The sequence below is a fragment of the Arachis hypogaea genome, chromosome 13 (genome assembly GCF_003086295.3).
Source record: "Arachis hypogaea cultivar Tifrunner chromosome 13, arahy.Tifrunner.gnm2.J5K5, whole genome shotgun sequence".
In the NCBI taxonomy this organism is placed as follows: domain Eukaryota; kingdom Viridiplantae; phylum Streptophyta; class Magnoliopsida; order Fabales; family Fabaceae; genus Arachis; species Arachis hypogaea.
In genome coordinates this window covers 144,015,738-144,081,074 of record NC_092048.1, presented here as the reverse complement: position 1 = coordinate 144,081,074, position 65,337 = coordinate 144,015,738, and the positions used below count along the sequence as shown (strand labels likewise).

The 65,337-nt window shown below is 33.9% G+C and overlaps 5 protein-coding genes across 5 annotated transcripts; 2 read left to right on the top strand and 3 right to left on the bottom strand.

Moving 5' to 3' along the window:
* Positions 1–5,417: 5,417 nt before the first annotated feature.
* On the bottom strand, positions 5,418–9,431 carry LOC112792562 (F-box protein SKIP14). Its single transcript, XM_025835842.2, has 2 exons — positions 7,423–9,431; positions 5,418–6,610 (listed from the first exon to the last, which is right to left on the bottom strand). The coding sequence occupies exons 1-2, from the start codon at positions 8,329–8,331 to the stop codon at positions 6,080–6,082; spliced, it is 1,440 nt and encodes a 479-aa protein (XP_025691627.1). The 5' UTR covers positions 8,332–9,431; the 3' UTR covers positions 5,418–6,079.
* Positions 9,432–22,550: 13,119 nt separating this feature from the next.
* Positions 22,551–25,997, bottom strand: LOC112792561 (uncharacterized). Its single transcript, XM_025835841.2, has 6 exons — positions 25,752–25,997; positions 25,514–25,650; positions 24,605–24,957; positions 24,166–24,262; positions 23,801–24,082; positions 22,551–23,685 (listed from the first exon to the last, which is right to left on the bottom strand). Exons 1-6 carry the CDS (start codon positions 25,885–25,887, stop codon positions 22,696–22,698), a joined length of 1,995 nt encoding a protein of 664 aa, XP_025691626.1. The 5' UTR covers positions 25,888–25,997; the 3' UTR covers positions 22,551–22,695.
* Positions 25,998–36,319: 10,322 nt separating this feature from the next.
* Positions 36,320–40,943, top strand: LOC112792560 (serine/threonine protein phosphatase 2A 59 kDa regulatory subunit B' eta isoform). The gene is made up of 3 exons (XM_025835840.3): positions 36,320–38,171; positions 39,372–39,720; positions 40,420–40,943. Exons 1-2 carry the CDS (start codon positions 37,014–37,016, stop codon positions 39,699–39,701), a joined length of 1,488 nt encoding a protein of 495 aa, XP_025691625.1. The 5' UTR covers positions 36,320–37,013; the 3' UTR covers positions 39,702–39,720; positions 40,420–40,943.
* Positions 40,944–44,588: 3,645 nt separating this feature from the next.
* On the top strand, positions 44,589–48,309 carry LOC112792559 (serine/threonine protein phosphatase 2A 59 kDa regulatory subunit B' eta isoform). Its single transcript, XM_025835839.3, has 3 exons — positions 44,589–45,158; positions 45,343–46,877; positions 47,626–48,309. Exons 2-3 carry the CDS (start codon positions 45,672–45,674, stop codon positions 47,935–47,937), a joined length of 1,518 nt encoding a protein of 505 aa, XP_025691624.1. The 5' UTR covers positions 44,589–45,158; positions 45,343–45,671; the 3' UTR covers positions 47,938–48,309.
* Positions 48,310–53,514: 5,205 nt separating this feature from the next.
* LOC112792558 (limonoid 1-O-acetyltransferse) lies at positions 53,515–54,816 on the bottom strand. Its single transcript, XM_025835838.2, has one exon. The coding sequence runs from the start codon at positions 54,814–54,816 to the stop codon at positions 53,515–53,517; it is 1,302 nt and encodes a 433-aa protein (XP_025691623.1).
* Positions 54,817–65,337: the final 10,521 nt, after the last annotated feature.

The following is a 65,337-nucleotide window of genomic DNA, read 5'->3' as shown; positions in this document are numbered from 1 at the left end:
TTCTTCCTTGAACTCGAACCTCATTGCTTCATGTTGGAAAAAAGTGTGCATCAGAGAGTAAAATTCGTTTTCTAGCTATAGTATCTCTTCATTTGTAGACATGGTATGATCTAGGTAGACCACTTTCGAGCAAGTCGGATATTTTGTAGTAGTTCTTTTCCAAGTTTTAAGTGACTGTGTTGGGACCTTTTCATTTTATTGCCAGCTTTTTCCTCTCAATTTTGGTCTGATGTCATTTTGGATCAGGACAAGATCACTAGTTTAAAAGCTTCTTCGTATGACATTCTTAATGTATTTCATAGCCATTTTTTGCTTGGAAGCTCCTTCTTGACGTCGAACCTTATAAAATAGGTCGAATTTTTCTCCATAAGCTTGGAGGTTTGCAGCCTAATCATAAAGTCCAATCATTAGGCTTTTTCATTTGCCCCATTGGGATTATAGATTTAATGTTGTAGGAAGGTAGGTAAGATGATTCTCCATTTGTGGATTAAGGAGTTGTCCAATGTATCTGTAGTCTTATCTCGAGCTCTAACATGTTGACTTCTTTACTTACGGGATTGCTTAAGCTGAAACTTTTATTGTAGTATTTATGCCCCAACTATGAGGTATTTCTCTTGTCTCGACGTTAGAGAAAAGAACCCGAGCAAGTCTAAACCCCATTTTACAAAGGGCCATGGTGAGATAACATTGATGAGCTCTTCTAGAGGTGCCACGTGAAAATTTGAGTGTAGCTGATAGGGCGGTCACCTCTTTACAAAGTCAGCCGCATCCTTCTGCAAGGGTGGGCACCTATTTGCTAGCAATCTTGCCCCCAGATGATTTTCATAGATGTCATTATGGATTTCATCTAGGAACTTCTCAATTTTTTGAGGTAGGGCGTCCAACTTGTCGACTTCTTTGGATATTGAGGGTGACTACAATATCTATTGGATTACACTTTTATTATTGTCATAGGCTTTGTATTGGTTAGCTTGGAGAGAGCATCAGCTCGACCATTATACTTTCGGGTTATATGCCTGACCTCTGCTTTTTGAAACTTGGCTAGCTAGGCCAAAGTTTTTTTCAAATACCTCTTTGATTTAGGATCTTTAGCTTGGTAATCACTATTTATTTGTGGGGTTATTACTTGTGAGTTGCTAAATATTGTAATTTTTAAGACATCGAGTTCTTTAGCCATTCGAAAGCCAGGAAACACGACTTCATATTTGGCGCATGCAAAACCGTTACCAAAAGTGAATTTTTGGCTCAAAAAGTCTCTAGTGAAAAAAGTAAACTAATTGTAAGTTAATATTTATTATTTATTAGTGAAACTTGACTTAGGGAGATTAATTACCTTCATAAAGTCAATTTTGACCTTATTAATAGCCTTTTTCTATTTAATTTTTTATTTTTTATCATTGGGCCGACCTCACTATTTTTTATTGGGATGTGGTTCGAAATTTTGCGAAATAAATTTTAAAATAATCAAAAAAGTCTGTTTACCGAAAACCGGGTTCTTATAACAAATGTCTTTGTCTATGGCAGTAAAGGAAAGTCACGTGTCGAAGGAAAAAGAATTCAGTGAACCCAGATAAATAAGAAGGCTTAGCACCAAAGACTATGAGCAGAAGGATAAGAGAGCAGCGGAGGGTATCCAACAATCAGTAGGGTCAAGATTGTAGCTAAAGATTCAAAGTTTATCTTAAAAGTCAGACTAGATGGGAAAGGAGATTTCAGAAGTCCAAAGAAGTATGGGTATGCCAGAGATGGAGGAACCACGATAAGAAAGAACAAGGATTTTCAAGAACGTGTCAATGTGTCACCATAGCAATAAACAGAGATTAGAGAAGTGGCTGTCGAAAAAGTGAAACGACGATGGAATCTACTGCACGTCATGTACCTGAAAGAAGGAAAAGATTCTTCTTTCTTCTTCATCATCTTCTTCTTCCAAATGCATTATTTCTACTATTGGTTACTTATTCTAAAGTGCGATTAACACTATTAGGCTTCAGGTTTCAATATTTGTATTCTTTTCTTTTACTGATTGCTTCATGTATTCATTTTTTGTTGTTGTTTTTGTTTTTCTATTTAGGGTTTTGGACATATGCAAACAAGTTGCAGCTTAAAGTGTTGCCATAAATGATGCTGTAATTCAGAAGTAAAAACTTCAATTTTTCTCCTTTTAGATAATATGTGACTAATAATTTGTTATATTTGATAAAATTACAAAATTTAGATCAGATACAGTTATAGATGCAATGATGGTTTTTGAGATCACAAAAATAATGTACATAGTTGTTGGCAAAGATGTCATGTCGTGTTCCAATTTATTTTTTGTTTTTTTTTTCTCGATCCGCATGTTAAAGAATTTGGATTTGGAAATAATTTACAGCGCAGCAGAGGCCCAACACAGATGATTTAACTATCTGCCTCATACAGTGCTGCACCCGGGTTCTAGTCCCAGGTGAGACTGGTTGTTGGTTTAAGGAACCCATGATATCCAATTACCCATGGTAGTGTGTGTGAGTGTGTTGTATGTGTGCAATATGGGTGTAATACCTAGAATTGGGAGCTGTCCAATCCACATGACAAAAAAAAAATAATTTACAGCATAAAAAAAACTATCTTTTATGAGCAACAAGTAGAACATTGATAGTGCCACTTGAACTATTTGTAGTTGCCAAGTCGAATAGAAATAGGCTTTCTTTGATTACTTATTTTTTTTGTTACTTTTAGTACTAAGGATCCACATAGAATAAGAGCTACTTGAACTATTTACTTACTCATTTTAGTGGTTTATTCTCTTTGTAATGTTAGTTTTCTAACCAAGGTTTTACTTACTTTATTCACAGCCTAACGTGTGAATAACAACATAACATAATACTCTTTGACCACTCTTTTTCCTTAATAAAAATCTTTTTTTTTGTCTAAAACTTTTTATATACTTTTTCAAATAATAACGATGCTCCTTTATTTTCTACACCAATATCCCAACTAGGCTTTATGTTCACATGAAATTAATATCTAGAGTCGTTAAATAAAAATTTAGTCAAATCATTCAATTTATTTAACGACTCTCAACTATCAGTTTTACGGAAAATTAACTGTACCCGAATTTTTACCCAAAAAATTGATATAAATTATAAGGTATGCGGGTGATTGGTTGTTATGCTTTGCGGTTCCTTGGTGTCACGTAATGAATTTGAATGACTTTGACCACACCTCAGGTTTTTCATTCATGTTATTGTGCCTTTGCCCACTTTCCACCACATGACGAAGAATAACTTGCAAGTTACAACCAACGATATGTAACATATATGGCATATTAGCCACATCCATTGTGACATGACAAAGGATTCGGTAGTACCAAAATGTTTGAACTATTAAATGATTTTTTAATAAAATATATTTTTTAAGTTCTTTTAATAATTGTTAAATAATCATTTTCTAATTTTAATTATAAATTAATTTCATATATTTTATTTAATTATAAAAAATATTTTTTTATAAATTATTATTTTATGAATCAACTATTATGTTTATTAACAATAAAAAACAAAAACAATAACGAATTAGATCTTCTATTGATCGTAATAAAGCTTTTGGTCATTCTAATGAATTAAAAGTTTATATTTGATCCGTGACGTTCGTCCATGCCGTGAAATTGTGTTTCCTTAAAAACTAATCGATTGGATTATCAAAACAATCGATTGAATTATAACTCAATCGATTGAAAATTGTAAGGCAGCATGGTTTTCGCATAAATTAATCGATTAGTCATAGTATTTCAATCGATTGATCCCATGTAAATTAAGACAAAAAATATTTACTTAAAACTATATTAAATATCGTAGAGTATACAGCACCCTCTAATCATTTGAAATTTCTCTTAACACGCCAATCATTGTTCTAATGTTATCCAGTTTAACCCTTTTTTTAGAAGAGAAGGTTCGTGCTCGTTGGTCAAATGTTTAAGAAAATTAATGGCCTCATTTTTGTAGAGAGGCTTAAGAAAATTATCGATTGATCATAGTATTTCAATCGATTGAAAAACTATGACCAATTGATTGATTTATGTGAAAATCATGCTGCCTTGTAATTTTCAATCGATTGTTTTGTGATGAACTGTATCCAATCGATTGAGTTATAATTCAATCAATTATTTTGATAATCCAATCGATTGGCTTTCAAGGAAACACGATTTCACGGCCTGGACGAACGTCACATGATCAAATATAAACTTTTAATTCATTGGAATGGTCAAAAACTTTATTACGATCAATGGAAGATTTAATTTGTTATTATTTTTTATTGTTAATAAACATAATAGTTGATTCATAAAATAATAATTTATAAAAAATAATTTTTATAATTAAATAAAATATATGAGATTAATTTATAATTAAAATTATAAAAGAACTATTTAACAGTTATTAAAAGAACTTAAAAAATATGTTTTGTTATGGGACCATTTAATGGTCCAAACTTTCTGGGATCCTTTGCCTTGTGACATTCCTCCAAACCACGTAACAGTTTTCTTTGTAACATAGAATTACCTATTTTATGCACTCGAGTTTTAAAAAAATGGATCGTACTGAAATATACTTGTTTGATTATTTAAAAAAAAAAAAAACAAAGCAAAAGTAGTTGTCAAGTAAGAACCCAAAAACAATAACCTAATTGTTATTCTTTTAAAGAATTTTATCATGTCATTCAATGATCACTCAATCAACTTCATATGTAATTCATATATTCATATGATTTTTTAAGTAATAAATTTAAAATTTTTTATTTTGACCAATGTGATAACTATTAATTGTGTATAAAACTCTTTTAATCTACATATATGAAAATTAAAGTCAAATATAAATATTTGTTATTTATATATAAAATTATTCATGAATATAAACAGTCACATTATAAAGAGAATTTAATGATATTGTTTAATTCATATAACTAACCTCACCTAACAATTACAATTAAAATTTGTAGTTGTATATAAAACTATAATACACTTTTTAACTTAAAAATTAAAAACATAAACTAACTACAAAAAATATCTTCATCAATATTTTAAAAAACAACCATTACTTTTCAAAATTAAAAACATTAGCATATATTTTTTTTATTTACTAAATACAAAATAAAATTCTTATATTTTTCAAAAATACAAATACCCGTTTGAGATGAATAACACTTTCTACGTTTTCAACTGTTTCATTAGTTACTTCTATGGTTCTACCCCAAACTACGGGGAGAACACCAGAGGGGGACCCGGCCCCCGGGGGGGGTTAACCATTGTCCATATTTTCATATTCAAACACTTGAATGGCAACAAGTCCTGAACAAAATACAACTTAAATGGCAATATGTCCTACACCTAGTGCAATGGTCAAGAGGAAAATTAAATATGCAAAAGAAAAGAAAAATGGCGAGAATTAAATCAAGTAGATAATAGCATTAAACTTTTAAGCTCAAGTCCATCATTACAGAATTTCAACAGATACAATCAAAGAAACAACATGAGCGTCGATTTAGAGACATTCTATATAATACCCCTTTCCTTATTTTTCTCTTCTTCAAGGACGACAAGAAAGGAAAAAAAACATTGTACATATACAACACAATATGGTAAGAGTGAATTATTAGTAGATGAATACACCTAATGAGGACGTAACCAGAAATCTGAGGATCGGATCAGCTCAAATTAGTCGTGCCTCAAAGCAAATGTTAGTCTGAAGGTCATCTGAACAGACAAGGTTGCATCATAGAACACATTCACAGTTCTCCGGATGCAAACTCCATACTGCCACTTCAACTACCCGTTGTAATTATGAAGCAGTTGATCGTCAACAAAGGTAATTGATTTGATTCCTCCAGCAGTTGCAGAAACACCCATGACCTCATTTCTTATTTCTTCTCTACAACAGGAAAATCCCCACACTCACTTCAATCTGAGACCAAATAGTTAAGAGTGGATACAACCCAACAGGACCCAACATTTCATATGACCTTATACTACTTTGTTCCTCATAAGAACCTGCAATAAGAGATACTCGGACAAACCTGCACAAGATACTATTCGGTAATGACACAAGACCTAACTGTGCTCATGGGGAACAACTGACTCAGTTGGGCCAACACTTCTATCTGGCCTTTCTGAACATTTGATTAGCAGCTTGGAACAAGAGGAGCAAAGTAGTTCCAGACAAAATGTTTCTTCATACTCGCTGTCATTGATGCAATGGCCACACTGACTACACCGGGCTATGCATAAAGTGCATGCCCTACACTCTGGGGCATGCCCCACTGCTTGACAGCCCTCTGCAGGACAATCATATACCAGCCTTAAATTCTGGCATCTTGGACAAACTTCAATATCTATGTCTCGGTCATCATCACAAGACAGGTATAAGTTGCCCCTGCGGTAAAAGTGAGGTTTGCGTGGATGCTGCAGCACCTGGCTATCAGTGCCCATCAAGAGCTTCAGTTCTTCAAAATGGTTTTGTGTAACACCATAAAGGCCACCTATGTGTAAATGTTTCACCCCTTGTGTTCCCATAGCCTTGAAAGCTTTTAAAGTACTCACTATACCTTCAATACTGAGTCTTGTGCATCCAGGAACACTCAACTGCATAGTTTAAATGGAATATTACTAAGTTGCTTGACAAAAAGCTTTTGAAGAACATTAAATTTTGCCTGATCTCAGCTTTTTATGGCGCACACAGATCAAGATAATAATAAACAACCGTCATGGATTATCAACTAGAGCAACACAAAATAACTGATATATGAAACTTGCACAATATTGCAAAATCTCAACCTATGTTAAGGTGCCATGATCTGTCAAATGTATAAGCATCATGTAACCTGAATGCATCTAGAATACAAACAATTGCACGTAAAAAACTTAATAACTGAACAATTAATTTGTCTTATTACATGCCTTCCCCTCAAATTGGGGGATTTATTTCACACCAACCCCAAAAAAGTATAATACCTTTTCTCTAAGAATATGAATGGATACATATAACAATAAAACTTTACCACTATTAATTCTATAAACCAGAGATGTAAAATAGGACACAGGTATATAATAACTTTTAAGAAAGACCAAGTATTTGCCACCCTTATACACCTCCATTAAAATATCATTGCTGCAACCTAGACCGAGATCTTGAACAACCCTGACTTCAGTAATAGAAGACAAAAGATGGAAATTCAGGAAATAAAAACATCTAACATGATGCAGAATGTTCATAACATACCAACTCAAAAGATGTTTAGACAAAGTGCTTCACAAATTAACCACTCAATAAAATATTAATCAACAGCATCAGCATATCCAGATTAACTACATATAAATCCACATATATACGGGACATAATATCTAAAATACATTTAATTTGAAATCAACAATATACCATTTCGGAGCATGCTCACCTTAGTTAACTTGGGATTGGCTTCAAGAACACGCCTCAGACCATCATCAGTAATCCTAGTGCACTCCACTAGGCTCAAGCACTGAAGATTACCCTGAGCTCTATCAGATAGTTGCATAAGAACATCATCAGTAATCCTCTCATTTAAAGGTTGGTCTATGTGTATCCTTCTCCACAAAAGTGGATCGCCTCGAACTGTAGAACGCAGAGATTTGCATACTCTTTCAACAACAAGAAGATCAGACAATCCTAGATAGCCAAGACAAAAACTCATAGCTGGATGAGGAGAAAGTTCATCGGCACCAAAAAAGTTCCCATCATCCATGTGTGTGTCACCACCAGACCAGCTAGGAATGCCCACATCTTCGTAATCAGATCCAAAACCCAACTTGTCATCCATACTACAATCAGATCCAGAAGCAAAATTGCAGGATGGAGCTCCAACTCTCAAAGAGCACTCACCGAATCCACTCGGCTCTAACGTGTGAAACCACATAGCATTGTTGCAAAGAAATTCCAACTCAGCATACATCTGGAAACGGTTGCCTTCCCGAAGTTCCTCCATCCGGTAACCACCATTATCAACCTCCAAATCCTGAAGCCACCCCTTGATAGCAGTAAATGTGGTGCTGATGTCCATTCCAAAGGGATCCGAGGGCAAAAGATCAAGAATGTCCTTGGAGACAGAATCTTGAGCGTTACCCATATCACACCTCTCTCTCCCATAATCAAAGCAATTATCAGCATCATGCCATGATGCATTCCCAAAACCATCACCACCACCTGCACCCTTACCCTTCTCCTGAATACCTTCCACCCGGTACCCATTCCCAATCCTCATGGGCGCAACCAAATTATCCTCAGACAGACCACCCGGAAAAATTGGTCGATGCGAGAAATTCAACGCCATCTCAGATACCTATATATCTATATACACACCCCCGTCAACCCAATCAATCAGCCTAACCCTAATTTTTCCCTTTTTGGGGGGCTTCTACCTAAAACAACAATTTTTTGGGGAATTTTTTCTTATTCTCTTGATGAGAATGATACAGGGAGGAAAAAAAACAAAAGAGTAGGAAAAAATGTAGGAGGAGGGGTAAAAGAAAAAGAAAAGGTCGTGGAATAGATCTAACAAGAAAACCCTCGATTTCGGATGGCAAACTAAAACAACGCACCAAAAACTTCACAGAGTTTCTTGCGAATAACCCAACAACAATAATAATGATAATATATAAGAACAGCTGGAAAATGGAATCAAAGCAGGAAAAATAGGATCAAATTTATGCACAGAACAGAGAGACAGAAGGAAAGGAGGCAAAAGTAAAAATAAACAAAATTTCTACTCTATTTTTTTTTCTTTTTCTTTTTTGTTTTTCCGTAAACCCGATAGTCGTGATGATTCAGGATACAAGGGACTCAGATAGGAGAACAGAATAAAAGAATAATACCGTGCGAGAAGGAAAAAAAAAGGAACAAAAAAAAGTCGAATGCAGATAGATTTTACCAGAGAAACCCTAATTTCAGTCGACGAATAGGGGAACAACCAACGGCGAAACGAAGGGTAAAAAGGAAGGTGCTTTGGAGAGAACGGAAGAAGGATGATAGGGATTCGGAGGAGAAAGGAAGAAGAAAAAGGGGTAAAATCGGAGGGAATTGCGTTCTGGTTGGGTTTTATTGTTTGTTTTCCCTCTGGGGTGGGGTGCCGATGCCGATCGAGTTCGCGCAAACAAAGAGAGAGAGAGAGAAAGATAGAAGCCAAAATGGAAAAATATATTAACCGGAAAAGATTAATAATAAAATAATAAAATAAATCCACAATAAAGGAGAGTGAGTAAAGATAATAATTAATTAATTAATTAATTAAAAGTGTTTTGTTATTTTTGGGGGAGAGAAGGGTAGCGGTGAAATTGTCGAATAGGAAGAGAGGGGGAAGAGAGGAGCGTGGAGAGAGTGACACGTGGCAAATGTGATTGGTTTCGCATAACACAGTTTCTTGGGGGTTACCATGTGGCGCTACACTTCGTCAAATTCTGGCTATCCTATGTGTTAGTCTATCCTACCTTCGCGCTTTTCTTTTATCTCCCTACCTTTCGTTCTAATCTCTTTTTTTTTTAGTTTAAAATAAAATTTAAAAATTAAATTAAATATTAACTACATAAAATTCGGCATCTCATCTCCTCCGGATGTAGTAGAGTTGGATTCAATTAGAAATTTAGAATTGAACTAGAATTTAAAATTTTATTGAGTTTACATATTTAAATTCAATTTTAAATTAATTTAAAATAAACCAGTTAAATCTAATTGCTGCCAAGTATAATTAGTATGTATATATAATTTTATATAAAAAATAATAAAATTTTATTTTAAAAATTAAACTTTATAAATATTATATAAAATTTATAATAAAATAAAGTATTTTAAAAAATACTAATATAAAAATTATTAATAAAATATAAAAAATAAAATATTTTATTTTATTATTGATTTTATTTAAATATATATTTTAGTTATAAAAGATAGATTACGTCTAATCAAAATGTGGGTCGAACTCCATCTAAAAATTGCATGGGATAGAGATTAAAGATAATAAATTCTAAACACGTTTTTTACGAAAATTAATTTTGTTATAGTGAAATACAATCATGTGATGATAGAGGGGAATATTTCCCGTGTAAGGAAACGAGAATTCAAACCTGCCAATTTCTTCTAAAATATAAAATAACGTCATTTAACAACAAATCGGATCATATAACTTCTTTTATAGTCGCCAAAAAATATATATAATTTCTTTTATAAAAATTAAAAAAAATAAAACTATACCCTTCGATTCTTTTCTTAATGATTAAAAAAAAAGGTGAAATCGGACCTTCTGATATTTTATTTAAAAAACAAAAAAATTAAAAAAGATTAAATGGCATCCGATTTTTTTTAAACAGTTTTATGTTTTTAAAAAATTACAAAAAATAACAACATTTTTTAATTTCACACATGTTGAGTTAAAATTTTTTAGACTTTTTTTTAAGGGATAAGAACGGTTCGAGAGTTACTTGAAATTGGGTTGGTTTTGCGTCTAAACGTGAGATTTAGATTCTTTTTTGGACACCATCCGACTTCTAAGAACGTCGAAGTGTCACTGTCCGAGTTCCTCGTGAGAAGGCGGGGGTTGTACCTGTAATGGATTCCGATTCTTAAGTTAGCATGGGTTTTAGCAGGGTGTCAGGATATTTATATTTGTTGAGTCAATAACTACTGTTGGAGCAGTTCCACTTTTATTGGTGGATAACTATCCTCTTTTATTTAGGGTTGTTGATATCTCCCTTCTAGAAGCAGATGAGAGATAATAGGAATTGGTTATGACTTGGGTATGGAAGGAAGGATTGCGCTCTGCCCGACTTCCATAAGGTCAGACAGGTCTAGTTATGTTGGGCTTTCCTCATTTGGACCTGACTTATGGATTGGACCAGAGTATGAACAGTGCCACTTGCGTGAAATCGAGTTTTATGTAGGTCAATTTCAAGCAAAAAGAAGTTTGATAAGTGTTTTCGGGCTGGTTCATCACGTCGGTTCATTTACCTTTTGGTAGGTCGGAAACCCGACGTGATTTTTTGAATGCCAGTCATTACGTCTTTTCGTACTCCTTGCCACATGTTCTACGGCTACTTTGATAATTGTGCATGTCATAAATGAACGAGTAATTTTACCATTTTGTCCCTTGGGTCTTATAAATACCCAACCCTTCCTCTCTTTCTTTTTTTTCGTCTTTCCACACGGTTTTATTGCTTCCTTTTTGTTTCAAAACTTCTTTCTTCGAATCCCATTTTTCAATTTCTTCGCCTTGAAATACTTGTTCGTATTTGCTCTGAGAAGTTTGGATTGTCCGTGTTTTTGCTGTTTGCAGGCGTATCTTTTCTTTTCTGTTCAGGTTGATCTTTGTTTTTTTCTTCATTTCTTGCATTTTCTTGTTTTTGGCTTTGAAACAGTAGTGGCTTTTTCTTTATATATCTTGATTCCCAAATTCTTTTTAAAGAATTTTTGTTCTGTTTTTTGCGCATTACCATTGTTTTTTCTTGTGTTGGATTTTGCTATGTAACTATGTTGCTCCTAAATGGCGCTGCTTTTTGTTTCTTGGAAACAACGCCATTTCCATTTTTTCAAATATGTTTTCTTCAAAATGTGTTGGTTGTTGTTGCACTTTTCGAATTTTGCTTTCTGTTTTGTTGTGGGTCCAACCTCTCTTACTTTTTACTGACTTGTAGTAATGTTTTTCCCTTAATGTAGGTATAGCTTCTTTATGTCTCATTAAATTGTCTTGAGAATGTTGTCCAAAGTCCTTGAGGATTTATTAAATTGGGTAGATATTTTTGTCCTTTTCGTCGTTCCTGTAATTGACAATGAGTACGCATAGACTTTTTGTAAACACCATAGACTTTGTGAATCCCAAGATAATGAGGAGGGGTATAAAATAGTGGTTCCTGACCCTAAAACCGAATTTGCTTTCACCGACTTGATAACTCGAAAGTTCATTTCATGTTCATGTATTACTACTTTTTTGCCCGACTTGGGGTTACCTTTCCTTTTTCCGACTTCAAAACTGAGATCCTTACAATTGTAAAGTTGCTCCTTCCCAACTTCATCCGAATTCATGGGACTTCATGAAAGTTTACTTGTTCCAGCTTATCAAACTTTTAACCTCCAATAAGTAGCAGTGGGTCTTTTTCTGAGCTATTCAAGGTCAACAAATTTTTTCTATTTCTGATGAATCCTTTCACGACTTTAGGAACCTTTATTTTAAGGTCTAAGCTGTTGAGGGTGCTCGACCTTTCTTTCTTGATGAGAATAACAACCCTTTTGTTTAGCTTATATTGGGTAGAAGCCTCTCCTGTTGCTAAGTATAATTTGGTAGATTTGGATGAGGTGGAGGAGGATGCAGTTAAGTTTTTGCGAGAAGCTTGGGGACGGATTCCAAATCTCGATACAAAGAAGTTCCTTCTTGGAAAACCGAGTTATGTCCATACCGAATTAGATGGTTTAACTTGCCCTTATTAAATTGATTCTGCTTATCCTGAGTTGTTTTCGCCTGACTTTTCTCTGATTTTCTTTTTGTAGAAAAAATGACTAGTGGTTCAAAGGCTTACTAGATGGTTCAGCGGGCTAAGAAAAGCAATAAAGCCTGGACTATTCAATTATAAGACTCGGGCAAGTTGGACACTCCTTCTCCTTCCAAGTCGGACTCTGGTACCTCTTTGTTGGGTAAGTCTGTATTCGATCTTCCTCCTCCTCCTCCTCCTCTTGGCTCTCAGTCTACACCTCGGGTTCCCTCATTTCATGAGCCAAAGCCTAAAAAGCAAAAGACCTCGGATTCTACGAGTGTTTATGATATAGGTTTCAACGAGCTGGATTATTGTGATAGGTACGTCCTTCCTCATAGCTTCATAGCTATGGATAATGCTTCTATTAGAAATAACCTTCAAGTCATCATCGAAGGTGGTATTCAGATGGTTGGGGTTTGCTCTGCTTTATTGAAGGAGCTGGATAAAACCCCACTTGGTGCTACCCAACAACCTTTGGACGAGTTACAGTCCGGGGTAACATCCTTGAGGGAGTCTAAGAAAGAGCTAGAGGGAGAAAATGAGGTTCTTTAGTCCAACCTCTCTAAAGCTCGGGAAAGGGTTAAGGAGGCTGAGGCTGCTTATGCTATGTCTAAAGGCCTAAAGATGAAAGCTGAACAGAGCTATACCCGAGTTTATGAGAATAATTTGGACTTAAAGGTTGAGGTGAACCGGCTAAAGGACCAATATGCTGAGTTAGAGGAGTTGGTTTCAAGTTATTACTTCTGAGGTGGACTTTTCGACCCTTAACTTTGACATGGTTATGGTTAATGGGGAGATTGTTCGATCTCCACAAGAAGGGGACATCCCAAAGTCTGACTTGAAGACTTCGGGTGGACCGTCTAGGGAGACTTCCCAACCTTAAAAAGACGTTCCTCCTGTTCATCTCGAAGAGAAGCCTCCGACTTCTTCACCTCAACCCGAAGACGATGCTGGTGTAGCCTCTGAGTCCCAAAACCCTTTGCTCGGTGATGATTAATGCCCCGACTTGTGGGTCTTGAACAACATTCATTTTTGTAATAGCTGTAGTATTTTGAATACTTGAAGTTTGATATGTTTAAGAACACTTTGTTGTTTTTTTGGATTGTTGACCTCTTTTTGAGGATTTTAAATAACAACTCTTAGCTTTGCATGGATGTTTTTTCTCGCAAATGTCACTATAAATTTCTTCTAAGACTTCTTCAGTTCGAGAGGTCAGGATGCATTTTAATAAGGGTGTGGATATCCCTCTTCTATAAAGGATATTATGCACCAATGTGTAGTTTTGTGTCTCCTTTATGAGTCAACTAGCTTCCTTTTGTTCCTTAGGTTGGATATCAAATTTTAAGTATTCGATAATTAGAGTCATCCAGCCTAGGTTTAAGATGGAGAATGTTAATGTATATGACCTTCCTTTTTTCGAGCTTGTGTCTTCCCTTATTACTGATGGTTCCTAGAGGGTCTATTAGATAAGGCTTTTGTTATCTCCCCTTGGCTTAGTGCTCGCCAATTTAGAGAGGGCGTCAACTCGGCTGTTAATTTCACAAGATATGTGTCGGACTTTTGTTTCTGGAAATTGTCCGAGTTATTCCAATGTCTTCTCTAGATACCTCTTCATGTTGGGATCTTTTGCCTGATAATCTCCATTAATTTGAGAAGTTACTATTGGGAATCACTAAGCACTGTGAGCTTTTTTGGCTCTAAATTCTTTGGCGAGTTTTAAGCCAGCAATCACGACTTCATACTCGACTTGATTGTTAAAGGCTGGGAACTCAAATTTCAGGGAGAGCTCTATTCGAGTCCTTTCTTCGTTTTTTAAGATGATTCCTTCCCCACTTCCTACTTTGTTAGAGGATCCATCCACATATAAGTTCCAACTCAAGGGGCTTCCATTGTTTCCTCTTGTGTATTTGGAAGTCGGCAAGATATTGGGACTTAATTGTCATCCAAATTTCATATTTTAGGTCAAACTCAGACAACTCTATTGCTGATTGCAGTATCCATCGTGCTATGTCTGTCTTTTGAAGGATATGCTTCATAGGTTGGTTAGTTCAGACCTTGATGGTGTGAGCATGAAAGTAAGGTCGGGGTCTTCTAGATGCTAGAATTAAGATGTAAGCGAACCTCTCAATCTTTTAATAGTTTATTTATGCTCCTTGTAAGACTTTACTAGTGAAGTAGATTGGTTGTTGTCCAACTTCATCTTCTCGTATGAGGGCGGAGGTTATGGCTTTGTCGGCAACTGCTAGGTATAGTACGAGCACTTCTCCTTCCTTAGGTCCGGTGAGGATGGGTGGCTAGCTTAGAAAACTTTTGAAGTCTTGAAAGGCCTTTTCGCATTTCTAAGTCAATTCAAATTGACATCATTTCTTAAGTAATGAGAATAGAGGTAAGGATTTCAATGTCAACCCTGCCAAGAATCTGGATAATGCCGCCAGCCTGCCATTTAATTGTTGGACTTCTTTTAAGCAAGTCGGATTGCTTTACACTTTTTTGGGTTAGCTTCGATGCCTCTTTGTGTGATCATGAAGCCTAAGAATTTTTTAATTTTTACCGCAAAGATGCATTTTGTGTGATTTAGTCTCATCCTGTGTTCTCTTATCGTGTTGAATACTTATGAGAGGTCGAAAAGGATATTAACTTCTTCCCTGGTCTTAACGAGCATGTTGTCCATGTATACTTTCATCAGCTTTCCAAGGTGGGATGAGAACACTTTATTCATTAGCCTTTGGTAAGTAGCTCCAACATTTTTTAACCCAAATGGCATAATAGTTAGCCCTTAGAGTTATAAATGATGTTTTCTCCTGGTCCGACTTGTATATCAGAATTTGGTTGTATGCCGAATAGGCATCCATAAAGGAAAGGTACCTGTATCCCGAAGATGAGTCTACCAGTGTATCAATGGTAGGGAGTGGTATGGATCTTTTGGGCAAGCTTTATTAAGGTCGGTGTAGTCGACACACATTCTCCATTTTCCATTTTGTTTATTCACTAGCACGACATTAGCCAACCAACAAGGTCTGGACCTGCTCTTCAATGACTTGTGTTCTCTCAGGTCCGAGCTTTTGTCGTCTTTGTTGCGCAGGTCGGGATCAAGGGTAAACGGCAAGTTTGTGATTCATGAGGCCGAGATCTATCCTTGGCATGTCGGAAGCCGTCCAAGCAAAGAGATCAGAGTTATTTTGGAGGAGTTTAACTTGATCAACTTTTAACTCTTTATTTAAGTTGGCTTCGATATTTGTGGGTTTTTCAACATGGTCTCCGATCTGTACTTGCTCTATCCTTCCTTTGGGCTGTGGTCTCAGCTCTTCTTTTATTCGGATACCTCCGAGCTCAATTGTGTTTACTTATTTTTCCTTTGTACTTTCTCGTAGGTTTAAACTTTCATTGTAACACTTCCTTGCTAATTTATGATCTTTCATTACTGTGGCTATTCCCTCAGAAGTTGGAAATTTCATACAAAAATGTGGGGTGGCTTCAAGTCGATTTAAAGTTGTTCGACCTATTAAAGCATTGTATGCTGAAGCTACATCGACCACTATATAATCAATGCTCAAGGTTCGAGATCTCATTCCTTTTCCAAAGGTAGTGTATAATGAAATAAAGCAAAGAGATCGGATGGGAGTGTCTCCCAACCTGAAGAGTGTGTTGAGATACACTTTCAGTTCTTTTTCTTCGAGACCCAATTTTTCGAAGGTGGGTTTGAATAAGATGTCGGCTGAACTTTTCTGATCCACCAAAGTCCTATGGAGGTAGGCATTGCCAAGTATCATTATGATTACAGCTAGTTCATCATGTCCCAACATTATACCTTGAGCGTCTTCTTTTGAGAAGGAGATGGTGGGTAAGTTAGGAATTTCATTTTCATCCCCAACTTGATAGACTTTTTTAGATGTCTTTTTCGAGATGACTTGGTTATTCCGCCTCCCGCGAATCCTCTAGCTATCATGTGGATATGCTGGTCCAAAGTTGGGTCTGACCGATCTCGTCCACTTGCCTCTTCATTTTCTCGCTTTCTTTTCTCGTGATCGTCAGACCTTTAGTAAGTATTTTTCTAATTGACCTTCTGTAGCTAGTTTTTCAATTACATTTTTTAGGTCGTAACAATGATTTGTAGAGTGCTCATATAGCTTATGATACCCACGATATTCTATCCGACTACCACCTTTTTTGTTTTTAATTAGACGAGGAGGTGGTGGTTTCTTAGTGTGGTAGATTTTTCTATATACATCAATAAGAGAGACTCTTAAGGGAGTGCAGTTGTGGTACTTTCGGATTTTTTGAGTTGTAACTGTCTTTTTTCTTTGTCTGTTTCTCCTTTTCCTGAGCTTGGTAGGGATTGTTTGGTCTAGGAGCAGGCTCTCGTAATCGGGTATTCTCTTCCATGTTGATGTATTTTTTAGCTTGCTCCTATACTTCATTCAAAGAGGTCGGGTGTCGCTTTGAGATAAATTGGGAGAAAGGTTCTTCCTTGAGACCATTGACTAGTCCTATTATCACTATTTCAGTAGGTAGATTTTGGATCTCTAAACAAGTTTTGTTGAACCTCTTCATGTAGTCCCAGAAGGTTTTGCCTACTTCTTGCTTAACTCCTAAGAGGCTTGGTGTATGCTTCACCTTATCCTTTTGGATGGAGAAGCAAGCAAGGGTTTTTTTGTGAGATCATCAAAACATGTGACCGACCTGGGTGATAGATTATTGAACCACTTCGTTGTCGACTTAGTGAAAGTTGTTGGAAAAGCTTTGCAACAAGTTGAATATGAGGCGTCAGCTAGATACATCCGACTTTTAAAGTTGCTTAGATGGTGTCCCGGATCGGTTGTTCCACCATAGAGGCTCATGTCTGGACTTTTAAAGCTTTTAGGGACTTTAGCCCGCATGATCTTTTCGATGAAGGGATCTTCTCTGTAGAAAGGGGTTTCTTCTCGGTCTATACGGTGATTTCAATTTCTAAAGTCGGTCTCGAGCTTTAAGAGCTTTTCTTCTAACTCTCTTCGTCGCTTGACTTCTCTTCTCAGATCTTTCTTAGCTTCTCTTTGCCTTTCTATCTCCTATTTGAGTTGTTCTACAGACCTTGGTGTCCATGAACTAATCCCATAAGCTCGACTGGATGGATTTGATCATCTTTTGGATGGTGTATTTCTAAGTTGACTCTTCTATGAAGGGGGTTTCCTGATGTTCCCTCTCCGGGATTTTCAAGGGTCCTGTTTTGAGGGGGAGGTATCACATTAGTTCAGTTGTCATTGTTTTCATCAAGGTGTTCTGGCTCTGATTCAGAGGCCGTGTGTTCGTCCCGATTGTTTTCCATCTTAGGGTGTAGACTTCTAGGTCTCTGCCAACAGCGCCAATGTTCCGAGAGTTATCTGAAACTGGGTTGTTTTTGGGCTTGGACGTGAGGTCCAGACTCCTTTTAGGACAGCATCCGACTTCCACGAGCGTCGAAGTGCCGCCGTTCGAGTTCCTTATGAGGAGGTGGAGGTTGGTACCTGTAAGAGATTTCGATACTTAAATTAGCATGTATTTTAGCAAGTTTATAGTAGATTGGATCTTAAGTATATCTGAAGGGTATCAGAATATTTATAGTTGTTGAGCCAATAATTATTGTTAGAGCAATTTTACTTTTATTGGTGGATAACTATTTTTTTTGGAATTATTGAAATTTTCCTTCTAAAAAACAGGTGAAAAATAATAAAAATTGATTATGACTTGAGTATGGAAGGATCGCACTCTATCTGACTTCCATAAAGTCGAATAAGTTTAATTATGTTGAGTTTTCTCATTTTAGACTTACTTATAAATTAAACCAGAATATGAACAGAAATTGTGCATAACTTTTTTGACATGTAACTGTATAACGAATTTAAATTTGATTCTTTAATAATAAATGTAGTTGAATATGGATTTTATGACTTTAGTTTTTATGTGGCTGCTATCCTGCTAACGTGCAACTATAGTTGTTAGATAGAATACTTGACTCTCACATTTACTGTTTCAATGTAAACTTATGTTTATACAGAAATTAAATATTATATATCCACTAAAAATTAATCAATAAATTAATTATTATGTATTTATATATAAATATATATAATTTATTTTATTTTATTTTTAATATATATTTTAATTTAATATATATTCGATAATTTGATACATCTAATAGGTTATTTGATTATATTATTAATATTAGTTAAAATAATTAATTTATCATTTATTGTTTTAAAATAAAATAATTTTAAGAAATAAAATAAAAAATTAATTTTAATATATTAATAATTTAAAATATTTTACACAACCTTTTAACAATATTTTATTTAAATAACAATTCACATAATTAATATAAAATATAATTTTTTTGTGCAGATATAGCATACGTAATTAAATATATCATGTATGTACAAATTTGTTTTATATTAACAATAAATTAAAATTAAATCTATGATTAATATGAATTTATATAAATTTTAAATTTGAATCTTACCATTATCAATATACAAAAACATAATAAATAAAACATCTAGAGTAAACTGATAATTACGTCTTTGAAAATTTTGACTTTGAATTAATTAATTCCTAAATAAAAAAAATACCAATTTGATCCTCCAGAATAATAAACAGTAGACACATGATATTCTTTTATCAATTCAGCAACTAAAACTTAACAGGGATGCTTATATGTACTATTAATTACTCTGACATGTCTATCTATAAAATATAGTCATGTAGATAATACGTTTTAGAATGAAACTTTACTTGTTTTGATAGGATTTGTGATAAATAGAGAACAGCTCAAAAAGAGTATAAAAACTTAAAAAATAATAAATGTTTCACTGTTTAAAACTACATCATTTTTCTGCTCATATAATAATAACAAAATATGCACCACTGTAAATAACTATTCATTGACAGAAGAATATATATATTCACCGTTTACTATTTTAAAAGATCTAATTGATACTTTTTTTTAAAGACTAATTAATCCAAAATTAACATCTTAAAGAATCTAATTATCACTTTACTCAAATATCTAATTAAATGTGCATACATATTTTTTTATTTAAATGTCGGTAGAAACCAGAAAGCGGATTATCTCAATTATTACATCAAGCATAATTTTTTACTAGATAATATTAAATTTGATTTCTGAACTTATGCTTAGTTATTAATCAATAAATTACTATATATATAATGTGAGATTCAAACCCCTAATACTTATTTAAATAAACGAATGAGTTGGTCATTTCACCAACTTAAATTAGTTATCAAAATTACTAATTAAAAAAAATTAAAATATTTTATTTTGACTAATGCATTTATTATTGTATCATTACATATATATTGAATTAGAAAAATCACGAGTGAATAAATATGTCAATATTTATGTCTTTTAATACACTAATTAAAATAAGATTTTATTAAAAAATTAATTTCTTTTGTCAATTTTAGCCAATTTTTCTTTTTCTAATAATAAATTATAAATCATAAATATTAAATTTTAAATCTTAAAACCTAATCCAAAATCATAAATCCTCTAAAGATGAGAGTTAAAAAATAATAATTTTACAAAATAAATGAGTTAATATTATTTAACTAAAAGTTTTTTATACACATTCTTAAAATCATAGTAAAGTAATGGTAATACTAATAATGTGATGATAAACTAAAGTTCTAGATTTAGATTTCAACGTTCAACCACCCGTGGTTCATTCTTTCTGCTTGGTTAGGATGGCTTCGTGGTCAAGATTAAGGAAGTTTGTTTATTGGGAGGAGAGATATAAATATAGAGATATTAAATTATATTTAATAAATATATGAATAAAAATATTTTATTTAAAAATATTAAATTAATGTATTTTATATTTATTATGACAAAAATTATAAATAAAAAAATAAATTTTTTATTATTTTTATTAATTTTTTTAAAATATATTTTTTATTATTATATATTTTTAAAAATTTTTAAATACAAAATTTTTATATTTTTATTTTTTATATCTTATTTTTAATATATTCTCTTATCTTGTTTTAAAAAACAAACACTTAAAAGAGACAAGAGTTGAGTGGGCATGCAATTCATAAAAAAATGGTACTAGCAAACAAGAAATTGGGTGAAACTCTGAGGTATTGGGGTTCGTGTATATTATACTTTGACCCATACCTTCTCCTCAAACACTGGTTTGGTTGGCTTCAATTTTTAGAGTGTAATTACATTTTTTTTTAAAAAATAATCATATAACGAGATAGTCGTGGAAGAAAAACAGCAGACTAACTAAGTAGATTACATGTTGGTTTAAGTTGATTTTTTTAATAAAGAATATTTTTAAAAGTAAAATATTTTTATTTAATTTTTTAAAATTTATTTAGATGTATCTTTTTTAAAAAATATATTTTTATTAAAAAAATTAAATTATTTATTTTTTAAAAAACTAATAATATCCTACTTTTAAAAAGATTAAAAATAAAAAACATTTTTAGTACTTAAAAACCTTTTAAAAAATATATTTAAATATAAAATAATTTTTATTTATTAAAAGAATATCTTTTTATAAAATTAAAAAATATTTATTTTTTTTAAAGTTAATTCAAACTGACCTTAAATAATTGAACAGTTTTATAGACGATACGCGTTAAGCAATTATGTAAATGAATTGAAATAAAAAACCATTATTTTCTCGCAACCAAAGTCTCAGACATGAGAATATTTGAAGATCCTTGTGCTCCAAGTAGTCAACAGTCAACACACATTCGATAATCAGCTGGGTAGCACGAACACTGAAAATTCATCTTTGGTTGCATAGCCTAGTAACTCAGCGATTATAAGATTAATATATTAATTATTTAAATAACAACCCAACATGAATAAGACAAGTTTAAATGAGTTTAACTAATATGTGCTTTATTAAGGGTACATGATAAACGTATCATTGGTAGAAAATTTTAAATTTTTTTATTTAATAAATATAAAATAAATACATTAAAAATTTAATTTTTTTGTATTTCTAATAAATTTTTTTAATTTATAATCTTAATATATGTTTTTAGAGTATAAGATACATAAACCTATTTTAAATAAATGAATAAATAAAAGTTAAGACAAATTAAATGTCATCCCACGAGCGAGGAAAGAGGATAAACTGATAAAGACCTGTAAACGCCATAGAAATTAGAAGTCAACATTTATTTTATTTTTTAGTAATATACTACTTTTCGTGGAAATTGTAATTTCCTTTTGTTGTTGAGCTGTTTTTTTCCTCCTGTTTTCTTGTTGCTTGTTACACATTATAAGCCTTAAAAAAATTGTCACTCTCTTTCTTATTGATCTAAATTCATTAAATTTCAACGTAAACGACGAGGCAATGCACAAAATAAATACTTAATAAGTGTAGAGGTGATTGTTTCGTTATCTTGCTTATGATGATGTGGGAAAAACCTAAAGGTGATTGTTTTATTATCCTACTTATTTAGGCTGTGAAAAATATATGCACAGAAGCTGAATTGCTGATAGTATTATTTGGAACCTCCACGCGTATATAGCGGTTTCCTTGTATTATACAAGTTAAAGCAATGTCAATTTATTAATTAATATAAAGACTAATGCTCAAGAGTTAAGATCACAAGAAAAAGAGTTAAGACCAAAAAAAAAAAAGACTAATACAATTTTTAGTTTTTTTTCCTCCTTAAAAAAACATTTAAATTCTGATTGTTGGTCCTGCCATTCATAATTTCATATAAAGGTTTGTAAACCTGGAAGAGTCTAAGCAAACAGTTCATCAAGCTCCATTTCAAAGCCACATTAATAAAAACAACCATACAGATGGAATCATCACAAGAGCTAAGCAACAAAATCCAAAGTGATTTATCAAAGTAGAAGTCGGCTATAATCATTTTAAATTTTGATCAGAGTGTTTAAAGTTCAATCCTAAAATAATCATTTGGGGAATATCTTAGAATAATCTCTGCAACGAGTTGAAATTACCAGAAGAATTTCTCATACCAACAAAATTAAGCAACAAACTATGAATGACTAACTTGCACATGGACATATGCCAAAAGAAGATATGCTTGAACCAAAACTTACGGTTTTGAAACTGAACCCAAATAATATTCTCAGCTTAGGCATTGAAAGTAGCATTATTGTAAATAAATAAAATTCAGGAAAAAAAGACGAATTCTAGTTAAAGTTCTAGTTAATTCCTTGACTTCTTTCTTGACTTGGACGAAGGCTTGCTTTGCTGACAAGCTCCACTACTTCCTTTAGAGGCAGCAGCCAGGTTTGATTTTGGATTAGAGTTGTTGGAAGAAGTACCAACATCCTGCTTTTCTCGGACTACAGCACCCTGAGCGCCTCTAACTTGAGCAGCTTTTTTGTCCTTCCTCTTGGGCCTATAGGTTGATCTCTCCCGCCTGGGGAGCCACCTTTCAGGATCCGGGGGAGGACCTGGGTTTGCAGGGTCAAACCCTTTCGGATACCTTGGTTTTCTCTTTCTCTTTTTCTTAGCTTTTGTCTTATTCTTTCCTTCCTCATGTGATTCAGTGACCCCAACATGAGCAGGACCATCAACCTGTTTCACTCCAGAAGTTCGCTCCAAGCTGTCCACATCGATCCCCTTTAAACCAGGTAAGGCCTTCAGTTGCTTTTCATAAAGTTCTGCCTTATCGACATCTGTGCGTGCAACTGTTGTTACCAGCCCAACCAGTGCTTCTATGCCTCCTTGGCTTTTAACTAGCTCCTCATAGAGTTTAGCAGCATCATCTTCCTTGCCATGCCTGATCTTGAATGAAGCAGCCTCTTGCATTATAATATTAAGCTTATTGTCCTCAGTCATAGCATTAGACCACCATTTGATAGCAGAATCAAGCACAGCAGCTGCACCCTCAATGTCACCAGCGCGTTCTTTTAAAGAGACAAGGGTGGCAACAGTAGCAGGCATGTGTTGGATATCTGATATCTTAGCCACGGAATCAGCTGCAATATGTGGGTGACCAGCAGCAGCAGCCACCTGAGCCCTGGCCAAATGAACAACCTTGGACTTCTCAGGGTACTTCCCAGCAAACTGTGCTAATAATTCCTCCGCCTTTCCAGCTTTGTTCTCTCTAACTAGGACAGCAGCTTGCAGCAATATAGGTATCACACTTTCTGGAAACATGTCTGGCAATCTGGAAACAAGTTCTCGGCCCTGTAAATTTTGATAGTACATAATGTATAGAGTATGCTCCCTTGCAAAAGTTTAAAGCTAAATACTAATAATTGATGATTCATGGAGGAGAAGACAAGACAGAGAGATGAAAGACCTGGTCCATCTTATTGGCATGAAGAAGTAAAAGGACCCTATTTGCATATATTGCTTCCTTTTCTTTTGCTGGAAGTTTCAAGTCTAGTTCACTAGCTAGCCGAAAGTTCTGTGCCTCTTTGTCTTTGAGCCGATCAAGTTTCCTTAGGCTATCAGAAACATCTTTTGGACCTCTCAGTGAAACAAGATTGTTCACTGCCACTGCAATTGATGATTCATCAGCCATATCTCGTTTAATGATGTCTATATAAGCTTCAATAGCATCTTGTTTACACCCAAGAAGCTGTTTATCAATGAATAATTAATATTCCTGGCTAGTTCAACAGCAACGTATGCTTGAAAACTGCAAAATCATTCACTTTTTACCTGCTGGACATAGGCCAATTGTACAGCTAGAGGAGCCAATTCACTTTCTATCTCATCATCAGGCAAATTGTCTTCCATCAGGACCTCTTGACCAATTCTGATCCAATATACATTAACAAAGATAACTAGATAAGTATATGTTACTCTTGGATAATTCCCCAGTAAATAAGCTTTTGTTAATAGGTCATAATCTATCAAACAAAACACCAGTATCTGAAGCGTAAAAACAAAGATCCGATCAAAGAAAAAACTAAAACAATCAAACCATATAATCCATTTGAGCTTCATTTCCTATGCCTAGCTACTGACTACTCAGTATATACTGCAACTCTAAATTGAAAATATTACTGTTGCACAATGCCCTCCAAAAGGGATTCAATAAAGATATAATCAATGTTGTTTTAAATACCTAACTGGGGAAAAGAAAAGATAATATCACCTTCGGCCTGACAACAGGAGTTGTTCTGCATCTGTGTACTTCTTCCTTTCAATTAAAGAACAAGCAGTATTGTATGCCAATTCAAAGCTACTTGTTGCTTTAACCCGAAGTGAATCCAGAAGTCCTTGAACTTCGGATGACCTCCCGCCCATAACTAGGCTGGCAACACAATTTATTTCCAAGTTATCAATCTTGGAATTTTGGAGCTTCTGGTAGATATCCAGGCAAGCATCCATCTTCCCAAGACGGTACAAAATCTGAGCTTCCAAAAGCATAGTTTCAGTTGTTCTCTCTTGTGTTTTCAAAGACTCCAAAGCTTCATTCAACTTGTTTTGTCTGTATAAGCAGTATGCCTATTTAGAAATAGCAAAGGAAAATACAATCCTCAATGTGAGTATTTACATATTCGATTAAGATCATGTAAAAATGTATAAAAAGAAGAGAAACTCTTGGAGGCTAGCAATTTTTAGTATATTTGGTCATCATTTGACCAACTCAGACATTAAATTGTCTTTAACAAATACATTTTATTAATTCATGTGTGTAAATTCTGAAAAAATGTGGGTGCATGTGTGCAACCCGTAAATATAGGTGCAAACTATATGTTCTTGTGTGCAAAATTCTTGTAAATACGGGTGCAAATTATTGCTAGCCTAGTGCCAGCAAAAAATATCATATTTGCTTGCCATATAGCATTCCTCTAAAAAGAATTCCAATCCAAAAAGAGTTCATAAGCACCCTCATTTTTTCTTTCTCCCTATCTCACTTTATCCTTCAATTCAGAATTCCAGTCTTCGCCTAATTCAAACCTTACCCACTAAAAATTACACATCCTAGAACTTACAATCTTTGAGCAATTATATCTCTCAGCCAAACTTGAAATAAGGAACGAAGTAGAAAAGTAGGAACCTTAAGGAAATCGAAATCAGGGAGATGGATGCGAGAAGATCGAATGGCGGAGAGTGCGAGGTCGAGGCGGTCGTCCTTGATGAGCGCCACGACCTTGCATCGGAGGGCGTCTTCATCAGCGGGTGCAACCGCCAAAACTGCCAATGATCAAAACAGCAACACAGATTAGGGAAAATACAGAAGCAAAAAGGAAGAACGAAAGAGGCGTAAGTTGAACAAGAGTGGAAACGGAACGGACTCTGATCTGCGAGTTTGACGGCATTGTCGAAGGAGAAGGAGTTGATGTGCCTGTCGAGGGCGGTGAACAGATCTTCCAGGGGAGGAGGAGGCTGAGACGCCGCAGCAGCGACGACGGGTTTTGCCTTCGGAGCCATGGGTTAGAATCACGCCGCTGCCTTGGCTGTTGATTTTATCTGCATAGTGTTTGGGACTTTGGGTGGAACAGGAGCTTAGCCTTCCAACTTCAGCTCGGCTTGTGTATCTCTATATGGGTCGGTTCGGGTTGAAATTATTTAATTTCTTAACAAAAGAATTTAAATACAATAGTAACTTTTTTTATTTTTAAAGATTTTGTTAACATTTTTATTTTTAAAGATCGTTGTTATTAATTTTTTTATCCTTAAATTCGGAAGTTAAAGAATATTTTTATTTTCATTTAAAAGATTTATTGTTAGTCAATCACTTATTTAAATGAGTTACGGTAGCGTTTGGTAGAGAGACAGAAACTGAGAGATAGATACTAAATGAACTAATTATTTAACTAATTTAAATTAATTATTTTATAATTAAATAATATTATATATTCAAATTTTTTTTTTAATCAAATCCAATCAGATTTATCTAACATAATTAAAATCAGTTATAATTAATATTGACGTGTACACCACCAAACTCGGAGATAAACTCAAAATTGATTACCAACCTAAAGACTCGGATAAACCGAACAAAAGCATAAAAACCTCCAACTAAAACGCGAACAAGTCAGCAGCGTCACCCACAATCACGGAACTCACTCCCTCAAATTCAATCACGCCTCTGCACAGGTTAAAGATATCAGTAACAGCACTCACCTGACATTTCGAAACAAACTAACACACCACACGCCTATAAAACTAAACCTAACCCAACCACAAAAAGCAGGTTACAGAACTCATTCTCATATATTATTCTTATTCTCTTATAACTCATATACTTACTTGAGTGTCGGAGTGCTTTATGCAGGTGCTCCCGCCGCCGTGTTCCAGAAAATCGAGGTTAGAGCCACACCGTGATACTTGGACGACCTTTAGCTCGATCAAGGACCCAGGTGCTCAACTGAAAGCAGCAGACCTCGGCTCCTCCAGGACGGAACATTTGGCGCCCACCGTAGGGCCCGATATCTAACCCCACTCTATTTTCATATTACACTTTGCTTTCTTCTTTTACGCAGGGTTTATCAACCTTCCGACATGGCTGACAATAGAGTTCATCAACTCAGTCAGGCTGAACTCATGACCCAGATGGCTGAATTGTAAGCGGAAGTCAAGAGACTAGCAGAGCTATCATCCCGGAACAGCAAGCGAGAGGAGGGCAACTCTCAAAGCTCAACCCAAGGCGGTACCTATCTAATAGGTGTCAATCCCCCCAAGGAAAAGCTGACCTTGGACAACCCCTTCTCTGAGGAAATCACGAATTATCAAATGCCAAAGCATTTCACACTCCCTTCCTCTCTTGAGCCATACAAGGGGATTGGTGACCCCCGGGCTCACATTAAAAAATTTCAATCTATGATTTTTTTAACGGACCTAACAACGATCATGTGCTTTGCAGAGCTTTCCCTACTTACCTTGACGGAGCTGCTTTGCTCTGGTTTTCGAAATTACCTGCAGGATCAATTGCTTCGTTCGAGGAATTAGCAAGGTCTTTTATCGATTATTTTGCAGCGGCACGGATCGGATCATCTCAGCACCATCCGTCAGGGTCCACAAGAGAGCCTGAAGGATTATATGACCAGATTCACAGATGCCACCATGGAAATACCCGATCTCAACCCGGCTGTCCACCTACATGCCCTCAAAGCCGGCCTCCGACCTGGAAAATTCAGAGAAATAATCGCAGTTACAAAACCAAAGACATTGGAAGAGTTTCGAGAGAGAGCAGCAGGACAAATGGAGATTGAAGAACTCCGCGAGGCCGACAAAACCGAAAGAAGACCAAGGAGGGAAGGCGACAGAACATCCAGATCGGGGAGCACTAAAGATCTAGGCAAGCCATTCAAACTCACCCCAAAATTTGACAACTACACCAGGTTTAATACGAAAAGAGAAAAGATAATCAAAGAGATACTCAACGCCAAGATTATCAAGCCACCAACAAGGGCCGAGAGCTATCAAGATCAGCGATTCGTCGACAAAAACAAACACTGTGCTTTCCACCAAAAGTATGGTCACACCACCGACGAGTGCATAATAGCTAAAGGCCTCCTAGAAAAGTTAGCTCGGCAGGGCCTATTGGATAAGTACATCGAAGGACGGAAGTACAAAGAGAGCGACAGAAACAGAGAGGAACGCCAGCAAGCCTCGGCAGACAAAGATACCAACAAATGGCTGAACAACAACCCACCTAAAGGGGTTATAAACTGCATATCTGGGGGATTCGCAGGAGGCGGCAAAACAACCTCAGCACAGAAGCGAAGTTACCGTGCAATGCTAGCAATCGAAGGAACAACACCGCCAAACAACAAAGATATGTAGGACCTAGAAATCACTTTTAACCAAGCTGATATATGCTCGGCCGCCCCTCACACAGACGACCCGGTAGTAATTTCCATTCAAACAGGCGACCTTCTGGTAAGAAAAGTCCTTTTGGACCCAGGTAGTAGTGCAGATGTCCTGTTTTACTCTACTTTTTCAAAAATGAATCTATCTGAAAAACTAATGCAACCCTTATCTGGAGAATTAGTAGGATTCTCTAGAGAAAGAGTGCCGATCAAGGGCTATATATGGCTAAGGACCACAATGGGAAATGACCCGTTGTCAAGAACCTTGGACATACAATACCTAATAGTTGACTGCCCTAGTCTTTATAACATTATTCTCGGAAGACCTACTCTGAACATGTTCAGAGCAGTCATATCTACTTATCATCTATGTGTTAAATTTCAGGCACAGGGCGGCAAGATAGTGACAATACATTCTGACCGCCAACAAGCTCGGCAGTGCTATAATGCGAGCCTAAAAAGATCGGACACAAGCCTGAAACAACGTGAAGTCCAATCAATACATGGCACAGAAGTCTTGTCCTTGGCCGAACTTGATCCTCGAGGGGACACACAAGAAAGACCTCAACCAGCAGACGAGCTCCAGAAGATCCAACTGACCCATATACCGGAACAGGTAACATACATCGGCCAAGCACTACAAGGACAACAAAGGTCGAAACTGATAAAATTATTGTAAACAAACGCCAACCTGTTCACCTGGACACCGGCAGACATGCCCGGTATAAGCCCAGACGTAATCTGCCATAAATTGGCCACCAACAGGACAAGCCGACCTATAGCTCAGAAGAAGAGAAACCTTGGGGCGGAAAAATCAAAGGCAGCCTTAGAAGAGACAGAGAAACTCCTTAAAGCCAACTTCATCAAAGAAATCCGCTTCACCACATGGCTCTCAAACGTAGTAATGGTAAGGAAAAATTCAGGTAAGTGGCGTATGTGCGTCGACTTTACAGACTTGAACAAGGCATGCCCTAAAGATGCTTATCCTTTACCATGCATCGATAAACTCGTAGACAATGCATCAGATTTCAAAAGCTTGAGCTTCATGGATGCATACTCTGGATACAACCAGATCCTTATGCATCCAGAAGATCAAAGCAAGACTGCATTTATAACTGAACATGGTAATTTCTGCTATAGAGTTATGCCATTTAGCCTAAAGAATGCAGGTGCAACCTACCAACGATTGATGGACAAGGTATTCCGACATCAAATAGGTCGGAACATCGAAATTTATGTCGACGACATGGTAGCCAAGACCACCCAAGAGCGGTCACACTGTGACGATCTCAAGGAAATATTCGAACAGATTCGATCATACAATATGAGGCTCAACCCGGAAAAATGCGCCTTTGGAGTTCAAGGAGGCAAATTCCTCGGGTTTATGTTAACCTCACAAGGAATTGAAGCGAACCCTGAAAAATGCAAAGCAATACTCAACATGGCAAGCCCTAAAGTGATGAAAGAAGTGCAACAATTAGCAGGAAGGGTAGCCGCACTTTCTCAATTCTTACCAGCGGTATCAAGCCGATCTTACCTATTTTTCCAGACGATCTTAAAAGATAAAAAATTCCAATGGACAGCAGAATGCGAGAAGGCATTTGACGAGCTTAAAACCATCTTATCATCACCACCCGTGCTAGAGAGACCTATAGTTGGTAAACCTCTATATCTGTATTTGTCCGTTTCCAATCATTCTATAAGCTCGGCTCTCGTCATTGAGACAGGAAAGACACAACAGCCAGTATACTTCGTCAGCAGAGTCATGCAGCCGACAGAACAAAGATATCCGAGGATAGAACAGCTAGCCTTAACACTCGTGATCACAGCAAGAAGACTAAGGCACTATTTCCAAAGCCAAACGATAGTGGTAAGGACAAACCACCCATTAAGGCAAATATTAACAAAACCAGAACTGGCCGGACGCCTGACCAAATGGTCGATCGAGCTTTCAGAATTCGACATTCAGTTTCAACCTAGATCGCCCCTGAAAGCACAGATCCTCGCCGATTTCATCATGGAATTGACACCTGACGAACATAACAAAACATGGGAGTTACATGTGGACGGAGTATCAAACCGAGAAGGAAGTGGGGCCGGAATAATCCTAAAAGAAGGTGACGAGGTAAGAGCCGAACAAGCCCTCCAATTCCATTTCTCAGCAAGCAACAACCAGGCCGAGTATGAGGCCATCGTAGCAGGACTCAAGCTCGCCCTAAGCCACCAAGTAAATGCCTGATAGCACATTGCGACTCCCTCCTGGTGGTCCAACAGATCCGAGGTGAATTCTAGGTAAAAGATCCTTCGCTAGAACAATCCTGGCTCATAGCAAATGATCTCATTTCAAAATTTAGCTCATTTACTATACTGCATGTGCATAGAGAACAAAATGTTAGGGCAGACATATTATCCAAACTTGCCGCCACTAGGGCAGATACACAAACATAGGCATTATCACAACTCACACTCACAAAACCCAGCACTGAACTATTATACATAGAAAACATTAACCGCCTCCATGATTAGAGAACACCTTTTTTGGAGTACATAAATACAGGTACCATACCCAGTGCCGAGCCCAACCAACAACAGTTCAGACGTAAAGTGAGCTTCTATACAAAGATAGCAGGAGAGCTATACAGGCGCGGTTTTTCACAACCATTGCTAAAATGCTTAAGCAAAGATGAAGCAAGAGAGGTGATGGACGAAATTCATGAGGGTGTATGCCGAAATCACATAGGAGGACGAGCTCTCGCTGCAAAAATAGCTAGGACATGATACTACTGGCCGACCATGAAGAGAGACTGCTTAGCAAAAGTCAAGGCATGTGACAAATGCCAGAAACACGAAGCCCTCTCCACAAAACCGGCCGAGGTATTGCACAGCATAGAGGTAAGCTGGCCTTTTCACAAATGGGGACTCGACATCCTCGACCCATTTCCAATAGCACCAGGACAGGTAAAATTTCTTTTAGTATCAATAGACTACTTCTCAAAATGGATAGAAGCACAACCCTTAGCAAGAATAACAGCTAAAAAGGTACGATCTTTTATATGGAAAAACATAATATGCCAATTTGGAATACCAAAGGAAATAATATCAGACAATGGTAGACAATTTACAGATAATAAGCTCGGCTCATTTTAAGAAATTTTAATATACAACATCATTTTAGCTCGGTCGAACACCCACAAACCAATGGGCAGGCCGAAGCTGCTAACCGAGTTGTGTTACAGGCGATCAAGAAAAAGCTCGATAACGCGAAGGGCAAGTGGGCCGAGCTAATACCGGAAATATTATGGAGCTACAACACCACAGTACAAAACACCACGGGCGAGACACCCTTCAGACTAGTCTATGGTTCGGAAGCATTAATCCCTGTAGAAATCGGAATCCCAACGCTAAGAGCCGAGCTATATGACGAGCAATATAACATAAGAGCCATAAATGCCGAGCTTGACCTAGCCGAGGAAGATAGGGAAATCGCTGCCATCAAACAAAGAGCCCAGAAACAACTGGCAGAAAAGAAGCACAACAAAAAGGTTGTGCCGAGGATCTTCTCGGAAGGCGATCTAGTCCTCAGACGAACAGAAGAAGCTAGACGACCTCATTCACACGGCAAGCTAGCCGCAAACTGGGAAGGCCCATTCCGAATATCAAAAGTACTCGGAATGGGGGCTTACCAACATCAAACACTCAAAGGCACGAAGAAACGCCCACGAATTTGGGTGAAGTTGCGAAAGCGCGTAGTTGAGCTGCGTAAAAACGTCACACTCGAAAGAAGTAAAGGGAAATCTCACACCAAGTTCAAAGATACAGGGGGGTATACATATAGAAATACCCCCAATCGCCCCTCCTCTCACAAACCCTATCAGTATCAGAACAAGGGAGAAGCTCGACAGCAACAGCAGAACCAACCCTAACAACAGTCAAACTACCCAAATCAGATATGGACTCCGCAATGGTAAACGAGGAAGAACGAGTCTTAACGTCGTCATGGACCCAATGATACGGGTCGTCTTCCCTCTCCTCAACCACTTTCAACTTCTCTCTCGCCATAGCAGTAATAACAAAAAGTAAATGAAGAAAAACACTAACCTTGCGAAGACATGAGGGAGGGTAAACTGTAAAAAAGAAATATAGCAGCAAAATGTAAAGTCTCGAAGCGAAGTGCAGCTATTATTACAAAGCCCACTAAATTAGTGGAAACCTTAGTCAATAACTACCGTCAACGTGGGGAACCAATCCACATAATGGCACATTAAATGAGTCACGAGAATAACCAAAGAGTCATTCCAATTTCCTTTCAAATTCCTTTAAATGGGCCACGGAGGCCCAGCAGCAACAAAAAGTTATTAAGCCAAAAAACGAAGTCAGCAACAAATCAACTAAAGTTCGCCCACTGTTCTCACATACAACACTAGCCGAACTTGGGGGCTATGACGTGTACACCACCAAACTCGGAGATAAACTCAAAATTGATTACCAACCTAAAGACTCGGATAAACCGAACAAAAGCATAAAAACCTCCAACTAAAACGCGAACAAGTCAGCAACGTCACCCACAATCACGGAACTCACTCCCTCAAATTCAATCACGCCTCTGCACAGGTCAAAGATATCAATAACAGCACTCACCTGACATTTCGAAACAAACTAACACACCACACGCCTATAAAACCAAACCTAACCCAACCACAAAAAGCAGGTTACAGAACTCATTCTCATATATTATTCTTATTCTCTTATAACTCATATACTTACTTGAGCGTCGGAGTGCTTTGTGCAGGTGCTCCCGCCGCCGTATTCCAGAAAACCGAGGTTAGAGCCGCACCGTGATACTTGGACGACCTTTAGCTCGATCAAGGACCCAGGTGCTCAACTGAAAGCAGCAGACCTCGGCTCCTCCAGGACGGAACAAATATTATTTTAAATTTTATTGTTTAATTTGATTGGATTATGTTTATAAAAAGAATTAAATATGTAATATTATTGTTAGAATTAACTAAGAGCCAAAACGTTTTAACTAATAAAATATTTAATAATAATTATTGATTAAAAGTTAAAAAAAAATTCAAAATTAAAAATAATAAAATATTTAAGACTAAATTTAAAAGAATTTAAAAATCGAACGAAATAAAACTAAATTAAGACATAAAATTTAGAGTGACCAACAATGATAGCAGGTGATTGAAATATAGTGGTATTGGAAAGGTTGCGAGGCCAATAAATTAATAGAGTGACTAGTTCAATAATTTAATGGTTCGACTGAATTTAATTGGTTTAATTTAATATTAAATAAAATTATTAAAATATAATATATAATTTTAAATATTTAAATTTAATTATTTCTAAAACTAATAAATTCAAATTTTTACAATTTCACGTAATAAATTGTTTATAATTTATTATTAAAATTTTACATACAATTTTAAACATCAAAATTTATAATTAAAAAAATTACAAACACATAATGTTCTACTAAAAACATTATTTTGAACAATGTTATCTTACTGCTATTAATCAATCACTTCATAAAGTCAACAAAATTAACCACCGAATAAGAAAATGAACTTAAATAGAGAGATAGACCGGTCGAAAAAACGATCCCAACAACTCCCGACAATGCAAAAAGAGGATGAACATTGAGAAGAAAGTCGAACAGACCTTTCCACTGGGGACTACGATTTTCTGAGGAACCGTACTATTGAAAAAAAAAGAAAAAAAATTGTGATTTTTATGTTTGTTAATACAATTCTGTTAACTAAATTATTATCCAATACTTTCACTAAAGTTATTTATGTTATAAAATATAAGTATTATATATATATTTTTATATACATCAAATATTTTTAAAAAGTAAAACTTTTTTTCTTACAAAATTCTTTTATATTTAACTTTTTAACAATTACAAAAGAAATTTGGTAGTTAAACTCTTTTTTATACTTCAATTATCCAATAAAAAAACTTTTGACAAAAAAAATAAAAAGTAATCCATCATTCAACGAATTCACTCTTCACTATCTTTTACAACATAATAATAATAATAATAATAATAATAATAATAATAATAATAATAATAATAATTTATAACAAAACAATCATGTTCTTTTCTTTTCTAACGAAGAATGAAAATAATAATTTGTGTGTATGTTAGTGGAGCTGCTAAATTCACCTCTTATCACTAAAAATTTATCTAAAATGTATAGATTCTTTTTTAAACCATTTTGTATGGGAAAAGATCTCTTATTGCAATTTTCTCTTATTATTTTCAAACTTGGAATTTGAAATTTTTGGTTGTCAAACTACCAACACCACCTTGTAACAAATAATTAGGCAATAACATTTGTAATAGTTCACATTGTAGAGAAAATTGTTATTGAAAATTTTAACAGGTATATTAATTTAAATTAATAGAAATGATTAATTTAATAATAATACATATGAATAAAATCGAAGGGATGTAAAATAGGATTATTATTTTTAGCTTTATGATATATAAAATGATATGTTTAACTACTTTCAATTAAAAACCATGAGTCTAAAACTAAGTATATTATTTGATATTATTTGATAGAAATATATGGATCAATGGCGCATATATATATATATGAAGAGAAGGTTTTATTTGGTATTAATAAAAGAATAACATTGATAAAAGATGTTAAGAGAAAATAATGCAATTAATGTGAATGACTCGTCTATTATGAATGTTAGTTTGTGCGGGTAGGTGAGGCCGTGAGGCATGTAGTATTTGATTTTGCAGTTAGATCCAATTTGGATAAATAGTTTATTTAAGTTTTTTTAATAAAATAATTTAAATAATAAATAATTATGTTAAAAGTAATTTATAAATAAGTTATTTTATTTTTGAATTTTTAATTTTAAAAATATTTATTTTATAAAAATATAATAAAAATAATAATTTTATTTTAAAAATTATACCAAACATTAATATTACTATTTTTCATAAGTTAAAAGCTCACAAAAATATTACTATTTTTTATAAGTGAAATACTCAAAAAAATTATTTTTAAAACTTTTTAAATGGACTTTTATTATTAGAATTCTATAAAATTTTTAGAAAGTGAAAATTTAGCTATGATAGCGTCTTAAGGGTGAACATGCATTCAGTGTGTTTAAATCTAAGAGGAGATAAATTCTTTTTTGTTTTGTAGCAGTTTCTTCTTTATGTGTTTTTAAAAAAATCTTTTAAATTATTAATTTACTAAAACTAAATTCTAAAAAAAATAATTAATAAATTTTGTATACAACTAAGTTCATAATTGTAATTATTTTTCACTAGAGAAACAAGCTAGTAATTTTTTCTCATCCCACCTAAAAATCAAATTAATAATTACTAATTTACTCTGCGATAAGTGACAGAATTTTTTGTATGCTGCAACAAGATTAGTGACAGGTTAATGTTACTTAAATTTGAATTAACTGAAATTTGCTTACCCAAATAAATACTCATTACATGTCATGATGATGAGTAAAGCTGTCACCCTAAATATTTCCCACCCTAATTTGATGGCTTCTGATTAGTGGCTCACTGGCACATTCTTGGCCCATTTGCTTATGTCTCCAACCCTTTCTTCTAAATATGACTCTGAATCATTGATTGATATAACCACAAAAGAAATTACTCTCTATCTCAATAATCAACTACCACATACATATATAATCATGAATTTACTTTTGAATTTTGATGCAATATTAATGAAAAATAATTTTATACGTACATTTAATTAGATAATATTAAATTAATAAAAATAATTATTTTATATTAATTATATAAATAATTATTTAAAAATTAAATATAATTAAAAAATTATGTAAAATATTGTAATGTCTGAATATATTAAAATTAAATTTTGTTATTATTTTCATTAAACAACCTTCCTTTGCTTATCAAGTATTTCTCAACCATCCCTTTAATTATTTTATTAGTACTTTTTTTTTTATAAAAATTATCATTTGTATGTACGCTTGTATTACACTGCATGTGCTTTTGCCCTTTATTATTATTATTATTGTTATTACTATTTTTCTTTTTCTCTTTGAATATTCCTTCCCATTTTTTTTTTGGGTTCTTTTTACAGATAGATACTTGCAAAATTCTCTTCTATTTTCATCCAGAAAAAAAAAATTGAAATATAAACATAAAAGGAAAAAAGGAAGGGAAAATCTGAATTCTGAAGAACATTCTGAAAACGAAGGAGAAGATTGAGTTCCCCCATTTCCTGAATTGTGAACCTCGTGATCTCTGTTTCCCAACCATACACACACGTTTTTGTTTGTTTCTGAATTCGTTTCTCTGTTGCAAAAAAGTTTCATTCTTTATCTAAAGGGGTTTCCCAAACAAAACAGAAGAAAAGGAAAGGGCATTACTTGCAAAAGATTCCTCGTTCATCTTCTCAATTCAATCATCGAATGAACGAGATTCAGAACTGGGTCTTCTCCATCACCATGGGCAGAGTAATCAGGAAAATGGGGTTTCTTTTGATACCCAGATGAGCATGTCTTCTCTTTACCTTATCCTCTTTCTGCATAAGGAAACACGTTATGCAACAGAAAACAACCACCTTTGTGTCTGTTCGGTTCATAACATGATTGTATTTCATTGAATTATTCTTATATTACGAGGGAAGCTTCAAGGATTGGTGTTGTTTTTTCAGATTTGTTGGAGGGTGTTAGTTTTTCTCATTTTGAATCATTGTTGTTGTTATTATTGTTATTATGTTCAAACAGATACTCAATAAGCTTCCTCGTAAGTCATCCAAAGGTTCTGAACATGGTGGAAGTGGAAACCATGTTCATTCAAAACAGGGGAATTCTTCTCCTGCATTGCATGGAAATTCTGATTTAGATGCAGGGCATCATCAGAATCATGGTAATGTTGCATCATCGGGTTTGAATGGAGATTTGATGTGTCTTTATGACGAACCATTGCCTACATTCAGGGATGTTCACAGTTCTGAGAAGCAGGCTTTGTTTGTGAAGAAGCTAAGGTTGTGCACTGTTGTTTTTGACTTCACTGACCCTTCAAAGAACCTCAATGAGAAGGAGATTAAGCGGCAGACATTGGTGGAATTGGTGGATTATGTGACCTCTGCGCATGGCAAGTTTACCGAAGTGGTGACATTGGAGGTTGTGAAAATGGTGTCTGCTAATATATTCAGAACATTGAGTCCTGAGCCGCGTGATAGCAAATTCGTTGAAGGCCTTGAGACGGAGGACGATGAGCCTTCGATGGATGCTGCATGGCCTCACTTGCAAGTTGTGTATGAACTTTTTCTGAGGTTTGTTGCATCACCTGAGCTGGATGCAAAGTTGGTTAAGAGGTACATTAATCAGTCCCTCATTTTAAAGCTGTTGGAGTTGTTTGACTCCGAAGATCCCAGAGAAAGGGAGTACTTAAAGATGACTTTGCATCGCATCTATGGGAAGTTCATGGTTCATCGCCCTTTCATTAGGAAAGCCATCAATAATGTCTTCTTCAGTTTGATTTTTGAGACTGAGAAACATAATGGGATTGCTGAGCTCCTTGAAATACTGGGCAGCATCATTAATGGTTTCGCTTTGCCATTGAAAGAAGAGCATAAACTGTTCCTTGTTCGTGCATTGATTCCGTTGCACAAACCAAAATGCTTAGCAATGTATCATCAGCAATTATCTTACTGCATTACTCAATTTGTAGAGAAAGATTGCAAACTCGCAGATGCCATCATTAGGGGATTGTTGAAGTACTGGCCAATAACCAGTAGTTCAAAGGAAGTTATGTTCCTCGGAGAGTTGGAAGAAATCTTGGAAGTAACTCAACCTCCAGAATTCCAGCGCTGTATGGTGCCATTGTTTCGGCGTATTGCCCGTTGTTTGAACAGCCCACACTTTCAGGTAGGGAATTCTTAATGCTCTTGTACTCCCTTTTTGTTGTTTCTGGCTTTCTGCCTTTTGATATTCATTTGTTTGTTCCAGTCAAGAATCCATATTACTCACCAACCAAAGGTTTTATTGCTTATATCTTTGGGTCTATATTTTCAATTTAACAACAACAAATTAAAAAGCAACAATAATAAAGACATTGTGAAGTTTTTTGTTTCCTTGAGCCATATCTCCATGAACGTGTTAGTGTTTGAACCTCGTCTTGTATGAGCACTGTGAGTTTACAAGAAATCTTAGTTTTTCCTCACTGCTTACAGAGTGCACAATGCTGCTAAATATGCGGAGGATAATTAAGGATGCTGATTATAAAACCTGTATGGAAAAGCTTTTAAGAAATTAAAACCAATGGTGGTATGCAATTTTCATGATCGGAGATTTTGATCTTGCTGGAAACTTGTAAAGGTTATTCGATAATATGCTATAATGTATTGTATTGTGTGTTTTATGTTTCTAGTAAGCCGTTAACGTGCTGGTCCCAACTCTCTCAGGCACCCCATTCCTTCCTCCCTCATAAAATTTCCTTAATATGCACTCTCATTTGGAAGCTCTTTGTACTTGAAGCATTGAGTTTGACCAGACATTGTGAAAATTAGTTTTAATTTAGAGTAACAATGTAGGAAGTATTAAACTCTTGATCACTAGGTTCATGAGGATAGATTTCCCAAAAGCTTAGGTTGTTAAGTGAATTCCTGATGACTGGATGTCAATCGTATTCGTTAGAATGTAGCAAGATTGATTTCATTTCTAGCATATGACTCACTTTAGCACATATGTTTCCTAGTAATTTAGGAAAGTTCCTCTTTAAATTTATGTCTTATGCGTTAGAGGTCACCTCTGTATCACTTTCATATCGTGTGACTTCGCACTTCTAACTTGTTATTTACAATATTTGACTGTTAGAAGTTAATGCTGTGAATTGTGATCCACATAAGCTATATGTTTGTGATTTTACTTCCAAATATCAGATATTGTTGACTATCAATATGCTTAAATGAATCTAATTAATTGGCCTTGTAGTGTAAATCTCATCATGCAACGCCAATGATATGAAATCATTAAAATATAGTTGTCATTTATCATAAACCTATGGCCTAGCTTCAGCTGCATTATACTATTCTACGTACATTAAATCTCATGTTTTAACTGTGTCAGGTGGCTGAACGAGCTTTGTTCTTGTGGAATAATGATCACATTCAGAGCTTAATCAAACAAAATCGTAAAGTAATTCTTCCCATTATCTTCCCTGCATTGGAGAAAAATACTAGAAATCACTGGAACCAGGTTGTCCATAGTTTGACCTTAAACGTGCGGAAGATCTTTTATGATCTTGATCCTGATCTATTCAAGGACTGTGTGCTAGAATATGACAAATATGAAGCAAAGCAAGATGAAGCCACTGCAAGACGTGTAGCCACTTGGAAACAATTAGAGGAACTTGCTGTAAAGAAGGCTGCAAGTAGTGAAGCCGTGCTTGTTCAATAACCCATTATTAGATCTGCAGGTTAGTTAGAACTGGGATATGTATTCTGCTCTATTAACTGATAATTTTAAGAAATTTTGTAGTATTTTAATATTTTTTTTCATGTAATGGATTGGTGAATAGGAGTAGAGAATCAATTTGTTGAATGTTTCCTAGCTCCTGGGTGGCAGCCAAAGCTAATGTTCGATATAAAATATCCTTTTATATCGAGACTCAGCACATTTAAACCCTTAATCCTTTTTTTATAACTTCTGAGAGTGTACCTTGCAAACCTTGTGATCTAACTTAAACCCAGTTTGTATCAAACCTGTAGGGGCAACATGATGTAGAATTTGGTCAAACCATGATAAATCCTGTTCATGTAAAGGTTAAAGTCTGTAGCTTCCTATGTGACTGGCTCTAAAGTCAGCCTATGCCACTTGAAATTTTAAACTCTGTTAAGTGAAATATGTGATGCCTTAAGGGTATGCTTGTGAGTTGAAAGCATAATCAGAAAGAGAGGGAAGAGAAGGGCTTAAAGAATAGAGAGTAAAATAGACCCCCCCCCCCCTTTGCTTATTAAGGCATTCCCTTCCCTTCTTTCCTCTCCAAGATCCTAACTTGCAAGCACATCCTAAAGGGAATTCATTCCTTGAAGTATTTTGGATTCTTCATTATTACAAGAACAATGGCATAGAGTACTTTGAATTTATGTCTAAATCCTTCAGTTTATCTTTTCAGCTTCCTGAAGAAATGTAGTATTTGGGTGCTCCTTGATGGAACTGTCTTCATGGATAATGGGATGTATGGTTTTGAGATATTATGCAGCATGTAACACAGCAGCACAAGAGTGTATACAACAGTAACAACAACTGAGTGGCTGTGCTGCTTGATGTTGGTGGCATGGATGGTGAGTTTGCATATAAGCAATACTCCTTGCCAAATTATTGTGATTCAATTTTGATTTCTCTGTCCATATAAAAATATATACTAACATCAAATCATATATTGTCATCTCAATAAAAGAGTTTTGTTATGGTAAAACTATCCGAGAGATCAAACTCTTAATGAGGTGACAATACATGATTAATGGTCAATTCTGTTGTCGTTGTTATATTTGAGAAAGTTGGCTTTTTTCCTTTATTTTTTTGGAGGAAACATTACTACCCTACTTGAAGTTGTTGTAATGTAATTATATGACTAATTGAAGAAAACTCGAGATGTATTTTGCCACCATTATAAATTACAACTCTCTCTTTTCAACATTTTCTGTCACAATCACTTGTTATCTAATGTGGATATGGGACTAAAAAGTCAAGACTCAAGGGTATATATCTTCCTTCTTGATACAAAAATAACTGGCTGATGTTATATTTAATTGAGAATGTAAGTCAACGAAGTAACACACGCCTTTGAAATAAGATAATTACTATTAATTACTACGAGACTTCATCCATCAGTTACCTTGAAGATATATCTATACAAGTGTTAAAAGGAATTTGATCCCACACAAAGGTTTAAAGGGTACAAAACTGAAAAGAATTCATGGAAAAAAAAAGGAAAGAAAAGAAAGGAGAAACAGTAGATTTTAATGCAGGATGCATGGTTAATTGGTTATAGATAATGCTATGATGTATTGGCATTTAAACGTGTTTGATGCTCCAAATTTTGATCAACGATAACATTCCCTGATTTTTTATTCCTGAAAAGAACTCATCCGAAGTTAGTACTGTAGAGTTATAAAATGATAAAATAAAAAATTAATTACTATTAAATTTGTAATTTTTATTTTATATTATCTAAAGATAATTGGATTATTAATTTTTTTACTTGTTAATTTTCTCATTTTAAAAGAATTTGATCATTTATTTTTATAATCTAATTTTAATGCACCCTCAGTATAAAGTAATTTTACATGTGTATCTGTTAATGTCTAGTTATCACTTATCAAAACCGCATCGGTAATCAAAATAGTGAATTACTAGGTCATTGCTTGAACCTTCTGATTACTGGTTGAACCATCGATCTAGTTATAATTAAATAATTATAAAATATTAATTTTTTTATAATAAGTATTTTTTAATTATTTTTATACCAATATAATTATTTTAAAATTTTAATAATTTATTAATTAGTTTATGCCTATTATGTTATTAGATACTATAATTATTTATTGAAAAAATAATATTAGTATACATCATATAATGAAAAAATAAATTGTGAATAATAAAATGATTATTTATTCATTTTTTAATTTATAAGTATTTAATAAAATTTATATTTATATTAATAATTAATATAATTAAAATTAAAATTAAATAAAAATTTTATGTAATGTAACTAAATGTTTTCAATATATATTAGTTAGCACTTATCTTAATAATAAGTAATATAGTCCAATGGTAAAGAAGTAACTCCCATGGATAAGATCTTTGATTCAAACCTTCAGTGCCCACTTTAAATTTAGTTTTTTGTAGTCTCCCGGTACATTTGTAGAGCATCTCTTCCACGCTTCTGCTGAGAGGCCGGTGCACCGTAAAATCGGACGGGTCAGACTCTTGAGTCCATTGATATATTTATAGAGCGTCTCTTCCACGCTTCTGCTAAGGGACCGATACACTGTAGACCCGGATGGGCCAGAACGGGTTCGGGTGATTCGGATTTGACCGATTTTTATCGGATCATATTGGATTTGACTAATTCGATAGAGAGAACGGTCTTTGATTTGGACCGGATTGATTTTGGGTTTAGTTTATTGGTTTTTTGATTGAATCGGTCGGCCCAAATTTGATAACTATCATAAAAATAATTATTTTTTATATTAATCACGTAAATGGTCATCCAAAAAAATAAATACATTAAAAATAAACTCTTATTTTTATCTTTTTCTAACTAATCTTGGACGACTACCTTCCTTAACCCTTGACGGATCCACCACATTGTGCAACTCTATTGCACCACCAACCACCTAACTGCTATGTGTGTGTTTGGATTACAGTTTGCAAACCAGAGTTTGCATAAAATTGATTTTGTAAAATTGATTTTGATGATAAGTTAATTTGGGTTAACGTGATTTATGTTTGGTAATCTTTATATCAAAATTGATTATAGTAAAATAAATGTTGTTTGGATTATACAACTCAAAATTACTTTTAGATGAAAAATTACTAAAATAGACATTAGCAAAATCAGAATACTATAGAAAATAATATAAAAAATATTTATCATATAAATAAAATAAATACAATAAAAAATAAAAATATAAAAGAGAGTACTATAAATTTTATAATGTCACACAAAAAGAAAATATTCTATAATTTTTTTTAGTATCGTCAGTACTCTTTAATTTAGTATTATTTTAGACTATAAATTTTTATTATTTATGACTCTATTGTTACTTATAATTAATTTTTTATTTATTTTGTCCTTTTTTTTATAAGATCATAATTTATATTATTCAAAATTTTGATAATAAACGTAGTATATAATAATTACAATTACAATTACAAATTTTACAAATTCAGAATAAAAAATAAAAAAATTAATACAAAACAAAAATAGAGTACATCAAAGAATAGAAAAAAATTATACAGATAAGAAATAATAAAAATTCCATAAAACCAATAACATATATCATATGAACAAAAAAAATACCATGAAACGTAAATAAAATTCATATGAATAAAATCAAATAAAAATAAAAAAATTTCAATTTGTTAGTGATTGAAATAAATCTGAACGATTTTGATGAAAAAAATGGAACTAAAAAATTATGAAAAAGCAGGAAGAACTACAAAGAATGACTGTGAAGATAATAGTTACTAGTATCATTCTTATAGAAGAAAATAAAAGGTAGGGTTGGTAAAAAAGAAATATTTTAGCTTCTCCTAAACATGAAACGTGAAACGTGAAACGCAAAAGTTACAAATTTGAACTTCTCCTAAACGTGGGTTCAGAGACAGAATCAATTCTGCGTTCACAAAGATAAAAATTGCCAAACATTAAAGTGAAACTTTCAAGAAGCTCAAACGGGCTTCTCTCCTCCCCAATGTGTTTGCCAAAAGTGAATATTATTATTCTTATTTTGATAATTTTACTTCTATATTCAATACATTTTTTGTATATAACTTAGTTATACACTTATATTTCAGTTTAATAATTAATTAATTATACATGTTAATGATTAAAAAAAACAATACTATAATAAAATTTTTATAAAAATAAGGGTTGAATAAGTTGCGAGTCTCTATAAAATCTTTCTTTTGTTAATTTTACTCTCCATAAAAAAATAAGCTTGTGTTTTTGGCCGTATAATTTTTAAAGTGAGTTATTTACATGCCAACAAAAGTCACCTAGCATATACTAAATCCAACATAATCATTTTTTCCCAGAAAAGAAATGACTTAACCATTATCATAATAATTTAGAGGGACCTGAACTGAATGATAAAAACCAAAATAATTAATTTTTGAAAATTCTAAAGAACAAAATAAAAATTTCAAATTGCATAGTACTTAAACCAAACAAAACTTCATAGTATCAAAAGAAATTATGAGAATTGAAAACTTACTTAACCAAAAAAATTATGTAAAAAATTATTGCATATAAAAAGTAGGAATTACAAGAAAGAAGAAAACACTGTGGGGGAATAAATCTTCAATTTAATTTTTCAGTTAACGAAGTCGTATAATATTTCATTTATCATTCCTGCTCTAGACAGGAGATGTGACACACCAATTTGCATAATTTACATAATGAAAAATTATACATTACCTTATCCTCTCATTATTTTGAAAAGATATTTTCTAAAAGAAAATCGGGTACAAATCCATAAGGTGAGATGGCATGTAATTACAGAAAGCCCAAAGAGATGTTGCAATTAAATAACCAAAACTCCAAAAGTGAAAGGGTTTATCAAGGAGGTCCCAATTTTCTTTGTTTTTATCATCTTTGCTTTACTTTTACATTTTTTTTTTCATAAAATTATTTTTTTCTTTAATAAATTTAATTTTAATATACTGTATAAAATAATTTTATACATATATTTAATTATATAATATCAAATTAATAAAAATAATTACTTTTTTACATTAAAAAACATATATGATTAACGCTTTACATGGATCAAAATTAAAATCTTATTTGATTTGGATGATATTTCATTATTTCGTGGGGTCCTTTCCGGCTTTCCCCCCTCCTTCTTCCCCTTGTCTTCAAATTGCTTCAACTGGAAACAATCAAAAGATTCTTCTTTTCCCAATTTTCCTTTCTCTTTCTCACTCGTGTTTCAATTTCCCGCTACTGGGCAAGTTCTTAAACTCACTAGAACCAACTTCACTTCTCTCACACGCTTTTGACTTTTGTCCCATAGCTTGATGATGCCATTTGAATGAAGGAATTATGCACGAGTACAACGTTGCTGTTCTGGATCACACTCTCATCACTTAATTTTCCATCTACCTCACGATTATTGGAGAAAGGTTAGTATGATTTTGAAATCTTTGTATTGATACTGGAGCTGGAACTGTGCCAGGTTCCACTGATAGAAAAAAGAGGGGAAAAATGTTATCTTTTACCCTAGTGAAGTCATAACTTGGTTAATTTCTATTGAGTTGAGTACTTGAGTTCAGAAGGTGTAAATTAAGGTTCTTTATTGCTTTTCAGGCACAAGGGTTTTCCGTTTTCCCTAGTTTGTGACGATGACGAGGTTTCAGCATAAACGGTTCTGCTTTGATGCTTCTGGTTGCTGTTTAAATCATTATTTGGGAACTGCCACTGGTCCTACATCTTCCTTGTGTTTCAATTTGTACAGCTCCTTTTTGTGTGTCTATATGCTGACTTGAAGAGTATTTTAGTTATGCTTCTGGGTTTAGCTCCTTCACTGTGAAAAGCTTGGATAGGTGTTGCATTGGATGCATCACCAAAGGGTGCAAATATATCTGACTTTGGTTGGAGGTTTTTCTGTTGTTTAGTGTTAGCTTAGATTTGAAATTATGATCAAACAGATACTGGGCAAGCTTCCTCGGAAGCCATCTAGGTCTGCTGACAATCGTGAATTTGGGGCTTCATCAACCCCATCCCTGATTACGGCTGATCCTGGACTTATGACTAATGAAGCAATAGTGTCGAATAGCGCATCTGTTTCCAACCCTGATGCTGCTTTCAGGTCAGCATATAATCATGGGAGTAAAGTTCATGCGGGTGTAAACTCAAAACTAAATGGTAATTCGATAAATTCCCCTTATGAAGCGTTGCCTAGTTTTAGGGATGTTGTAAACTCTGAGAAGCAAAGCTTATTTATCAGGAAACTGAAGTTGTGCTGTGTAGTTTTTGACTTCACCGACCCGACGAAGAATTTAAAGGAAAAAGAAATCAAAAGACAGACATTGCTTGAGCTGGTGGAATATGTCACTTCTGTAAATGGGAAATTTACCGAAACTGTTATGCAAGAAGTTATCCAGATGGTATCTGCTAACTTATTTAGGTCACTTAATCCACAGCCCCGTGAAAACAAGGTTCTAGAAGCATTTGATCTGGAAGATGAGGAACCACTGGTAGACCCTGCCTGGTCTCACTTGCAAATTGTGTATGAATTTCTTCTGAGGTTTGTTGCATCTCCTGAGACTGATGCAAAGCTGGCTAAGAAATACATTGATCACTCGTTCGTTCTCAGATTGTTAGATCTCTTTGATTCTGAGGATCCCAGGGAGAGGGAATATCTGAAAACTATCCTGCATCGGATCTATGGAAAGTTTATGGTTCATCGCCCATTTATTAGGAAATCTATCAACAACATATTCTTCCGATTTATTTTTGAAACAGAAAAGTTTAATGGGATTGCTGAGCTTCTTGAGGTATTGGGAAGTATAATTAACGGATTTGCACTGCCACTCAAAGAAGAGCACAAATTGTTTCTTGTTCGTGCTTTAATCCCTCTTCATAAACCAAAATGCTTGGCTATGTACCATCAGCAGTTGTCATACTGCATTTTGCAGTTTGTTGAAAAGGACTGCAAGCTTGCAGATACTGTTATAAGGGGTTTGTTGAAATACTGGCCAATCACTAATAGCTCAAAAGAAGTCATGTTTCTAACTGAGCTAGAGGAAGTTCTGGAAGCTACTCAGCCACCAGAATTCCAAAGATGCATGGTGCCTCTGTTCTACCAAATTTCCCGTTGCTTGGGTAGCTCACACTTTCAGGTAAATGACCAATTATAGTGTAATCAACTTGTACTTCTGCTGTGTTTGTCTTGCAAATCTATTGTTGAAGATTTGTTTTCCAAAGTTGAATGCATTCTCATGCTGGTGATTCTTGCATGCTCTGATTGTAATTTTGTAATATATCTTACTTTATTTAAAGTTAACCCAATTATACAGATCCAATCTTTGTGCCAGAGGCTGTATTGGGTTTGGTCAGTGAATATCATGGATAACTGGATAGTTCACAGGAATTTCACATATGCTATAGTTTGGCATGCCTGTTGTTATTTTAGACATATTTTCTTTTTAAGTCAATGGAGGGGGCAATTGCTTGAAAAAGTAGGTCCAACTTATGGTTTTATAACCTTTCTTCCTGAGTTAACCTCATGCAAAATAACTTGATCTGGTCATAATTTCCTAATTCATTTGGTTCCATTGACATGTAGCTTGTTACAAATGGCAAAATATGAGATGTTGAAATTTGCCAAATTCTAGCTTTAGTTATCTCATTTTTAGTAAATTGTCTTCACCTTTAATGATTGATTGGGGAATAGTCACTTTTTAACCTGATAGTGGAAAATGGAATAATATTTGGTTTGAGGAAGCATTTACGCCAAAAGTGTCTCAATATGGTGTTTCTTTCTCTTCATAGGCACTTTCTGGTTTTTTTCATCAAGGAGAGACACAGGTCTATAATACCTAATGGCAATAGAAAAGTTATTCAAAAGGAGTGTGTATTCTTTTGCAGGTGGCAGAGAGGGCTCTATACTTGTGGAACAATGAACATATTGAGAGTTTAATCAGACAAAACCGGAAAGTAATACTGCCTATTGTATTCCCTGCATTGGAGAAAAGTAGCACTTCCCATTGGAATCAACTAGTCAAGAACTTATCCCTTAATGTTCGTAAAATCCTGTTGGACGCTGACCCCGAGTTCTTTGAGGAGTGCTTGAATAAGTTCCGAGAGGACGAAGCGATTCTGGAAGAGGGGAAACAAAAACACGAAGCCACATGGAAGCTCATAGAAGAGGTTGCTGCAGCAAAGCTCGAAAAGCAATGAGACAACTCTTTGTCTCTATCACTGTATCCTCCCAAGCATGTCGTAGGACTCAATTTTTCATTGGCTTGCTGGCATTAATGGTTCATGTTCTACACAAGGTTAAATTTCATTTGCCTGCTGTTCTTGCCTGTATTTGAATTGTTCAATTTTAGAAAGGATGCTGCAACTGAGCCCAACATTATGTGATGGAGGAAGGGTCACTGGTTGTTACTTGCTTTGAACACCACATTCCTGATATTATTAATGTACTTTGTAGATTCAGCTATAGTTCTCCGACTCAGGTATTCTTACATGCTCAGACATATATTTGCATTATTCAGTCTGGTTACATATGTATGTATTACATACAACAGACCTATTATTTGTTTGTCACTGGAATTTGTATTTTTCCTTCCATGCATAAATGGCTCTACCTGAAGGGGCTAGTCACCAAGGAGAATCCACCATAACGAATGATGAGCCACGTGTACAATGTGCATATGTTATATCAATATAATAATTGTGTAAATTCACATGCAGTTGTTTTTATGTGAAAATAGTTGAGAATGGTAGATGATTTGACGTGTTTGACTAAATTGTCATTTAACGGTTTTTAGCTATTAATTTCATATGAAGACAACTGCACGTGAGTTTTCACCTATAATAATATGTTATCTCATGTATGTGACAGTGACACATCTCCAACCTTTAGTTAAAATTTCCAACTTTTCTTTTAAGAGAACTCGAGATAAAACAAAACCAAGTATTTGGTCAGTATTTAATTTTGAGATGGGGTAAAATGGGGGGTAGTCTACCAAAATGGTGTGTATAGAAGAGAGAGGGGAATAAAGGATTAGTGTTTTTCTTTTAAATTAAAAGGAGGGGAAGAAGAGGAAGAGCATGAAAGTTTTGGCATTCTCTTTTTCTATGTATTGATAATTGGAGAGTGTGTGGATTGTGAAGGCCAAAGAAAAATCCGAAAGGACAATCGAAAAAGGCTGCATTTCGGGAGAATTACTTTTTTTTTTCCCGAAAAAAAAATGAAAATAAAGTCCTTTTTCTCTGTGCAAATGGGTCGGTACTTTCATATCATCATATGAACACATTTTCATTTACACGTGATATTATGAATGATTAGATGTTTGATCTGTTTAAGTGAATATATATGATTAAATTATTTAATAATCTACAATATCATTTTCAGGGAAAATGTTTTTATGATAATAGTCACCTTTCAACAATTTTACTTATATTCTTTAGCCGTCTTTAGTTTCTATAAAATAGACTTTTACCAAAATGATATAAGTAAAATTTTACTACCCACCTAGTCAACAACCTTATGTGATACAGTAAGGTCGTATGAAGTATAGTACGGATACGGGATACGATACGATATGCGAGACGGTGTTATGTGAGTTTTAAAAAAGTGTTATGTGAGTTTTAAAAAATTGTCGGACACGAGGACACACATATATTAATAATATAATATGCATTTTTTCTTAAAGTATATAGGTATTCAAAAGATAAAATTATAAACTCTTATATCTTAATAGAGATAATAAAAATTTTGTACATTACATATACATAAAAAAAATTATCTAAAGTTATACTATTTCTCTATCATATATGATTGATATCTTTATCATTAGAAAAAGTCACTATTTCTAACTCTGGTTCATCAAGAGAAAGGCAAGTAACTTCAATAATATCATTTTCTTCATCAATTGGTGAAAAAATATCTCCAGCAATATCCCACATCATAGTTTTTCCTTTATTGCATTGTGGAGTTTTTCTTGAAAGAAGACAAAAATAAGTGTGGACAAATACTAAATTTTCTGCATGTTTAGACTTCAACTTGTTTTTTTTAGGGGATGGATAAAAGAATAAGTGCTCCAATTCATTTCACAATAAGAAGAGAAGATGGTTGCCCTAGTAGCCTAAGAACAATTGGTTGAAGAAGTTTTGTTTTCCCACCATGAATTAGCCACCAAGATTTTGCATCAACTATGCCTCTATCATTTAAAGAGTCATAATCATCAAAGACACCTCTACCATCAGAAAAGCTTGCAAATTCAATATTTATTTTTCTCCTCTCTTTTTCATCAGGAAAATACCTCTTTAAGAATTTAACTTTTTTATTAGTGATCTCAATATCTTGATGAGAAGAAACTCATGTAGAATCTTCTCTTAACCATTAGTGGCTATAATACCTATGTAATTAGTGGTTAAGCATAAATTAGTAATAATTCAATTATCTTCACTTATAAATAAAAATAAACAATAAATATAAAGAGTTACCTTGGATTCGATGAATGTGCTAAACAATGAAGAGGTGTGTTACTTTTTGTCCATCTTTGAACTAATATTGAGTGCACAACATTGTAGAAGGACGATGACTCTTGTTCATCTTTTCTTTCATAGAGATATATAGCACTTTTTACCTTCTTGATCATTGAATTCCACATCTCATGAACCAAATGAAGAGTAGGTGCATTCGTGTCTATACTTTCAAAAATCTCATGATGCTTGTTGGTTGGTTGGTGATGATTGATGGATTGTTGTTTAATGATTTGAGGATATAAGCAAATAAATTTAGAAGTTGTGACTTATAGTTTTGAATGATGGATTTTGGAGAAATGTATGAGTATTATTGTTGGTATGAGGCATAATTGTTATGGTGGTTGATGTGTTAATGAAGAAGGACATATTGTGTTGGAAAGTGCAGGTTTGGTGATTAATGGCATAGGATTTGTTTTGATTGAAAATGAGGTTTTAAAAGTTTGCAAAAAGTTGATTTTTGGCCGAATTTCAACGAGGCATAACTTGGCTTCCGGACCCTTAACTTGCTTTCAATTTTTTTAAAGTAAAAAATTGGGTTCATGAAGTTTATGCCATTTGAAGAACGGATGAAAAATATTTTAAATCGAAAAAGTTATGGGTGTTGGAAGATTATAATCAAAAACTATTTTCTTTTCTTTAATTCTGCAGTTTTGCTACTGAATCTGATTAAAAAAAACGTACATCCACGCGTACGCGTTTGGTCCTATGCGTGCGCGTAAGGAGCTAGCAAACATGTCCACGCGTACGCGTGACATGAAGTATTCATCTACGCGTACACATAGTAAGGGGATGCGCGCACGAGCTGCCTTTTTATACTCTGATGCGTACGTGTGGTCCCTGTTCCAACAAACATGATTTTTGAGTTTTAAAACCTATTTCAAACTTATAAACCTCTATTTTCATTCCTTTAATCATAAATAATAGTATTAGACCTGATAGTCAGATGAAGTTAGGAAGTGGGGATAACTTGGAGGTGAAGTAAAGCTGAGAAAGTGATGAATTGGATTATGAAATGTTATAAATGATTATGTATAATACTTGGCTTGATTAATTAAATGATCAGAGATACGCGATTTTCTAGGTTAAGTACCGTGGCTTGCCACCACGTGTACTAGGTCGAAAACTATATACTCTGTTGACCCTACGACGTAAGGGTGACCGGGCACTTATAAATTCTCGAGAATGGTACCCGGCCCATTGAGCAATTTGATATATATATATATATATATATATATATATATATATATATATATATATATATATATATATATATGAGAGAGAGAGAGAGAGATGCATAGACTCATGGGGATGCACGTCGGGAGATATATATGAGAGAGAGAGAGAGAGATGCATAGACTCATGGGGATGCACGTCGGGAGACAGTTCAAAGGTTTACCAAACCGGACTTGTCGGGTTGGTTTGATAACCGACAGATGAGACTCATTAGCCATAGGACAGACATGCATCATGTGCATATTATTTGAATTACTTGTTTGTGCATTAACTGGGTGTGCCTAAGTGCATTTGCTATGTTAAATATATATTTGCTACCTGCAGTACTTGTAACCTTTTTGTGTTTGCTTTTATCTGCTTATTTGTCTGTGAAATATTGTCGAAAATGGAGGTATGGAGGAAATGCAGTAGGACTTAGATTCAAGATTAAGTTAAGTTAGGTCTAAATACTCTTGGTAAATCACCTTTTATGCCTTCTGTTTAATACATTAAGTTTTGTAATTTGAGTGTCGGTGTTCTAGGATTGCCTCTGGCATTCTTAGGACCTCATATCTTATATGTGTGACACCTTTACCATACTGAGAACCTCTGGTTCTCACCTCATACTATATTGTTGTTTTTCATATGCAGGTCGAGAGGCACCTCGTTAGGCATCTGGACATCTGAAGCGAAGTGGTTATCGGGTTATTTTGTTGTATAGTTATGTATATATATGTATTTTGTTTTCTCTCCGCATGACTTGTTCCTTTTGATCCTCTTAGAGGCTTATGGAGAGACAGGATCTTATTTAAGTAAATTTGGGTTTTGAATATGTATATATATGTGTATATATTCTCCGACCAACCTTGACTTTGCGGGACTAGTTAGGAGCTTGTTATTTTGTATCTTTGGCCTTTTACTCCTACTTTTGTTGTCTTATGCTTGATAGTTGTAGTTTTTTTAGCACGCAAGTTAACTCGTTTCTTGAGCGTTGTGTTTTTATTTCGTGATTTTTATTTCATCTATTCTTCAAACCACCTAGTATATTATAATATTTTTGCTATTATATGTATACATTTTATTTTAGAGGTCGTAATACCACACCTCTTCTACTTTACGGCTTAAACGTAAAACTCAGTGTGGTAAAGTGTTACAGACGACAAGTATGAAAGGAAGATATAAAATATTTGTTCTCGTATATATAATAAGTGTGTAGAAATATAAAATAAAAAAGAAAAAAATTATAAAATAAACTATTAAAATAATATTAAAAGTTTAAACCACTAACAAAAAGAATTTTAAAAATATACTAATAACAAATAAATTCTCAAGTAATTTAATAACGCGACAAAAAGAATTAAATATTAATATATATTTTGAAAAAGTTTTAGATATTAGATTTTGATGCAAACTTTTTGCAATTATTATTAAAAAAATCTTTATTTTTAAAATTTGATAATTTTATGTTAAGTGAATTTTTAAAATTTTTTAATTGTAAATTACTATATTTTTTTTAAATATAACAAAAAAATCTAAAAATTAAATTTTGTTTCAATTTTTTTTACGTTTTCTAAATATTTATTCAAATATTATTATGCAAATTCAGATCAACTGAATAAGTCGTTTGTTAAATATAAAAAATTTTTTGTCACTTACAAAAGATATAATAATTATTATTTATTTTTGTTGCATTTCAAATCAAGAATGTTTTATCAATATCTTTCAAGCAGTTAAATCTTTCGGATATCAAATTTGTGGTTAACCCATAAATTATATAAATCTTTTTTTTAAAATTAATTTAAATTAGTCGAGTGATCAGTTCACTCATCCGCTTAAACAAATTTTGAGAGTTTGAATTTAGCCTCATACATAAACCTTAAAAATATTATTCATATATTAAAATTAGACATTAAAATTAATAAAAATATATAATTTAATTTATTTTTTAAAATATATTTATATTTTAACATATAATAACTTATTTTGGTGCACATGTAATATGGTTATGATTATTTTTAGATTTATGTTTGGAGAGAGTTAAGATGTTCAAAAATCATTTTGTTGGAATTGAACAGGCGGATCAACGGAGGCGTATTGAAGCAGGTGGTGATCACACTCGAACCTGGCCATGTGCTGCTCTTCCATGGTCACAATCACTTCCATTCCTTTCCCATCTCTCGCATCCATAAAAACCACCAAGTTCGGGACATTACTCACAGATGCTATCCACACCGGTTTCCCCCATCCAAAATCGGCTTCGTACATTGAAAACCTACACCAGCTTGACATTATCATCACCGGAATCTTCAAATCCTCCGCCTCCGGAACCTCTCCCGCGTCTCCTTTCACGAACTCAGCAATGAAGTCCAAGTCCCTACCCTTCCCTCCATACTTCTTCATCTGCGCCTCACTACCTTCCATCCCTTGCTTCATCTTGCTTACCAACTCTGGCAGCTGATCCGTCTGAGAGGAACTAAACACGAAGAACGAAATCATGTTCCCTATGGTCTTGTTTGGAATGGGAGGATCGATTCTGTTTCGGAGATTGACGGCAACGGAGCTTAACAACTGGGTGTTAGGGCTTAACCCTAGCGCAGAAATCGCACACTTGCATATCAGTGCAGTCACCACTTGAATCCTTGTAGCGTGAACCGGTGCAGCCATGGCTTTCAGGGAATCGATCTTGGAACCTTGGAACACAAACCTCTTGCACACCGAGTTATGGATCTCAGGGTACGGTGGTTCCGGGTAAACCGGAAAATCTCCTTGAGGGAAAAGAGAAACTCCGGCGTGGAGCAAGGGCGGAGAGGGAAGCAGTGAGTGATTCTGATTCTTGGTGATGGAAGCCCAGTCGTTGACGAAGTTGAAGAGAGCGGAGATGTCGCTGAACTTGTGAGACATGCAGAGGGCTATTGCGATTCCGCCGCAGGAGAAGAAGTTGATTTGAATGGCGAGTATGGCGTCATCTCTTGGATTTTGCATAGCGCTCCATGGCAGATTCTGAGGGAAGAGAGGGAGAAGATTTGCATGGGTTGGGTTGTTGAGAATGTGAGAGAGATTCGTTTTGATTGTTGCGATGAGCAGTGGGACTCCCTGGTCGTTGCAGTGAATGGCGACTTGATCTCTGAACCTGCCTGCAATTGGGTAGTACAGTGAGAGAGCTTCAGATAACGATTTCTTGAGCAAGGCTACGGTAGATTCTAGAAGCTGGTGGTTGGAACGGTAAAAGTAGAGTAGAGGGACGTAATTGGGAGTTGTTTTAACGTCCATGAAGGAGAGGGGATAAGTTTTGAGATGAGGAGGCGTGGGTGAACTTGGTTTCACCGTTTCTTTGTATATTAACTCCATTTCCACATACACTTATCTCAAATTATATTCATCTAATTATATATAGGCAGCAGCGTTAACGGTTAACATATATTTGTACATTTTATTTGTTTGCTTTCCACTGAGGATTCGTCGCACCTAGACCACATTAAAGAAGAAAGGAAATACATTATTCAAAAGATTAGACTCAAATTAATTGCTAGATACTTTTCTATTTACATTTTATTATGAGCAGTGATTAAATTATTCTTTTAATGTAATTTAGAGAGTAAAGTCCAATTTGGATACGCACTAGTTAATAACTTAATACGCTTTTACTTTCCTATACCCGTTAAATATTCACTCAAGAAAGGATAAGGATTTAGTTAATGGTGCTTTTTGGCATATTATAAATAGAGGAATCAATATCTGCAGAAATTTTCATCAATATTTTAAAAGCAAAACGAAATTTCAAATATGAGATACTATAATAAATTTTTTTGGTGACTATACTATAATAAATTAGGTTCTCAAAATATGATGGGCTAAAAATTAAAGGACGTAAAAAATGACAAATAGGATATTAACCTTTTGATTTTTGAATATTTAAGTTTTGAAAATTTAAAAATATATTTAAATTTTTTATTTTTTTTTTAAATTTGAACATATTATAATCTATCAAATGTGACATCCGTTGCACTGACCTAGTTGATACAGATACACATATAATTTTTTTTTTAAAATAGGACAAATTAATTAGATCCAGAAATGGAATTGTTCATATTTTGAAGAGATCATTGACTTAAATGTATTTTTAAACTCTTAAAGATTTAAATGTTCGCAAATCAAAAAGTTAGAGATCGATTTATTATTTTTTCTAAAGGATAAGTAGCATTTTTGAACGCAATACAATGTATTAGAAACTTGAGAAAAGTTATGCATACAAGTCATTAGGGTTTGTATGCTTTACAAGTTAATTAACGAATAAACCCCAAAAACACGATGCAAGGTCTACATTTTTCTTCTTCTTCTTCTTTTCTTTCGTTTCTTGCCTTCTCTTTCTCCTTCTTCTTCTTCTTGCTGCACGTTCTTCTTCCTCTTCCTCTTCTTCTTCTTCTTCTTCTTTTCTTTCGTTTCTTGCTTTCTCTTTTTCGTTCTTCTTCTTCTTACACGTTCTTCTTCCTCTTCCTCTTCCTCTTCCTCTTCTTCTTCTTCTTCTTGCTACAGGTTCTTCTTCCTCTTTCTGTTCTTCTTCTTCATTTACATACTTTTCTTTCTGTTTTCTTTCTTCGTTATTCTCGATTTCCATTTTTTTTGACATCAAGCTCTGAAATCGTTTTTGAAGAAGAAGAAGTAGCAGAAGATGAAAAGGAGAAAGAGAAAGAGTTCTGAAATATGCATAAGGTGTACTTCAACGAATTTTGGGTGTATTTCTTAAATCCTTTGGGTGTATTTCTATAATCGTTTGGGTGAATTCCTGTAACCGTTTGAGTGTATTTCTGTAATCCTTTGGGTGCATTTCTGTAATCGTTGGGGTGTATTTCTGTAATCGTTTGGGTGTATTTCTGAAGTTCCATTATTTTCAAATTTGGCAAGAAAATTGTTTTCATGGAGGAAGAAGAAGAAGAGTTGTTCATAATGCATGGTGAGTAGCGCGCTTTGGAAACATGAAGTTGTTGAATATGCGTTAATTAAGTGTAATGCGTATATTTTATTGAACTTGTAAGACTTGTAAGCCAAAAAGACTTGTATATATAGCAGGCCTCTAGAAACTTAAAAGAAAGTTATACCATTGATGTCGATTTTTAATTTTGAAAAGTTGTCACGTCCTACTCTGCAAAAGATTTCTTTTTCTTTTTAAATGAATTATTATTATTATTATTATTATTATTATTATTATTATTATTATTATTATTATTATTATTATTATTATTATTATTATTATTATTTAATAAAAAAATCAATTCTTTGCTTCAAGATTAAAATATTAATAATTCAATATTATATGATAATATAAGAAAATTGATAATTTGTTAAAACGTGTCTTAAAAGATATGAAGGCTCAAATATTTCTCTGTTGCTATAAGAATATATTTAACATATATTTAACATTATTAATGTATTTAACATATATTCAAAAATATAAAAGTAATGTATTTTTAAAATTTTGCTAATAAATATTTTAAAATATTAATTGAAAAATTATTTATTTTATATTTTTTAAATTTACATAACTTTTCTAGAATAAATATTTTAAAAGTTAACATATTTATTTTAAAATAAACATTATCTTATATTTAACATTATCTACTGTCCGATCTTTGCTGCAGATCATTCACTATTAAAATAGTTGACAAGAGTGTTTTAATAAGTAGTCAATATTATCATATTTAAAGTCAAAGTAATTAAAATTCCTCAAATGTTGATTAAGAAATTAATAAGTAGTCAATATTATCATAATTGCAACAATACCCTTATTTTACTAAAAACTCTACAATTAAATGAATTATTTAATCAATTAAGTCCAATTTAATTGTGCACGCAATTTTTTTTGTCTTCTTCAAACGCTTTTTTTTCTTATTCTTCTTACTTATACTACTACAAAAAAACACATGTCATCAGATTTATTGGTGAAATAACAAAAATAATGTTAGTAATATATTTTTCGTCAGAACAAATTTGACGATATAATCTTTGATGATAATAAATTATCATTAAATTTTTCAATTCGCCAGTAGTTATCGTCAGATTTTGCGACGAATTTTTTGCCTAAAAATTATTTAATTACGGATGGAATTTTCCATCGATAATTTATTTTGGCGCTCCACTATTTTTTTTTCGCCTAATTACCATCGAATTTTTCTTCCGAAAAATTCGACGGTAAATTCAATTTTTCTTTTAAAAAAATTGCACAATTACTAGTCATTTTTTTTTTTGCATAATTAATAGTCAAATTCTAAATAATAGGAACCAAATATGGTAAATTAAATATCAACTGTACAAATAAAATAAAAAGTTAAATAAATAAAATACAATAAAATAGTCTAGAACAAAACTCTAATCACTAAAGGTCCTGATAGTCGTCGTCGTCGTGCCCCCATCTGGTCCTGCTGAGACGGCAGACTAGGCGGTGATGTCGGTGCCTCTCCAGCACACATCTAGTTTCGATACACCACCATCTGTTGCTCCATCTGATGAAGCCGCTCCAGCTTTCGCCTCCACTCCAGCTTGAGAAAATATGTGTCTGATATGCGTGTGAGGATTTTCTGATACCTCTCCTCAGACTGTTGTAGTTGTTGAGCGATCCTGATGGTGAAGGCTCCATGTGAGCTCTAGCACCCGCTCCCTCAAATTGATGCCGTCCTCGGGATCGACGGGCCGGCTGGTGGTAGAGGCGGATGAAGGTCTCAATGTGGAGGCGCAAAGGTTGTCGGCGAAAAATAATCCTAGTTTGTAGATGCAATTCTTGTATCGTTCAAATGCAGTCTCACGCCAAATCGTGTCAATATCAACTTCTGATGCAGTAGAGTTGTTTTTGTTGTCTCCAGTATGCTGAGATTGTTAGGTTGTGGTCCAATCTCTACGTGTTGGACTCCTATGTAACACATGTCATGATTACGATTATAGTTAATTGAAAACTTTATATCACATGATGTTTACTCACATAATGATTTGCAGTTCGATGATAAGAAATTCTCTTCTTGTTCTCCTTCAAGGTGTATGTGAGTATACTTGAAGATCTCCACCATCATCACATCACAATCTAATGACTTAAACTACGCATGTTAGAACAATATGTTAAATCAAGTAATAATGACATTATATTTTAAAGACAAAACAAACTTAATAACAAAATGAAACAAGTTATATATCAGCCTGACCTTTGTCTTCATGAAAGTCGTTGACACTGATAAACTCCATTTTAAGGATTTATCTTGTGCTCAATTTAGAAGATTTTATCACCTTTTACTCACATTTATCCAATGAATTGGCATGGTTTCATGATTGTCTCCTTAATTGTGCTTAAGTGTGAAAATATGCTTTTTTAGGCCTTAATTAGCTAAATTTAATTCACCTTTGATTCCATGAGATGCCTTGATGTATTTGTTAGTGAATTAAGAGTGAAAAGGCTAGGAATGGATCAAAGGGGTGGAGAGAAAAAGCATGCAAGTGGAGAACTCATGAAGAAACAAGGATTTGGGGTGCATTCATCGACGCGCAGCAGACGTGGATTGTGAGTCGCATGGCGACGCGTACGCGTACATGGCGCGGACGCGTGGATAGAAAATCTTAAGATTAACAACTACATATGTTGAATAATCTCCTCAAAATAGTTTGCATATAAAATAGTACTCACACCGTTAAATCATCATGCCAGATTGTCATCCGTACAATGGGAGGTGGTGGAGGGACATCTGAATGGGATTCGTGAAGATTGCGGGATTGACGCAACAGAAAGAGCCACGTAGTGGGGATTAGGGACTATGATGAATGGCTAGTCTTGTGCACCCATTGCCTATGACGTCACAGGAGTAGTCAAACTAGAGGGAGACGATTGAGAAGTCTCATGGGTACCAATAGAAATTTTCCTTTACCACGACCACGATGCCGATCCGTGACACCTCTATCTGTCATCATGTTTGAAAAGAGCATACCAATTAATACAAATCCTCCCACATTTATATTATTTGAAAAAAAATTAACATAACCTCCCCTAAAAAAATGCTAATCTTCGTAGTGGTAATCCCACAACTAACATGCACCTCTAAATCCGACAGAAAAGCCGATGGTACTCAGCATTTTCTTGTAATGCACACTACTAATGCTGTTATTTCTTCTTCTTCTCCTCAATCTTTTTTCTCATCTTTCTCTTTTGTTATCGTCCTCCTCGTTACCCCATTCTTTTCTCATTTGATTTATTCTTTTTCTTTTTTTCTTCTGTTCCTTCATTATCATCATCATCACCACTACATACCACCACCACCATTCTTCTTCTTCTTAGTTAAATATCACACAATTAGGTTAATAATAAGAAAAATACATCGTATTTCTATGTTACAGTTAAGAAGTTAAAAACTTTTAGTATTATTTTTCTGAAAAATTTTGCACCATTCAAAATTTTTCTTCCTTTTTCTCATCATCATCATCATATTGTTGTTGTTGTTGTTGTTTTAGTTAAAAATGATATAAAAATTTTTGGTAAATAACAAAAAAAATCTTTAAAGAATCACAAGTCCGAAACCTTAACTCACTCAACCAACAAAATACATTTGAATATGTTTTAGAACAAAACACTACTATATCAATTTATTGTAAATGACACATAAATGACTAGAGTCTTAGATGTGAATTCAATACCATCCAACTATTTTAATGATAAAAAGTACATCATTTAATTGGAAATGACATAGTTGAGAAATTTCGGTGTCAAAATAAAAAATTTTATGCGTTACGATTAAAAAATATTGGTGCTATTTTTGTGATGAATTCTGTACAATTCAAAACTCTCATTCTTCTTCCTTTTCCTTCTACTCCTCTTCTTTTTTTTTTGGTTGTTTTACATTCTCATAATTCTCATTTCACCCTCTTAACAAAAACTTGTGTCATAATTAAGTGTCAAAATTAAGAAACTTCCTGTGTCACAGTTAAAAGTTTCGGTATTATATTTTAATAAATTTTGTATAACTCAAAACTCCTCATCCTCTTCTTCTTTGTCATCATCTCATCTTCTTCTTTTCTTGTTTTACCTTTTCATAATTCATCTTATTTTATCTATTAACATGAATAAAAATAAGAAAAGAAGAAGAAAAATCAAATAAAAAAATATAATGCTGCAAAATTACCAGAAATAGAAAAAAAATACAGCAATAGTAATAAAAGAACAACGATGAGAAAGAAACACGCAAAGAGAAAAGAATCGCAGAATACAAACGTTCGCACAAGTGGGGAGTTGGAACGTACCTAATATGCTTTCACTAATGAAACTAGTTTTTGTTGGATTTTAACTAATTTGATTGGATTTAATTGCAAAAAAAAACTTAAATGTATAGCGAAATTGATTATTCTATTAAATTTTCCAAATGCAATTACAACATATTTACGAAAAAAATTTAAGAGTTGATAATTTTAATTTAATTTAATATTTTGAGTTCAATAATTTACTACTATATTTTTAGTATATATTTTTAAATACTAATGATTAATTGTGGAGTTAAATCTTAAAATAGTCCCTGAACTTATACTCGAGTCTCAAAGTGACCTCTAAAGTTAATAATTATTCAAATTCATCCCCGAAATTGTCCTTTGGGACTCATAGTAGTCCCTAAAATAATTTCCGTCCATCCTTGCCATTGGACTGGACTTAAAACGTCGTCGTTTCCTTTCTTTCTTTACCACTCACACCATCATTCATCACAACACCACCATTTTCATCTCTTCCCAACAGCCACCACTCCCGACATCATCATCACCACCACATCAAGAAACCACACTTCACCCTACCATCGACTCTCTCCTTTCTCCTCCTCTTCTTCCTCTAAAATTTTTCTCTCTCTCTCTCTCTTTTCTGTCTCTGCAACTTCCAATCTGTTAATCTTCCTTTCTCTGTCACCATTATCCCTCATTTCCACGCCTCTCTCTTGTCCTAACTAGCAAACATCATCAATCTAAACAACAACGAGAGACGGCAAACAGATCGAGCGACACCATGGACGAAATCGGGCAAAAAAGCTCCTCGGGATAGCATTATCTCTATTCGGTAGGAGTCGTGGAGGTCACAGAAACAGAATGCGGCAGAACTTCAGGCAGAGATCGATGTAGTAGAGAAAAAGAGGGCAATGCAAAAAAACATGACAAGACTCAGGACAACGGTCAAATTGTGAGGTCAGAGGGGAGGAGGAGATAATAGTAGCGGCCGGCGGAGCTTTAAATATCATCGCAACGCCTCACCATCAACCAAGGAGCAGTGCCTAAGTTCATCTGAAGTGGAGGGATGTGATACCGAGTTGTAACTAAAGTTCCATCTGGTTGGATGTGTTTTCGAGATGGAAGGTGGCTATAGAGAGGGTTGAGGAAAGCTAGAGTAGTGTTGAGTGATGAGTGTGAGAGAGTAGGATTGGGGAAGGGGACTCAAAATTTGAGGGACTACTACGAGTTCCGGAGAGAAATTTTGGAGACAAATTTGAGTAATTATTAAATTCAGATATCACTTTAAAATTCGAGTACAAATTCAGGGGATTATTTTAAAATTTAACTCTTAATCATGAATAAAAACAATAAATTACACTTGTCATATTGACGCCAGAACGTCGCTTGGGCTCACCAATCTTGGCGAGGTTAACAACCCCACTATGATGACATAGTTTAGATTCACCAAGAGCCATAAACCAATCTTGGTCGGCCAAGTCAAGGATACACCTCTTACTCTCAAAGAGCCCAGAGAAAAATAAGCACACAGCTTATTTCACATTCAAAAATAAACTTCAACTCTATTTCATAAATAAAAAGTACATGAGTTATTTATACTAGTAGGAGAAGGAAAAGCCTTCATAACTCGGACGATATGGAACTAATAGATAACACAAAGTTCACTGTCCTAAATAATACGAGACTTGTATTCCCTTATTACAATTAACTAATATAATTAACCTACTAACTCTACTTGCTCCGGCATCACATATAGTATTATTGATACAATAATAGCATGCACCATTCTAAAATGAAAAACAGAGAGTAGAATTTCTAAAGAAAAACTCAAAGAAGAAGACATAAAAGAGACAAATATTTCCGATTTTAGACGTTGAAAGTTGAAAGATCATCTTGGTGGTAGAGCTGAACGGAAGGTTCAACAGAAGCATATTGAAGCAGGTCTTGGTTACACTCGAGCCTTGCCATGTGCTGCTCTTCCATGCTCACAAACTCTTCCATACAAATAGAAATAACATATTCATATAATATAAGCCACGCCCTATACGTTTGAGAGAGAGAGAGAGAAAAAAGAGGGATCCATCAATGTTAAAATAAAAATATATATTATGAATTTTTATTGTTACTAATTATATTTAAAATTTTTAATAAATAAATTTGTTTTTATTAAAAATTTTAAAATATTTTAAATTTTTTATTCATTTAGACATTAAGAAAAATAATTAAAATGAATTTAGAATATCAATCATTAGATTCTTCTTTAGGCTAATTTTTTTTGTTGTGAAAGTAGGAATGGTGATATATCTTAATATTGTAATTTTTTGTGTTTTTTAAAATTGTGGAAAGTATACAAATTGAAAAGTCTGATTTTTATACTTCAAATTTTTTAAATTTTTTAACATAAATTGGACGGTTCGATTTGTGTACCTCTCACAAATTGAACAGTCTAATTTTTGTACTTCTAATAATTTGATATATATTACATGGTTTCATATATATATATATATATATATATATATATATATATATATATATATATATATATATATATATATATATATATATATAGCGGGTCATTAAGAGGGTTATACCCCTTTTTCTTTTTTAATAAGAAAAGCAATGCTAGGAGGCCAGCAATATTTGTAATTGGTAGCCATCATCTAGCTATCAATGATGATTTGATGGTGTGAGATTGGTGTGAGATTTCATCCAATGGCTCACATTTCTCTGTTGGTTACATGCTGGCCAAAATGCAATAAATTTGCTAGCCCCCTAGACTTTTCTAAATAAGAAATTATATTTGCATTATTTATTTATTTTTTAATTTCTCTTGTACAGTTGTACATCTTTAATTTTATATTTTATATTTGCATTACATATGTTCTGAAATATTTCTATAAGTCGAATACAACAAATTGGATCCAAGAGTACAAAAATTTTTAAAGAATTGATTTGATAATTAGGTATTCTCTCTATTTTAAAGATGACACTAATTCCTCGTATCTCATTCTAATGTCTAATAACTCAATTTTATGAGGTTAATTGTTACGATGTAACTGTCATTCTATTATTAAATGAGAATATTATAATATTAACTATATATAAGTCTAAAAACATTATATGAAAAAAATCACAATAAGACATCAAGCATCTTATGATCAGTATAGCTCATAAAAAGAACAATTCACATAAGAGAAGTTTGTAACATCATAACCTCATGATATATGTACTATTCTAAATACGTACATTTATGTATGATATCTAACTTAGTTCTTTTTGCAACTTATGTTACTTTGAGCATCAGATTTCTTACAAAAACATCTTTTATTATTAGAAATAACGATCTCGAGATATTAGAAACTTGGAATAATAAGATAGTAACAACGTCGTTTCTTCAATCTACTTTTTACAATTTTATTCGGGTAACTCTTGAATTTAAAAGAGTAAAAATACTTCTGAACATATATAAAAAATTATATATGTAACATTTTTTTATAACAAAAGAGGATGAGACTCGCAAACAAGTTAAAAATTAATATTTTGAAACAGACCTCTTTTATTTTCATTTTTATACCTTTTTTGTTTTTTTTATTTATTTTATTTTTTATTTAGTTTATTTTGTCATTCTATATATATATACTAAAATTAGACTATTTGTGTATAATTATAAGTATGTTTTAATTTATTTTTAATGTATATTTATATTCTAACATATATTTTATACTGGTGAGTGACTTTGATGATTGATTTTAGTATATACGTAACATAGTCGATATATATATGTGTGAGTGTCTGCCCACGCTCCCTCTTTAAACTGTGCCATAATTTAACTTGTTATTTTTAATTAAAATTACTTTTTATTATTTATCACAAAATTCTATTTTTATTCTTTGTTTGTATTATATTGAAATTTTATTGTGTTTTAAAAATTGTTTGTTAGATTTAGAATTAAGTTAAAATTATGGTATTATTTAGAGTAAATATCTAACTCGACCTTTGTTCATTTTCACAAATGATAAGTCAATTTCTTATTAAAAAGAAAGAGATACTTCGATTCTTAACTATTTTATTTTGAGACAATATGATCACTCAACTAGTAAGTTTATTTTTGAAAAATTCTTTCACCGCGGTGGTTAAGTGGAGAAATACAAATACAACTAAAGCGTTGCCTATAGAATCAAAACCGTTCCCTAAAGATACCCAAACCTTCAAATTGCATGCACGCAAGGCATGCATGTTTTCCAGCCCTGACATCTTCATACTCAAATGGTCATAACTTGAGTTATAAATGTCCAAATGAGGTGGTTTTAGCTGAGTTAGAAAACTAACATACAGAACTTTAGAATGATATGTATATATCTACAGTAGATATTTAATTTAAGCCACACACTACCATAATTTTTAGGACACAAAAAAACAGCGCCCGAGACTTCTTCAAATGCACGTCCGGCGGCCTTCCCCCTTCACTCCTCGCACACCCGGCGGCCAAATCACACGCCTGGTGGCCCTCCTTCCTTGCCTCTATCCGCCGGGCGACCCTCAAGCCTCCTAGTCACATGCCTAGCATGTGTGCTCCCTGGCAAGTGAATTTGAGCTTATGTCCAAATTTCTCTAATGCGGCCGGCGTAAAGACAATTA

Excerpts from the sequence above, each read along its gene's own strand:
- LOC112792562 (XM_025835842.2), bottom strand. The coding sequence starts at position 8,331 with ATGGCGTTGAATTTCTCGCATCGACCAATTTTTCCGGGTGGTCTGTCT. Across the intron at positions 6,611-7,422 it reads CCAATCCCAAGTTAACTAAG|TTGAGTGTTCCTGGATGCAC; the intron begins GTGAGCATGCTC and ends TAAACTATGCAG.
- LOC112792561 (XM_025835841.2), bottom strand. The coding sequence starts at position 25,887 with ATGGCTCCGAAGGCAAAACCCGTCGTCGCTGCTGCGGCGTCTCAGCCT. Across the intron at positions 24,263-24,604 it reads CTCCTGTTGTCAGGCCGAAG|AATTGGTCAAGAGGTCCTGA; the intron begins GTGATATTATCT and ends ATATTGGATCAG. Across the intron at positions 23,686-23,800 it reads ATGCCAATAAGATGGACCAG|GGCCGAGAACTTGTTTCCAG; the intron begins GTCTTTCATCTC and ends CAAAATTTACAG.
- LOC112792560 (XM_025835840.3), top strand. The coding sequence starts at position 37,014 with ATGTTCAAACAGATACTCAATAAGCTTCCTCGTAAGTCATCCAAAGGT. Across the intron at positions 38,172-39,371 it reads TGAACAGCCCACACTTTCAG|GTGGCTGAACGAGCTTTGTT; the intron begins GTAGGGAATTCT and ends TAACTGTGTCAG.
- LOC112792559 (XM_025835839.3), top strand. The coding sequence starts at position 45,672 with ATGATCAAACAGATACTGGGCAAGCTTCCTCGGAAGCCATCTAGGTCT. Across the intron at positions 46,878-47,625 it reads TGGGTAGCTCACACTTTCAG|GTGGCAGAGAGGGCTCTATA; the intron begins GTAAATGACCAA and ends ATTCTTTTGCAG.
- LOC112792558 (XM_025835838.2), bottom strand. The coding sequence starts at position 54,816 with ATGGAGTTAATATACAAAGAAACGGTGAAACCAAGTTCACCCACGCCT.